Raw genomic sequence first — 72,089 nt, forward strand, 5'->3', positions numbered from 1 at the left:
GTGTTAGCAAAACAATTAAGAAAAGGTCACATTACTAGTACACCAACAAAAACAATACTAAGATGTTAATTCAGTGGGAAATGATCTAATTACACGCACCTTTTTTTTACAGAAAAGCTGAAAAATGTGAAGAATTGACGTTAAAAATTCAATGAAGTGATTGTATGCCTTTTCCATTTGAATGCACATTTTATGCCACAAAAGGTTGTGTTGCCTTTTTTTCTACTGTCTAAATGGTATTTAGAACACTTGTTAGGAGGAGGTTTTGGCTAGAAGACCAAATAGCTAAAATAAAAACTTACAATCTAACTTGGCAATTGTAGCTAAAGGGAGTCTCCAAATGGCATACACGGAAAATCTGTGATTTGAAAACGATCTATTTGCCATAAGAATAAGTTGTAATGAGATATTCATTTTAACTGCGGCAGCAAAAAAAGTATATAAAATGATGCTTTTGTTGAAAAATGACAGTGTGTATTCTGAAACATCTCCGTTTTTGTTAAGAAATGAAAGCTCTCTCCAATAAATGGCCTATTGACTGAAATATTTCATTTTTAACAGTTTGAGTTTCATGTTAATAATTTAACAGACTTGAATAAGGAACCTCTGAGCCCAAGACACTCGGCACACATGCCTTGACTGTAGCCATGAGGATTTTGCAGTTAAGCCACCTAAAAGTTTTGAATTCAAGAAAGAATGTTACTAATTAGCTTGAAGGACTTCATACTCAATATTAGTGGGCCTGGCTATTTCTTGACATAAGCAAAAATCGAGTTGATTTTACAGAAACAAAGGTGAAATGAGATTTAAATGCAATGCATGTGCTCTGAATAAGAAGGACCATTATCATTTGCTGGTTTTATGTCTGGAGCTTACCAAGAGTCAGGACCTACAAGACTCCAGTTACAGTAGACAGTCTCTTCCACCCCCAAGCGCGTTTGAGCCTCTTGTGGGTCCTGACACTCGGTAAGTAACCATAAGGAGATATAGGGAATGCTTGAAAATCGCCATCTGTAACAGGAACAGGCAAGCACACAAAACAAACATAAATAAAAATATAGACATACAGGATTAGTAACAAAAACAAGCATAGCTGATGAAAGAGTTGGGGTTCAGCCACACGTGATGGCCAAGACACCATGATACCTACCTATAACCACGTCCTAACATTTATAAAATAAAACTAACATGAGACTGACACACATAAAATACAGGAACTAGCCTAGGACTGTATGATAACTATTGGAGATTCCGTCACATCTTATGGCCATAGTATGCTTAGCCCACCACTACGCCAAAGTACTCCAATGACGGTGGGTCCTAACGCTAAGCCCTGCTGACAGTGATACGAAACAAACCAAACATGAAACCCAAACACATAGCACTGAGACATACCTTTAGACTGAAGACTGAGACAAACAGAACACACAGGTGGGGCTCACCTTATAAAGGAAACAGAGCTAAAGCAAAGACCAAGACTGGAAGCAAGGAATCGAAGGTACAAGATAGAGCATAGGGAAATCCAGGAACGGATTACTGCAAAGGGAGGAAAACCGTAGCAAGACTAGAGAAAATATAGCAAGGCAAGGTAAACTAAAGACATGCAGCTTCGCACCCCGGATGGGGCCTGACAAAAGTGTCTCTTTTACTAAGAGGCAGGATTGGCCCTACCATAAAGACAAGCCAGGAGGCTGCCAGGGGAGATGACATGGGGGGTGACAATTGTCCGAGGACACAGTAGAATGTTTGAGCTCTTAGTTGACAGTAGCACTGGACATGTGGAAATAACATTACACGTAGAACACATACTTCTCAAAGCTAAAACTATATGTGACACTAACACCATATACTGTATGTTTTCCATAAAGATACGTGAACACAGAGAGAGGACATTTCACTGTTAAAATTAATATTCATAAAAAAGGTCAGATTCTCAAGTGATGACAGGAAATCTGACAGGTCCTTGGACCCGTCTGTCTATTATATGCAGGAAAGACAAGCTTTCAAAGCAGGAGAACGTCTGCAAAAACAACCCCAAGTACGTGAACGAAAGGTCAACATTTCTCTGGTGCTGGAAATGTATATTTTTTTTAGTAAAGCATGTGGTTCAAATAGCTTCACAACACATATTTGTTACAAAGGAAAAGCATTGTCAAGTCTAACTCTTGTGTTTACAAAGTATTGCAGGTATACTCTACTAGGGTTATAAAAACTACTTGAACATTAAATTCTTGTTCAAGGAGACACACTCACACACATATATTAACTGTATATCTATATTAACCATCTCTGTGGGTTGTAGTTAGTTTCATGTTAACTTTTATTCTTTGTTTTATTTTCAAAAGATTTATAATTGATAACGTTATTCATTAAACTACAACCACTGAATGCTGGGTTTTTGATTTTGTAGGTCAGTGTATTTTTTTTTAAATAGATATTCTTATCTTTGTGCCTTCTTTCACCTTTTATAGCTATGCTATATATATATATATATATATATATATATATGTGTGTGTGTGTGTTTGCATTTTTTGCCTTCTAGTCCCGCTTTAGTGACACTTGTCACTGCCTGATGCAGATTGTGAGCTTCGTCATGCGCTGTGGCCGCTCCAGTGACCAGTGGGAATTGGAATGTAGCAAGCCAGAAAATTGAATCAGCTATAAATTGTTTCACAGGGGAAAAAAACCCAGATTTTTTTAAAAATAAATACAAAATAAGTCAAGCAAAAAAGAGAAAACATACTGTATGTGCATTTTACGGAAATCATTAACCACGTGTATGTTAAAGACTCATGTGTGTATTTTAAATGTATTATTCTTAATACTTATATAAAAAAAAGGTATGGCAGACATAGATTATCACATCTATTTCAATTAATGTTTCATAAATCATTATTTTAATATAGTAAGCTGCCTGGTTTGAGTAAAAAGTTATTTTAAGTACTTTGGTTATCTACTAACTCTCAGTTTCTGCATTTTTTAATAATACACTTCTCAGTCAAGCAAAACAACCACTTTTATGTCTCTATTCTGCAACAAGAACTCTCTCTCTCGATCTCAATCAACGCAAAGTTTCCTAGAGTCTCCTGTTGGTGGATGGGGATTTCCACCAGCCTACGTAGAGTCCACCTTAACGGAACTCCTAAGACAAGTCTTAATTATGGCTTATTGAGCTCATGTTGGCACACAAAGAGCCAAAAACCTCTTTTACATACTCCTTTGATCATCTCCAGCATCCATGTGGATCATCATTAGGACTTTCCTTATGTTGCAAGAGAGTCAGGCAACTATTAGGCCAGGTAGCCCACCAGTTGTCGCCATTCTCATCAATAAAAATTCACCTAACCACAAATAACACATTTGCAGAAACCCAAGCCAAAGCCCTCAAAATCTCAGCATTTACCAAAACACCGAAAAGGTAGAACCATTATCAAAGTACTTTTTAAGTTTAAAAAAACTGTACAGATTTCTTTTGATAATACTTCCATTTCTTTTCTTAAAACCAATTTAAATATTCACCATACCCCCAAAATTCTATTCATTTACTTGTAATTACATCATGAATTTTAACATGAAGAGGAATTTTAGCAGATGTGCTTGTGCTTCCCACTTCTATTTTAAGCTACAAGAAGAAATATTCCCAGAGCGGAAATACATTAAATAAATTAAAGACTTGTGTTAAGGTTAACTATAGACAATATGAATAAGGCAAGTTACTATCCTGTGGATTGTGAACTGTCGCTCTAAGCCCCACATTTTAAGGTTCTATACACTGATAAACCCATTTCCTACTCTTTACTTTTTACGCCTATACCGAGGGAGCAGCTATTGTAACTTCCTGTTCATAGGACATCATCACGTTATGATGTAAGAACTTATGATGTCAGTTGGTTAGCTCACATTTTGCTTCGATATATTAACATTTTACCACGCATATTTGCTTTTCTTTATGTTATAAATCTTAATTGCATTTTCTCTTCTGTATATAAAAACCAAGACCCATCAAGATCACACCTTTTGCACAGAAAGAGTTAATGAATGACAGCAAATGGATGGGTGGAGGGGCAAGGGTCGTGGCAGCAGCTTTCAAGGATTTAGTAAAAATACAGAAGGGAAATGTGCGTCAGACAGAAAGATGTGCCAAAATGTGAAGCCATTCTATGGACCTGAAAATTGGCAAGCTCAGAGGAAACAAAAGAAAATTAAGAGGGTGGTGGATAGAAGAAACGATCTATCAGCAGGTATGGTAAAGGTTAATTAGCAGGAAAAGGGTGTAAAAAAATAAAGCTTTCTATAGCTTTTGCGTCAAATGTGGCCTGAGGGCTAAAGAAACACCTTTCATCTAAGCATTGTTCACCATAAATGCTAACTGAATGTAGAGATTGGATCTTGTCTAGAGCCATAATGTCCTCCAGATGGATCCTTGCCATCCATGATTCCTGATTTCCCTTTTTTGAGACCTCCGGTTCTCTAGTACCCACACCCGAGACGGAGAATTAACTTGTGGGGAGGATGATTGTACTCGAGTAACTACAATCCCAGGCCCTGGTGTGGTCTACTCGTGATCTTCTCAATAGATTCTATCAAGATTGACGTATCTTCTGTCTTTACTGTTCTTTGATTCCCAATCCACATGTAATTAACAAAAGTCTTATTCGTTCATAGATAGCAAAGTATTTTAACTTAATAGTAAATAGCGCATACAATAAGGAACTTTTTAAAAAATGCTCTTAAATGGCTCTTAAAATACAAGACATTAAACACGTCTTCCTAATTCCCATGTCGTACTGAAGAAAGCTATTATCAGAATTTTCACATTTGACACAGATTTCTAAGATTCACACCAATCTTGTCTGCCTTTGAAATAAGCGATTGCCCAACATGCAATGTGTTACACTGTTAATTTGATTATTATACGTGCGAAAATGTAAGTCGCCGTACACATTTTTTCATCAGTTCAATATCAAAACTCATGAAGACACTTCCAAACTTTTTAAGAACGCCGACAAACTTAAAGTTCAGTGCGAAACAAAAATACTTTTTTTTCCACCCAACCGGCCAAAGGTTTGTATACCCGATTAATGAATGGCTTCCACGGAGGTGAGGAGTAAAGTGCGATCGAATGTGTCTTGTGAGTGATAAAAAGATTTAGAACATCCATTCTCTTTTGTCCCCCCGCCCCCCGGTTTGATCAAATTTCAAAGTATAAAGATTACAGAAAGAGTCAACTGTCACTTGATGTCTCAGGAATATGTGTTTAATCACCGCGAATCCAAATAGCTTCCTGTGCAGTCTCAGACACAATAAATAATGGGTTTATTTAAAATCAGTGGAGCAAGATAAGAAAACATGAAAACACTGCAATGAATATAACAGCTAGAGAATGCCGCATGGCGCGAACAAAAAAATCTTTGACCACATCTTCACAAACCGCTCATTGCAGATGTTTTATGGGGCTTGTCAGTTAGCGTCACCAACATTACCTTAATCATTTTAACTAAGCGGAGGCTTTTTTTTTAATTATTATTCTTTTTAACAATAGGAATTATAGTATAATTTTATAACTACCAAAAAGAGTCGAACGATTAGAGGAATTTATATAATTTGAAGACATTTTTCAACAAAATTGTTGATGTGTATTTATTTTAATCTAGAATATCCATTTAATGTAAAAATTTATTTAGAATCTTTTGGTTTATTAACGAAATGATTATGACTTTTGTAGACTGAGTAGTTTGAGTACTAAGGGCTTTACAGAAAACTTTAAAGGTACACTCCATACCTTCTATGTACTTTATCCCTTATTTTATTTTTTCATAGAGAGCTTTACAAATACATAGAGAGATTCCAGCATTAGGCTTGATTCCCTTCCCCAAGCTCCTGTCACGTGCAGAAGACATGTTTGGACAGGCTCAAGACTACGCAAGGTATTAATGGTCAGCCAGCTCCAGCCATTAGGTCTGATTAGACCAGTGTCACCCAAACCACTAACCATTACCATATTTACCCCCAAACAACTTACCAGTGCCATCTTTGTCTAAAGCACCATGTTGGTGACATATTTTCCCCGAAGCAGCAACTTCTCGTTACTGATTGGCTGCTTATAACAGCCAAGACTATTGGGAATCTCAGAATAATGTTTTTCATCAAAGCCAATGCTTATCAAAGTATTTACTAGTATTTAAGTATGCTTTCATGTTTAGTGAGTGTGTTTGGGGCAATAGACTGTCCATTTAATTTTTTTTATAGCAGACTACATCAGTGTTAATTTGAGTGTTCATAACATTGGTGTAACTGCAAGTGTTGCTTGTTCCTGTCTCCTGTCATTCAAAATTGTTTAGAAAAGGCCCTTCCGACCTGGACTGCTCTGTCGCGTGACCCCGGGGTGCCCGCACCGCCTGTGAGCAGCCGGATATGAAGCTGAAGCAGAGTGAGAGGTAAGCAGGGACGGTGGGATTTTTTTATTTTGTTGTACAGTGAAGGAAAAAATTATTTGATCCCCTGCCGATTTTGTACGTTTGCCCACTGACAAAGACATGATCAGTCTATAATTTTAATGGTAGGTTTATTTGAACCATGAGAGACAGAATAACAAAATAAGTTATACATTGATTTGCATTAAACTCAGTGAAATAAGTATTTGATCCCCTATTTAATCAGCAAGATGTCTGACTTCCGGGTGTCTTTTATACAGGTAACGAGCTGAGGTTAGGAGCACTCTCTTAATCTGTATAAAAGACACCTGTCCACAGAAGTAATCAATCAATCAGATTCCAAACTCTCCACCATGGCCAAGACCAAAGAGCTTTCCAAGGATGTCAGGTACAAGATTGTAGACCTACACAAGACCATCGCCAAGCAGCTTGGTGAGAAGGTGACAACAGTTGGTGCGTATCTGTAGCTGAATCTCATTTTTAGCTTTATTGACAGCTGGTTCTTGTCATTAAAAAGATCAATGAGTTAAAGCTAAAGTCACCCACAAGACTAGTCGGGATTAAAATAAGGTTGCAATTTGCACCTGTCCATTGTGTTCAAGGTCTTAACCACTTGGCTATGCTGATAAATAGCTTTGGTTTCCTACCCCAGAACTCTCTGTTTTTTCTTGACCTGTGAGAATCGGTTCTTACCAGATTTTATGCTTTGGTTGCACCACACACATACACATACATTATGCTGTTCCACTTCCACTTCTCTAAGAAACAAGCACTTTAGGTACGACACCTTAAGCACTTCTTTAAATCTCTCATTTGAATTCTGGTGGCTCTGGTCTGTTTGTGTTGTTTTCCTTCTAATTTCCCTCTTGAGCCTACTTTGGTAAAATTGCACCTTCTAAAAGAAATGACAGCCACTAACAGGAGTGGGGATTGAACCCATGTGGACATTTGTCCATTGAAACTCAAGTGTAACGCCTTAACCGCTTGGCCATCCAGGTAACAAACATGTGTTTGCCTCAGTTACAACATTATGCTTCAAAGTCCTCTACTTCGGTAACATTGCACCTTCTTAGGGGGATGGCAGCCACCTCCAGGAGCAGGGCTCGAAACCAAGCAGACAGTTGTCCATTAGGATCTTAAGTCCAACGCCTTAACCACTCGGCCATCCTGGTGACACGCAGATGTGTTCTTCAGTCACAACATAATGCTTCAGTCCTCTACTTTGGTAACATTGCACCTTCTAAAAGAAATGACAGCCACTACCAGGATTGGGGTTCTGAATCCACGCGGACATTCATCCATTAAGATCTTAAGTGCAACGCCTTAACCACTCAGCCATCCAGGTAAAACATGCGTGTTTTCCTCAGTTACATTATGCTTGAAAGTCCTGTACTTTGCTAAAACTGCACCTTCTAAAATTAACGACTGCCACTACCAGGAGCGGGGTTCGAACTCACGCGGACATTTGTCCATTGGCTCTTAAGTCCAACGCCTTAACCACTCGGCCATCCTGGTGACATACTGAGATTTTTTATCATTTACCACATTATGCTGTTCCACTTTCACTTCTCTAAAAAGCAAGGACTTCAAGTGCAACAATTTAAGCACCTCTCCTTTGAATTCTGGTTGCTGGGTCTGTCTGTGTTGATTTCCTTCTAATTTCCCTCTTCGGCCAACTTCAAAGTCCTCTACTTTGGTAACATTGCACCTTCGAAAAAAAATGACAGCCACTACCAGGAGTGGGGTTCGAACCCACGCGGACATTTGTCCATTGGATCTTAAGCCCAACGCCTTAACCACTCGGCCATCCTGGTAACATGCTGGGGTTTGTTTCATTTACCACATTATGCTGTTCCACTTTCACTTCTCTAAAAAGTGAGCACTCCAAGTGCAACAATTTAAGCACCTATCCTTTGAATTCTGGTTGCTGGGTCTGTCTGTGTTGATTTCCTTCTAATTTCCCTCTTCAGCAAACTTCAAAGTCCTCTACTTTGGTAACATTGCACCTTCTAAAATAAATGGCAGCCACTAACTGGAGTGGGGATTGAACCCACACGGACATTTGTGCATTGGATCTTCAGTGCAAAACCTTAACCACTCGGCAATCCAGGTAACAAACATGTATTTTCCTCAGTTTCCTACTTTGGCAACATTGCACCTTCTAAAGAGGACGGCAGCCACTACCAGGAGCGGGGTAGGAACCCACACAGACATTAGTCCATTGGTACTTAAGTCCAATGCCTTAACCACTCGCCCATCCTGGTGACATGCAGATGTGTTCTTCAGTTACAACATTATGCTTCAAAGTCCAATACTTTGGTAACATTGCTCCTTCTAAAAGCGGAGGCAGCCAATACCAGGATTGGGGTTCAAACTCACGCGGACATTCATCCATTAGGATCTTACGTGCAACGCCTTAACCTTAACCGCCATCCAGGTAAAACGTGTATTTCCCTCAGTTACATTATGCTTGAAAGTCCTCTACTTTGCTAAAATTGCACCTTCTAGAAGGGATGACAGGCATTACCAGGAGCAGGGTTCAAATCCACGCAGATATTTGTCCATTGGATCTCAAGTCCAACACTTCAACCACTCGGCCATCCTGGTGGCATGCTGAAGTGTTTCTCATTTACCACATTATGCCGTTCCACTTTCACTTCTCTAAAAACCAAACACTTCAAGTGCAACAATTTAAGCACCTCTTCTTTGAATTCTGGTTGCTGGGTCTGTCTGTGTTGATTTCCTTCTAATTTCCCTCTTCAGCCAACTTCAAGGTCCTCTTCTTTGGTAACATTACATCTTTTAACACAGACAGCAGGCACTACCAGGAGTGGGGTTCGAACCCACGTGGACATTTGTCCATTGGATCTTAAGTCCAACGCCTTAACCACTCGGCCATCCTGGTGACACAAAGATGTGTTCTTCAGTTACAACATTATGCTTCAAAGTCCACTACTTTGGTAACATTGCATCTTCTGAAAGCAAAGTCAGCCACTACCAGGATTGGCATTCAAACCCAAGCTGACATGCATCTATTGGATCTTAAGTGCAACACCTTAACCACTCGGCCATCCAGGTAAAACATGCATGTTTTCCTCATTTACAACATTATGCTTAAAAGTCCTCTACTTTGCTAAAATTGCACCTTTTAAAAGTGCCGACAGCCACTACTAGGAGTGGGGATCGAGCCCACGCGGACATTTGTCCATTGGATCTTAGGTCCAATGCCTTAGCCACACGGCCATCCTGGTGATGGCTCTAGTGTTTTTCATTTATCACATTATGCTGTTCCACTTTCACTTCTCTAAAAAATGAGCACTCCAAGTGCAACAATTTAAGCACCTCTTCTTTGAATTCTGGTTGCTGGGTCTGTCTGTGTTGATTTCCTTCTAATTTCCCTCTTCAGCCAACTTTAAAGTCCTCTACTTTGGTAACAGTGCACCTTCTAAAAGTGCCGACTGCCACTACCAGGAGAGGGGTTCGAACCCACGCAGACGTTTATCCATTGGATCTTAAGTGCAAAGCCTTAACCGGTCGGCCATACAGGTAACAAGCCTGTAGAGTCCTCAATTACAACATTATGCTTCAAAGTCTTCTACTTTGCTAAAATTGCACCTTCTAAAAGTGCCGATTGCCACTGCCAGGAGAGGGGTTCGAACCCACGCAGACATTTGTCCATTGGATCTTAAGACCAACGCCTTAACCACTTGGCCATCCTGATGATAACTATGGTTTCCTTCATTTACCACATTATGCTGTTCCACTTTCACTTCTCTAAAAAATGAGCACTCCAAGTGCAACAATTTAAGCACCTCTCCTTTGAATTCTGGTTGCTGGGTCTGTGTTGATTTCCTTCTAATTTCTCTCTTCAGCCAACTTCAAAGTCCTCTACTTTGGTAACATTGCACCTTCTAAAAGAAACGGCAGCCACTAACTGGAGCGGGGATCAAACCCACGTGGACATTTGTCTATAAGGATCTTAAGTGCAAAGCCTTAACCGCTCAGCCATACAGGTAACGAATGCATCGATTCCTCAATTACAACATTATGCTTCAAAGTCCTCTACTTTGCTAAAATTGAAACTTCTAAAAGTGCCGACCATCACTACCAGGAGTGGGGTTCGAACCCACGTGGACATTTGTCCATTGGATCTTAAGTCCAACGCCTTAACCACTCACCCATCCTGGTAACATGCTGGGGATTTTATCATTTACCACATTATGCTGTTCCACTTTCACTTCTCTAAAAAATGAGCACTCCAAGTGCAACAATTTAAGCACCTCTTCTTTGAATTCTGGTTGCTGGGTCTGTCTGTGTTGATTTCCTTCTAATTTCCCTCTTCAGGCAACGTCCTCTACTTTGGTAACATTGCACCTTCTAAAAGAAACGGCAGCCACTGACTGGAGTGGGGATGGAACCCACGCGGACATTTGTGCATTGGATCTTAAGTGCAAAGCCTTAACCACTCGGCCATACAGGTAACAAACATGCGGATTCCTCAATTACAACATTATGCTTCAAAGTCCTCTACTTTGCTAAAACTGCACCTTTTAAGGGTGCCAACTGCCACTACCAGGAGCGGGGTTCGAACCCACGTGGACATTTGTCCATTGGATCTTAAGTCCAACGCCTTAACCACTCGGCCATCCTGGTAACATGCTGGGGTTTTTCTCATTTACCACATTATGCTGTTCTACTTTCACTTCTCTAAAAAGTGAGCACTCCAAGTGCAACAATTTAAGCACCTCTCCTTTGAATTCTGGTTGCTGGGTCTGTCTGTGTTGATTTCCTTCTAATTTCCCTCTTCAGCCAACTTCAAAGTCCTCTACTTTGGTAACATTGCACCTTCTAAAAGCAATGGCAGCCACTACCAGGAGCGGGGTTCGAACCCACGCGGACATTTGTCCATTGGATCTTAAGTCCAACGCCTTAACCACTCAGCCATCCTGGTAACATGCTGGGGTTTTTCTCATTTACCACATTATTCTGTTCCACTTTCACTTCTCTAAAAAGTGAGCACTCCAAGTGCAACAATTTAAGCACCTCTCCTTTGAATTCTGGTTGCTCTGGTCTGTTTGTGTTGTTTTCCTTTTAATTTCCCTCTTGAGCCTACTTTGGTAACATTGCACCTTCTCAAGGAGATGGCAGGCACTAGTAGGAGTGGGGTTGGAACCCACGTAGACATTTGAGTTTCTCCTTCTATACCAGTATGCCTTAAATTACCATACTTGGTACTTTGCATTGATTTAAACTGAAAACGAAAAAAGCCACAACTCCCTGCTTTCTCCATGGTCCAATGATTTGCGCCACTGGAATAATTGGTAGCTATGGCAGGATTCTGCGTATCCTCTCAAGGGATATATGACGACTGGACTGTCCCTTTAACATGTGTTAATGTTTTGTCACTTCTGTATATTGTCAGTGTTAATATAATTCTTAATATTCTCTCGCTCCTTCAGCATTATGGAATCTGCAGGATTTTGCACGAAAAGTTTCAGCTTCGATCTTAGGCTATGTGCATTGATAGTTTGCTATCACTATTGATTTTTTCCATTTTGCATTTGCCCTGAACTGACTCCTTTGAAGAAAACAAACGGGATAGAAACAAATCATGGTAGAACTAATTTTACATGACCTTGCGAAATGTGTTGTGTAACGTGAGTTTCCCCTGGAAGACAGTTTTCTTATAGGTGGGTCTATAACGATAATACAGAAATGAAAGGAATGCCCTAAAATCATGCAAACTGCATATGTCATCACAGGACAAGGATGTTAACATAGAAACATACTTTATCATCACATAACAATCAATGAACTCAGCTAAGCCCACTGGCCAAAAATATATGCAAATTGTTGCCATAATTATCCATGCACAATAGTAACATGCCTATGTCGGACATTCTAGACATTCTTTTCATAATAATTAACTGAAGACGTTCCAGAGGAATGAAAAACATGTCAATGTCAATCAAAAGTTTATTGTGAAATTGATTTGTGAACGATTATATACGGTATATATTATATATATATATATATATATATATATAATATATACCGTATATTATATATTATATATATATATATATATATATATATATATACCGTATATATATATATATATATATATATATATATATATATATATATATATATATATATATATATATATATAAAATGCTTAAAATTGAATATTTTCATGTATTTGTTACCAATTCAAAATCTGGTGAGCAGATTAAAAGTGCGAGAATTTCTATTGATAAAGGTGGTGGCAGAATGGGATTGTGACCAATCAGCCGCTCTTTATGTATCAGATGAATACAGGCTACAATTGTGTATTCCCTGAAAAAATAATTTCTGACATCATGGAAGAATTATTTCAGGCTATTGGCTTTTCAAGCTTTTGGTAAAGTGACATATTAAACAGGTTCACCCATATTATATTGTGGCTGATGCTATGCCACTGATTTTTTCTAAGATATTTGGATAAAAATGTATACAGCCACCCAGGATGTATATATATACACTTAAGGGGTTAGAACACCATTATCTCCTGCACCCTGTAGGAACACTGGCTATCATGTACTTTTATCAGTTTCAATGACCTACCTCAAGGTTCTACAATCAGAGATGGTGAGGAGGTGTCTGTTCAGCCACATTCTAAGAAGTCTCAGCCCAGTAATTGAGATCATCCAAGTAAACATTTCTCATCAATAATAATAATTAAGGGACACACTATCTGTCATCTGGCAGCTTGCTCTGCAGGAATACCAAAGCATTAGAGAACATGCCTAAAAAATGCAGGAGGTGCCTTCAGCCACACAGCACATTTTATACACCCCAACTAACTGCAGATCTATGGGTGAAAGATTCTTTGGGTTCAGCCCAAAAGCCTTGCATTTCCTGTCCCATGACTTATATATATATAATATATATGTGTGGGGATTACAACTCACACTAAGCTCAGCCAGTCAAATACTGAAAGGGGATGTATTGCACAAAAACTGGTGGTGAGTGAGATTCTAACTCCAGTGTATCACAGATAGCCCCATGCTGGCTGTGCATGATGGGAGTTGCAGTCCCAAAATGGCCAACCCCCAAAAAAAGAAGAGCTTTGGTTGAGGATACTCAGAGTGGTACTCCAGCTCCAGTAGCGTGCCAGGTGCCAGTTACACAATGTACCGGGCCGGGGAGTCTTAGGAAACCCAGTGCCCTGTAAACATCACCCAGGACAAGACATGTAAAGCCTATGACGGGCTCGGTGAGAGTCAGCTGTTAGTCAGGACACTTGTGAAATAGCGGGATGCTGCCGGTTACTGGCAAAGAATGAGAAGAAAATCCGCTTTCCTTTTCGCCAAACAAGTAAGACTTTCCTAGTGGGGGTGGCGCTGCTTCCCCTTTAGGAGGCAGCCTCTCTCATTGAAAATGGCATTCCGGTATAAATGCATTGTTCCACCTCCTCATCTGCACATCTCTCCCTCTCGTCTCTGCTTGTTCACATCCACCGGCAAAGGGAGAAAACTACAAACCGTCTTTGGTGCGACTTCAGTCCGGAGCCCGGACTCTCCGAGACAGATCTCTGCTCCTGCGCCTGGACGCAATCCGCTCTGCCCTTCTCTCCCGGATAAGGCGAAGAGAGGATTCCAACCGGATCGCAAAGAGGAGGACGAAGGGGTTAACTCACCCCAACAGCTGTGTGATCCTTGTGTGTAATCCCGTGTTTATTACCGGCTGGAGATTCCGCGTCTGATGTTGGAGAAGAAAAAAAGTCATCTAAAAGCTGCTGTCTGAAAAGAAGGAGGAAAAAAGTTTATACCGGTTCCTGCTTCTCATCCCAGACCAGTTTGATTTCTTGCTGCTGTCCAGTTTGCAGGCAGATAATGCTGCTGTCCGGCTTGGTGCTGGTGGCCGTTGTGTTTCAAGTTGCAGCTTCTCTGCTCAATAACCGGACTGCAGATTCCACGCTTGGAGATCCACCTGCCCATGATAAGCATCACCATGGTGGGGAGCACCAGAGAAGAAGTGGCATAGTGCAGAATATTGACCAGATCTATGCCGGGGGTGGGAAAGTGGGGTATATTCTCTATGCAGATGGAAAGAAGTTCATCCTGGACTTGGAAAGAGATGATATGCTCCTCTCCCCCCACTTCAGCACCAGGTACCTGGGACGTCTGCATCCTCAGCATCGCCTGCATAAGCATTGTTTCTACAGGGGGACAGTGGACTCCAGCCCCCAGTCCCTGGCTGTGTTTCACCTGTGTGGGGGACTGGATGGTTATTTTGCAGTAAAACACGCACATTATACCATTAAACCTCTAATCAAGGGGAAGGCATGGGCAGGGCAGGTGTACAGAGATGGATCTGAAAGGGTTCTTCATGTGTTTATTAAGGACCGCTTCAGTTTTGAGACTTTACCTTCCAGATCCAACTGTGAGACGCATGGCTTTGGCAGAAAAACCCACAAGCATGGAAAAGGATCCAACAAGCATCACAGAAAAGACCAGAAAACCCAAGAGAACTCACAGAAAACCAACCAGACATCCTCACCCACAGAACCCAACCTTCAGGAAACATTTTTGCAGAAAACCACATTGAAGACACGCCAGAGGAGATCCATATCTAAGTCAAGATATGTGGAACTCCTCTTGGTAGCTGATGAGTCCATGGCCAAGAAGTACGGAAAGGAACTCCACTATTATCTGTTGACTTTGGCATCTATCGCTTCCAAGCATTACAGCCATCCAAGTATTGAAAACCACATCCGCTTGGCAGTGGTGAAGGTGGTGATGGTGACTGACAAAGAGAAGGGTCCTGAGGTGAGCAAGAACGCAGCTACTACCTTGAGGAACTTCTGCAAGTGGCAACATCAACACAACCAACTGGATGACGAGCATGATCATCATTATGATGCTGCTATCCTCTTCACCAGGGAGGTAGGTCAATGTTCTACTATTACCTGCCATGCTATCTGCATTCAATTGAGTGCCAGGAGGATTTTAATCCAACTGTGGTGTCCAAAGGGTTAAAGAACCGTGCATTCCCCATTCATTTTGCTCCATGCATTCTGAAACTTTTTTTTTATAACCAATACACTTTGATTGTGTGTTTGTTGAATGTTGCTAAACCTTACTCACCCATGATGGATGGTTCAGCAGGAGATGATACCCTCACCCTCTTCTTCTGTTACCCAAAGGGTTAATCCCCATATCCTTTATCTCAGCCACTGTGCTTCATAAAGCATTTACACTTTTGGGTTATTAGTAACTTTTTTGTTTGTTACATCCCACAGTATCTTTCTCATGTGCTGTCAAAACATATTTATTGTAGCCTCTGACAAGGATTTCATTATACAGCTTCTTCACACTGATGTCTCTCTTCACTGACAGCCAGTCTCTTTATTTTCATCACATACCTATCTAGTCAGCATTCTGCATTGGGATACAATATATCAGAGATAAAACTATGATAAAAAATATATATATATATATATATATATATATATATATATATATAACTGATGTATTTCTTTACACCATTCCTCTTTGGAATTAAGACCTACATTCCTTCCACATCAGGAGCCTTGGGCTACTGGTTACTGTGAGAGTGTCTGATGATCTCTGCCATATCATCTTTATTACCAGTCTTTTCTTCAAAGAAATATGTGTCAGTTCAGTGCAGAGTTATGTAATAGGCCAGGGAATAAAACTGTTAAAAGATGATCCACTGCAGTCCTGGAATTCAGTTATTATTATTATTATTATTATTATTATTATTATTATTATTATTATCATTATTATTTCACACTTATATAGAGAAATGTTCATGTATTGTCATAAGAAAAGAATAAAAAATACATAATGTAAGATATGCCATGTATATCTTATACACACACACACACACACACACACATATATATATAATAAATAAATATAATATATATGTTTTATTATTAGTTATACATATATATTTATTTATTATTATTATAATTTGTATTATTAATATTACTGTATATATATATATATATATATATATATATATAAACATTATACATTATTCCCTGCACCTTCAAATATTTGGAGAAAAAAAGCAAAGCAAAATAATGATGATGTTTCATGCGAAACAAATAGTGCTATATTTATGTTGTATTGTTTAAGATGGTCCGGCTTCTTTGCTTATTTTTGGCAACTCATACATCGCCTGGGGTCACCGTGAGTATTTTATATCTGAGTAGCGCAGGTTGGGTGGAGGAGGGGCTGTAAATGTCAGAGCTGCAGCTGAAAGTTTAAACAAGGCCCAGGAGAATTTCTTCAGCTGGTTGATTTTTTTTTATTTTTTTTTGGATGGCTGTTTTATATTTAAGAGGGCGCCCCGAGCCGTAGGAAAAGGCGTGGGTAATGTTGTGGTTGGTGGGTAGGACTTGAGAATGAGAAACGTATCCAGAGATCTGCATCAAAGTTGTGTTAACCCTTTACAAAGACGATTATTCAGCAAGGCTTACGTTTCTGGGATGATGCCTGGGCATGATGAGAGTTATAGTCCTAGAGCACCCAGGGGCCTGATCAGATCTGTCTTTAAGGATATCCATGATTTAGAACAGGTGTGTTTTTGCTGGCCCAGACATTCTGGCTGTGTCCTGTGGCAATGCACTGCTAATCCTTAAGGCGCTTCAAGAATTAAACCATCTTTGACAGGTTTCACAGCATAATCCGCACACTTATATATGGACAGGTTTAGAGCTACCAACTGGCATATTTCTGAACTGTAGGGTATAGACTGTGTGTCAGCTACTGTTCAGGCTATGGGGAGAAATAACTTAAGCAGCTGCAGAACCCCTTGCTTAGTAAATTAGGGCTTCATCGCCTGAATCGGTTTATTTCATGCAATGTGCGTTTGCTGCTATTCCCATTCACATCCCAAGAAGCCAAGAAGTTCTGTTGCAGCTCTCGGCATCACCCATGGTGGCTCACATTCTAAATCATGCACTAGATTGTAGCTTGTAAGCAGTGTCTTCTTTAGCTAATGTATGGGTTCAACTGGGGTATTTATAGCCGGCGCTGCCCAAGGCAGTGCCACCTGCTACCCATCCACACAGCTGGGCATTGGGGTATTATGTTGTATCCCAGAGCTCAGAGCGGAAGCGGAAGGAAACTGTAGAGGAGTCCATAGTGTTAATGGGTCGGTTGGGGAGATCAGTGATCTCCCTTTTACCCGACCCATTGAGTAGTGGCGTTACAGGGATGATAAGATGATCAGGTTCCATGATCATCTTGGTGCCTTGGTCCAGAATACACCGCTGACCAGTTCGTCTTGCTCTGTCAATGCTATTTGTGTCATACCCTATGACCGTATGTATTGTGCTGCGTAAATCATTGATGCTATATAAATAAAAGATAATAATAATCCGGTGAAGAACGGTGTGATCCCCAACCAGAAGAACAAGACACTATTCTTGCCTAAATCTAGAGGGTCAGAGGTTTGTAGGGAAGTTTTACCCTGAGAGGGTGGTAGATAAATGGAACAGCCTCTCATCAGATGTGGTAAGGGCTACTACAGTGAGGGAATTAGAACATTCATGGAATAGAAATAAAAGGAATACGGAATCTAAGATCGGAAAAATGGTCAGACTAGACCTCCGAATGGCTCTTCTCTGCTGTCAAATTCTGTGTTTCTATGTTTCTATGTACCAGCACTAGACGAAAACTGTCAGTTTTCAACAGCATCCGTTTCCTCTTGTTATTCCTTTTATGTCGGAGGTTTCATGCCAGTTTCTTGGTGTATAAATGCATTTCCACATCAGACACTTGGAAAAAATGTCTCTGGAATGTTTGGTGGAAAGCACTCTTCCAGATGGCATGACTCGCGTAACGGGAAATGCTGATGGCGGTGGGCACTGTTTGGCTTTTCTTGCACATGTGCATAATTCCTGCAGTCATTAGACGCCGATTCCCACAGCAAAGATGACATTTTACAACCCAAGCAAAACCCCAGTGCTATTAATAGCTCACGGTGAGATTTCTCCGCCGCGCTTCCCTTATTTCATCCGATTAAGGCACTATTTCTGTCCGCAGGGACATATTTTTAGAAACATTTCTTACCTATTTCTTGCAGATCTGCTGGTCTGTTTTATCTATCATAAGGCACGTGTTTTATAGATGAAAATCTGCTGCCAATACAAGCTCGCTGTTTATATCACCTTTTCACTATAATATCTGCTTTTGTTATCGCCGCATAGAACACTGGCCTTCGCCTACAATAACGTAAGTAGAAGCATATGTCATAGAGATCGCATCCAAGTTCCTGGACCCCATGAGAGGTCAGTTTCCTATGGAAGGTAGGGTCATAACAATGAGGCAACATGTGTGGAATCTGAAATAATAATGTATGAAAAGTGATATTTATACCCCAAATAGTTTGCCTGGGATAACCTTTCATTTAATATTAACACCAAGTATCCAGATACATGCAGCCAAAATAAAAGAAACCTTAAATGGAAATTCCATTGTTCCAGATGGAATCCCAAACAAAGAATGTATATAATATATATACAGACATATATGTCCCCCTCAGCATACCAAGACATTTTGGACAAGGCTATGCTTCCAACTTGTGGGAACTGTTTGGGGAAGGACATTTTCTGTCCCAGTATGACTGCGCCCCAGTGCACAATGCAAGGTCCTCAAAGACATGGTTGGATGAGTTTGGTGTGGAAGAACTTGACCGGCCGCACAGAGCCCTGATCTCAACTTCATCGAACACCTTTGGGATGAACTGGAATGGAGACTGAGAACCAGGCCTTCTCATCCAACATCAGTGCCTGACATCACAAATGCTCTACCGGATGAATGGGCCAAAATTCCAACAAAAAATCTCCAAAATCTTGAGGAAAGCCTTCCCAGAAGAGTGGAAGCTGTTATAGCTGCAAGGGTGGGGGTGGGGGCACAACTACATATGAATGTCTATGTATTTAGAATACAAGTGTCACTGTTGGTGTAATGCTCAGATGTCCCAATACTTTTGTCCATATTGTGCAGGGGTGTCCAACCTGCGGCCATTCAGCTGCTGCAGGACTACATCTCCCATACTCCTCAGCCAGCCCCTTAGCTGAAAGAGCATTATGGGAGATGTACTCCTACAGCAGCTGGAGGGCCGCAGGTTGGACATCCGCTCGGCTGACTAAGTGGTGAGGGGATTCTTCAGAACACCTTAAACCTTAGCGGCCGACTATGAAAATGTAAAGGGACCTCTGAGCTATCATATGCATTAGCGTGCATCACGGAGGAGCGTCTCTTTAAGGGAAAATAAAATGACATATTCCTCTAAATATCTCTGCAGTTTTTTTTGTGTGAAATATAAAAGGAGAAACCCAATATCGCTGCCCAACTTTTGCAAATGTGTTTGGAATGCATAAACTTTGTTGCTAAGCAACAAGACGCCGCGCTACCACCTTGCTGTGTTATGACGGGCTTTGATCGCTGGAGTCCTGTCTCGTGGAATGGCTTGTTTATGCCGTATGAGGCATACATGCGAGGTACTTTTTCCATTTCTGTTTACTAGCTGAGGCTGCTTTGAACTTCATGTGTATGTGTTAGCGGAATAATATTTACATTTCATCTGTCAGGGTAGTACCTCTCGCAAGCAGTCGGTAATTCTGAAATGCAGTGAAAGTATGCGCTAAGCGAGCACAGGCCAATGTAGATTTGGTGGCCGGCAGGAAAACATTTCATTTTGTCAGAAATACTACCCACAATGCCCTGCGGTGTCATGTTGGCGGCTCGCCAAGCAGCCCAGCCTTATGTACATATATGAGGCCGTTGCTAATGATGTCACATACATTATGTCAAAGTTATGCAGGAATATTCCTTAAGGACCAAAACGCGGAAGATTCCAAGCCAGAGCTAAGAAAGCTGCTCCACCTTATGTGCATTTTGGATTGAAAGCCTGGCTGAGGATAATGAGAGTAATACAACTGCTATAGCCCTGCACGCACCTTCTCACCCTCACCTCATTTCAAGATGGTTGGACTGCAGCTTCCACCATTCACTACTAACATATCTGAGAACTTTCTAAATGAGCTGACCCTGAGACTCTTGGACTATTAACCCTTTATAGCCCATCGTGAAAATGCAACTCCCCAAATGTATAACCAAATGGCTATAATACCAATGGAAACCTTGACTTGTCATTATTTAAGATACACTTAATTGAGTCACCTGCATTCAAGCAGGAATAACAACCATAACATACTGGGAGCAAAAGCACCCATTGGGAGTCTGCCCTCTTACCCTGAGACTGGGGCAAAAAAATCTGAGACTCGGTGTTTAAACCTGAGAGTTCCCAGGTATGACTACTAAATGTAGTCTAGCTGAGGATGATGAGAGTCATAGTATAACTACAACCAAAGTTATGCAGGTTTCATACAAAGCTGTTATAATCTAAAGACCGAATGCCGGTTATGTTAATCGATATAATTGCATGTAGACATAAAAAAAAAAGAATAAAGTAAAATATACAAAGGAGCTTTTATTAACTATTCCAATCAATACAAACAGTTAGAACCCATAAATATGCACAGCATTATACCAATGCACAAGGCATGCTAAAATTACACTGTGTAAGGGAGTCGTTTAGGTCAATATCGATAGTTTATGTGAATGCATTCTGTATAAATCAAATGACTAAGCAAGTTCTCGGGGTATTCTGAGAGCAGTTGGTTTGTTATCACGTCCTATGCTACTTATTAAAATTACCAGCCTAACATATCAAAGAACAGCCAGGCCAGCGACGAAGTAGAGCAAGCCCAACAGGGATGGATTTGTAGGGACACAGACAGACCCCGTTTCTGATGTATGGTCAGTAATGGTAGAGGGAGCTTCTCAAATGTTCTCATGTAACACAAGGGGCCAGTAAGAAGCTTCTTTTGTACTCCGTTTACAGTTAGTAAGGATGGAAGGTGCATGGAATCAGTCCATAAGTGTGCATCGATGTCTGTATGAATGCATGCCCTTGTGCCTTTTACTGTAAGTGGCTGTATACCTGTGTGTGTGCATGAATGAACGTTATATCTATGTATATCATGACGTGCATAGACCTCTTTGTACTCTGATGGATACTTGGCCATGTTTGGACATCCAGCCCCTGTAATAATGTTGCCCCACCTGATCTTGATTCACCCCCTGCTCTAATCTGTCATCAAAGTCTACGCTATGCTTCTGGTAAGAAAGAAGAGATCATAATTGTATCTGGAAACACCTTGTACAGTAATGAAGAATATATTGTTTCAGTAAATGATATCGAGTATTCATTTACAATACAATGTGACAGTGTCATTATATTCATATTCAGCAACATTCGGAAGGACCTTGTTATTAATATGTTGCTATATTTGCTTCTCTTGAATTATTGTACAATTTTAATACGACTGCGTTTTTCTATCATATATTGTGCGTTGATGGACATTGCATTAGCCAGTGTAGTAGCTGCATTGTTGTTATGAGCTCACAGCAGTGATCAAAAATAATGAAGCAATTGTGTTCCTTCTGTATGTGAATTAATCATTCATTTTCAATATTTTGTGTCATGCCTGTAGAATGGTAGCAGCATGTTTTAAACAATACATCTCACTATTGCTGCGAGAGACTCTAATTAATTTTTGCCCTTGTAATAGTTCTGTGAATTTGTTTCTACAAGAACCTTGTTTCCTACAAGGGTTCGGGGCCAGTACGGGGAAGACAAGGCGGCACCTTGAGATTTCCGGCCGCCTGATGATGGCCTTGTGGCCGAGGGCTGGGTAAGAGTGGTTGCAGGTTATGTTTTAAGCTCCCGCAGTGTTTAAGGAGATAGAGCCTTTAATGTTGTGTCACTGGTAGTCTGATTTCCATGGCTTTGTGGGGGGAACAGATAAAGTCTGGATTTGGCTCTTCAATTCTTTGGAGAGTGACTTTAACTGTGTTGGTCCTTCTTGGGTTGTATGCAACCCAACTGCACCATGGTTGAACTTGTGATGTAATTGCCTCTGGACGGACTAACAATCCACTGTTTTTCCACGCTGCTCACTACAATCCAGGTCTGTCGCACACTGAGTCCCCATTGATGTGTCCAGGACTTGGGTCAGGACATGAACTTTGGGACACAAGAAACAGCTGAGTTGAGGACAATTTCCTGTTGATTTCATTTGCTTGACCTCAAATACACTTGTCCCTTGCCTCTGAAACACAAAGTTACGTACCTTCTATTATTTCATAACACTAAACTTAACACATGCATCTGCTTTTAAGAGAATGTGAAAAGACATTAAGAAAGAACGTTCCTTGGAATCTATTTCTCATCGTTACTAGAAAAATGCTTGTGTTTTTTCAGCTCTTCTGATTTGGGGTATAAAAGCTAAAATTCTCTGCCTCGAGGGTAATGTTTTAATTTAACCAAGGATAAAGTGTAAATAAGAAAGGCATAGTAACCAATAAAAGGAATTAAAGGGCATTAGTATAGGCTCCGTCATAGTGAAGTAATACGAGAGGTAGATCGAATTACAACACGGGGTAACGCTCCATTTGGCAGCAGATCAGAAAGAGCTCTGAGTTTTATCAACACATATTATCTTTCCCATCTTAGAATTTTGATATAGTTTTACACCATTTCCATGGTATTATACTTTTTCATGTGTCTCAATCAAAGTCTGGCATCCTTGTGCCTTTTGATTAGCTGTCAATTGGTGATGTAAGTAATACCTTTACAAGTCTTCTGCAATCTGCGAATACATCTAAGTGTCCCTAATCCGCAGTCACCTTGGTGATTTACTTTATTGTGGAAAGAATTAACATGCGCAATATGTGTGAGTTCTCATTTTATCCTGTATAGGAAAAGTAGCATATCAAACACAAGACAATTTTGTGATGAAAAAGCAAGTTATCTTGGAAAAAAAAGTTCAATAGACTGGTTGACCTGTAAATTCACTAGAAGGTTACCAGGACTTTCAGAATTATTTTAAATCAAAAGTGGACAAAGCCTTTCTCTTATTCGGCGTCTTTAACGGCCTATTTTAAGAGATTAAATATAGATTATAGATTTATAGATTTTACAAATAACCCTATATATATATCCTATCGGGCTAAATGCATTGAATTTAAGCCAATGTTTGGAGGGTCTCAGATACCTGCCCATGGCTAGAGATTTACTTTTGGCCAAATATTTTTGAAATGCTCATGAGACGTAGATGTGTCACATACCACATCCCTCTCAGATATGTATTTGCACATTCCATGAACCCAAAATGAGAAGAAAAAAAAACATCCTTTATGTTTGCCAGGTTTTTTTGAATGGAATCTCATCATGTACAAAGTGACTACTAATCTCATTGACATGACTGCACTTATACGCTTATTTGCTGTAGGATTATCATGTGGATGGGAGTTGCGGGGTTAACAGGGTCATGCTCTCTCATTCGGTTATCAGACATGCATGGAGTAGCTCTCCAGCAGTTTCAGCTATATCTCCTAGGTTCCTGGCTGAATATAATGGTAATTCTAGCAAAAGCAGGAGAGCCATTTGATGTTTGTACGTACCATATATATACGGTATATATTGAATAACTTTCTCTTAATAAAGGGAAATCTCATCTGTGTTTTCTACAAATAAACTGTCACATGATGCTTACCCTGAGCAAACCATGAAAAATAGATTCATTAAATTGGAGTAATTTTATGTCCCCTTAAGCACACCTTCTCTCCATCTCCTTTGTTTAAATGCTGGAGCATCAACATCCTTTTGCTACTACTTCATACAATACAACCTTGCTCCCTGTCATGCCTACCACAAGTGATCTTTTTATGGCATTTAACCTCTTGGAAGGTATTGATAAGGAGTTATTGAAAAGCAGCAATATCCTGGAATATTATAGACCATGGGATACAGACAGCTCCCAGACAATCTGCCACCACCCCCAATCATTCAGGAAGGTAAATGTCCAGGTCATTGTAGAACAGGGTCTATGTTTTCATAACATTTAGATCCAAACCAATGACAGGTGGACCAGATAATGTTAATAATGTATCTTATGTAAAATATGGCTTTCTAAGAACAAATTATGCCATACAAAAACCATGATGGGTTGTGAATGACTGTTTTGTAAGGTTCACACTAGCAGGTATTTTATATACTTTCCTGGGAACTATGAACCTAACATATTGTATGGGTTCTTAGTGAAACCAGTGATGGCCTCTGCGGTTGGGATCCACTACTAAAGTAGAACTGTAGTACTAGAGTTTTAAATGTTTATGTGATGGTACAAAAGCTTTATTCAAGACCTTTGGACCATAATACCTATGTCCTTGTTAGACAAATAATTGGTAGAGACTAATACAGTAAGATAATTAAAATATGTATGGGATATTCATATGTCTCCTGAATATAACACAAAATCAAGGACTGATTAAGACCTGAGTCTTACATCAGGAACATGGACAGACTAGCTGGCCCAAATTGATTATATGCACATTTTTTTTCTATTACTGTAGACAAGTGGAAAACATCCCTTCCCAGAAAAAAAAGAAAAAGAATGACATAAACATTCCTAAAAATAAAACAAAAAATAACATCCTTCCCTACCATGTAAAATTATTTCATTGCAACTTTATAGATCCTTTTGGGGAAGTGACATGACTTGGAAAAACAAGAATGTTCTTAGTAATAATGTTTTAAACTTCTTTTCAACTGACATGGTGTACAAAGAATTTTACAGGCACAATTAGTCCCTGACCGAAAAAGCGTAAAATCAGATTTTGCATGCCAGGGGCGCAACGAAGAAACTATTCTGACATTGCAGTGAAGTGGCTGTTAAAATGAGGCTCTTTCTTCTTGCCCAAATCAAAGCTCTCCTTATCACTAAGTTGCAGTATTCTTGAAATTCTCAAGGTGATACGTTTGAAAGCGCATGAACATGCGATGTGTTGAGTAAGTGGATTATCACAAATACGAGTTACTGTTATAAAGTCATGTATATTAATGCACCACCAATTAGGTTGCTGCAGATAGAGTTCTAATCACTTAAATCCAGCTAACCATCCAAGTAAGATATAGCTGATGGACTCGCTCCAATGTTATGTTTGTTAAACAGGAGTACTGTTGTCAAACTTCATTCTTCTATCATTGTAGGAGAACTACCAGCAATGTCCAAACATGCAGTTCTAGCTATAATTATTGAACTTGTGTATTTTAGTTATTTATACCCTTATTGTTTTTCATTTATTCCCCCCCCCGAGTTGTTTATGGATATGTTTAATAATTTAAACAGAAAACTCATTGTGACTCTTATCTAATCCATCGGACCAAGTTGTAGGCGACACTATGGTTCCATTGGTGTCCATATACTTAAGACTCCTGCCTTCAAATGTTCCAAAGTAGGTAAATGCCTGGAACCTGTTATCCTTGGAGGACCATAACACAGGTGTTGAACGCATCCTGCGTGTATGTAAAAGGTGTCAACAGTCTTGAATTTTCAGAGACAGTCTCAGCTACTGAGTTTATGTCCAAGCTGTTGGCTTGCCTAGCATATGCCCTTGTTTTGGGGATTGCTAGCAGAACTGGGTGTAAACACAGAATCTTGGTGAGAGGAAGAAGGAGAAAAAATATGAGGGCTATAATATGGGGATATAATCTTTAATTATGGGGAAACAGCTTATTGATCCAAGAAGGAATCTGACTGCCGTTTTGGGGTCAAGAAGGAATTTTTTTCCCTGGTTAGTGCAAAATTGGAAAGAGCGAAACCGGGGTTTTTTGCCTTCTTTTGGATCAACAGCAACAAATTAACAGATATAGGAAAGGCTGAACTTGATGGACGCATGTCTTTTTTCAGCCTATGTAACTATGTAACTATGAGGGCTGTAGAAGGAACCAATTGCTCTGCTTCCTCGCTAAATGACCAGGAACTAACATGACATTTAGGACCTAGGCTTGATGACACCCAAGCCAGTTAAAGTAGCAAAATGACATAAGGAATGAATTGTAGAGCATTTTGTTGTTGCTGATAGTATTAATTCCATGTGGGCATATCATACCACTGTGTACGGCCACAAGGATTCATGAACACCTGCACCTGTTATTATCATGCTATTGCTGAATCGTTGATTTAAAATTGCTAGAGAGACCCATTTTTATCCTCTCCATGCATATTCCGTGCCCATTTCCAGACTGGGGTACTTAATAAATTAGTACTGAATACCAAATACTTAATGAAAATAGGGTATCCACCAAAATAATGCAGCATCCAGCACTGTCCAGACCCGTGCTACGCATGTACGATGGATTTTGCCATATGGCCACCTTCGTATTACCATACCTGGGAATGTAGTGAATTAAATTTTTTCCTTGTTATACCTATGAAAAATGGCATCTTAAAAACTGTCGCTTAAGCTTGTTTTTTTTTGATAAGTAATTATATGTACCTTCTTCTAAGGGCACAAATATACACGTAAGGATGAAAAAGGTCAGATTTTGTTGAGATGTTCATTAAAACACATATCGTACATTTTTTATCCAGTGGAATCTGCTACCAATTTTGTTGTATTCCCAGAGGTCTGTTCTTACAGAAAAAGCATACTTTTTATAGGCTTATAAACTAGACAGATTTACCTTTTTAATACATCTTGTTCAAAGACCTTATAAAGCCCAACATCTTTTTACTCATCTATAACCTTACTCCGTTTTACTAGCTACATGACCTGGTTGAGCGTCTGAGCCTGCTGTGAGTCCTAGGATTTCACATCAAATCGTGAGCCCTCTGTAAGCTGTGTTGGGGGTCCCTGCTAATCATGTCTGCTTGCAGTTCCATGTTTGGCCACCAGAGTGTCAAGTGTAACAAGAGCTTTAGACTGCATTTTACACCCTGACGGTATCAGTTCTGTGCTCTTCTTATGCAGTTCATTTTAACAAATATGCATTGGACATCACAGGATTTTCCATACAGAGAAGAGCCTTGTTAGTCTTGCCATCATCATCTTCAGTTTTTGAGACACTATATTATTGGGCCTCCAGCTTCGTCTTGCCCCGGGGCAGAATGGCACAAGCCCTCCTCTGTGTAAGAGGAACCATAGATTTAGGATAGCTTTATGTCTATCCCATGCATGTTTAAATTCCCTCACTCTATTAGCCTCTACCACTTGTACTTATGTAGGACAGGGATCATCTGCAACTGGACAGGACTCCTAAAAATCAAGTCAAATTTATACAGTTCTGTACATGTACAATAAAAAAAATGGTTGCATTTAGGTTTTTTTTGTATTTTAGTTTTTCCTTTTGTGGTTTCTTGGTGTAGCCTTGGCTCTGTAAAACGCCAGATGTACTGTTATGAAATCTCTCTATGGTTCATGTAAAAATCAACAGGTGTATATTGGATGTGTATATCGGGTATGTCACAATTTGGTTGTATTTATCACTATGGGATTGCATGTTAACCTGTGGTGTTATCCAGAATTGAATTGTATGTTTTATTATTATTTTATGGAGAAGCAGCAAGGGCAAATCCCCAGAAATCATTTTTTCAATAATATATTTTCCATTTGCATAGTTTTGAAGAGGAATGTGTTGGCCGCGTTTACCCTCTCAAGGCAATCTGCTTACAGAAAATGTGTCCTTTTAATGTTATCTCATTGCAGATGGAAATTCTGGCCATGTGAACTGTTTGTTGTGCTCTAAGCTTGGTTTGGCAGAGGAAAGAAGCAGGTTCTCCAAGTGACCTTAGTTGTCCTTGTTACTTGCTAATAACAATTGATATATATATTCATCAATTCGTATAAATGAACACAAAATGAGAATGGACCCCTAACAAAAACGTACCACACTTCATTGTTTTTTCACTCACTCTCACTCACTCTTACTCACATTCTCATTCACACTCTCTCACGCTCTGTCTTTCTACCTTCTCTGCCGGGAGGCCTGGTTCACAGAAAAGCAGACGAAGAACAAGAAGAGGCAAGAGAAGAAGCGGAGCTGTGGGAAAGGACGCGGTCGGCGGCGAAGGTAGTGAGACAATGCGAGAGCAGGAGAGAGAGTGAATGAGAGCATGAGAGAGAACTTGTGTGTGAGAGAGCACGAGAGAATGTTAGAGATCATGAGTGAGGTGAGTGACAACAAATTTTGTTTACAAATGGAAAAAGCTCTCCGAATTTCACTCAAAATGAAGCGGGAAAGCAAAACGAATGGACCAAAAACAAAAGGAAAAATTTGTCCAAATCATTTTTGTTACATTTGCACATAGTCCAACATGAGTGCATGGGTAAGTTTTCCATGTGTTTGTCATACTATGTACACGCTAAAATGTACTGTAAGACAGTCCAGCTATCATATGCACTTGATAGCTGTGTGGTCCCTTTTAAGTTTTCATGGTGTCTCTTGCAAGTGTATCAGGCGATTATGCAGAATCCCATCATATGCATTTACCCCTTCCCCCACCCCACAGCTAAATGCCATGCAGGTCATGTGTTTGTCCAAACTAATCTCCATGCCTGTGATACACTTACAGCCACTATTGGTGGGGATCCATTTTTGTATGCACAGAAAGCTCTCCTATTGATTAAAATGGGAGCACTTACCTGCCACTGATTGGTTACTTCAAACAACCAATCAGTGGCAAGAAACAAAAGGTCAAGGAGGAGGAGAGCAGCTGCACAACTGTCCCTTTAAGCCTTCAATGTCTCAGGAACCAACATGATAAATACTTCTTTACTTAAAAAAGGTTTGTTTTGTAGACAGCTTTGAATAGCGACTAATCTTCATTGTCATGATACAACTTCAAGATCCAAACACCCACTATGTATTACAAATACACTGTATGTGATGTGTTAATCAGTCCCTAGTTCTGTCTGTTCAGCTGTAACCTTTTGAACTGTAATGTTATCCATATCGGGACAGCACTTCCTATAGATAGTACATGTAGGCATATTCATGGGTCTTCAGTCTGTGAATTTCCACAACTTCCTTCCTTTCTTTCATATTGTTTTTTTGTATTCCCTTTCTCTCTCTCTCTCTCTCTCTCTATATATATTTAAATATATTTATGGTTATAGTATACAACCTAAAATTATTATCATTCTTTAGTATCATGTAGGGTGCAATTTATTTGAAAACTACTGCTTTTGCAACTTTTTAAGTTTAAAAAAATAAGTAAAATATGCAATTTATTGTATAATATTATCATTCTTTTCCATAATGGGGCTGGCATTAACAGAGCATTGTTTTCTGTGTGTCGTTCCTGTCTCCAATGGTCATCTATCAAAGTGTATAATGTGCACAAGAACTGTGGATTAAGCAAAAATGCTGGCATGTTAGATGTTAATGCCTCTTTAAGCGAAAGCCCCCAACAGGCATCCATAGGAAATCTTCTGACATCATTGAAGTTCGCAGAAATCAGAAAATCATAGGATGTAGTCTTAGTAGAATTAGGAATTGTTAGAGGATAACACAATGGTGAGTAAAGAATTAAGATGGAAGAGGGGGTTGTTTATTATTGCATGGAATCAGTTGGATACTCAGGTTGGAAAATTGATTAAATAAGCTTTGGGTGGTTCCGTCACACTATATGACCATATTTATATTGCTTGGCCCGCCACTATGTCAAAGTACCCCAAGTTTGTTGAGTCTTATGTAAGATTTCATAGCTATATTGCTTACCAAGGGGCTTAATCAGTGGGACTGCACTGTATGTTAACACAAATGAGACTCTCAAGCAACTTACAGTCTTCTCTGGACATCATTAATGAGCCACCCATGTGGCAGAAGGGGCTAAAGTTTGGTCAGTACCTGGAAACCAAAAAAATAATGAATAATGTGCATACCCAGTAAACGCCATTCAAAAAACAACTAAGGCATACATATTGGGGAATCCCATCTCATTGAGTTTTGTGAATACCCATGTATTCACTGGGTATGCACAAAATACTGTCTTTGTTTTATTATTATTATCTTTTATTTATATAGCGCCAACAGTTTACGCAGCGCTTAATACAATACATAAATTCAAGGGATATGACAAGGCAAGAATTGACAGACTAAGACAAACCGATACATTTGGTGGAGAGAGCCCGGCTCGCAAGCTTACAATCTAGAGGAGTTTTATGAAGTCTTTAGTACTTTTTAGATAAATGCTGCTTGTGTTTTGGGGTTGTTGTGCAATGTAAAGTTAACCGCTCTCATCAGACATTGAAAGGTTAATGAATACCCATCTGTTTATGATAATAATTGCATAATGCTTATCTCTCATGAGTTCCTAGAAGCCATGAACCTTCTTGTGTTTTCTACAATGTCAGATTGATACACTTTGTGGGTCTCATGCATGTTCGATAACCTTCTGATCGCACATTTATCAGGACATTTTTATTTTTTATGTTCTGTTAGAAGATCACAAGATTGAAAGAAAAGAGAATTCTTTTTTTTTATTCCACCGGATACTTCCAAGAGTGCGTGATCTCCCTGTGATGGATAGTGAACACCTGACAATTGTGTGTGTGTGTAACAGTCTTGAAGACATTAGTTTATTCCCCGATGAACAATGGAGATTGCTCTCCTGCAGATAACTCTTTGTACTAAGTTGTGTTTTGTCAAAAACAAAATTGACTGATTGCCTTGGGCCATGCACATAGATTATTTCAAAGGGCTCCGACATACATGTATAATATTACAACAATAAACATTGGCCTACAATCATTAAAGCGGTTTTCAAGGGACGCTTTACTATCCTAAACTGCTTCACCAAACAAGAATGCACTTTAAAGTACTTAATATGTACTTTAATATGCATTCATGACTTTGTAAAAAATAAATCAACAAAATGGCACTTACTTTCTGAAAGTGCCCAAGTTTGCAACTTTCGCTGGTTTTGGCTGATGAAATCAATAGGAGCCCAATTCCGCTAACAAGGGGGTTTCATTCGACCCCCTGGAACTCTCATGAGAGCCATTTAGAGGTTACATCCAGCTGTATTCATGCGCATATGGAGGCAAGAGTATGCTTTTAAGTTGTATGAGATATTGTTGGCGATTAACTAGCGCTCTCCTTGGATAATAGTTATTTTTGGTATGTGGTGATTATATTTGGTTAAAAGGTGTGATCGTGATTATTAGATAAAATGTAGGATCCTTCAACGAGTATGAAACCTCTGTATGATATATATGTGGTTGGATTCCAGGCTCTCAATGGGCCAATGCTCAGCGGACCGCTGGTCAACAGTCCCCCTCTGCAGCGGCAGATCAGGTGCAGCAATGTGTGGCCAACGGCTGGCTATGCCCAGACGCACGTCATATGAGCATACAATGCGATGTGTGGCCTGCCAAATCCAGCCGTCGGCAGCATTCACGTCATGAGGCTGCTGCCGAACCTTCAAATGCCAGGGGCGCTTATTATGCCCAATCCAGCCCTGCTGAAGTCTATTACCAGAGAAATCTGGTAGTTATCCTTGTAATAGAACACCAGTTGTACCATAGACTGCAATACAAAAATGAATAAAAATTCTAAATGAAGGATTTATAATTTATTATAATTTAGAATTATGATTTATTACAATTTATAAAGATTTATAATGTATTATAATGTATAATGCTAAGAAATCAGATGGCCCTCTATAAAATGTAATGATATATATAATAATCTAGCCTGTGATCTTCTTTTGATGAGCAGAGATACTTAGTGTTGTTCTGCAGAGAACATAGCTGTCCAGATCATATCAGTGAAGACTGCACACCTAATCCAGTAAGACTAAACTTATCCAAGCATTCTGTCTACTGCAGTGTACGGCGTCCATTCTAAAGAAATCTGATGATTCGGATATCATGTGCAGCCTGTGCTGTGAACTTAAGTTATGTTATTGGAGTTTATTCACTAAAGTAGGGGATTGCGGGGGGGGGGATTGCGGGGGGGGGTTGCAGACTTCAGTTTAAGGTCATACCTTTTATTGAGCCAACACAGAAATAGATGAAAAGTCACATAGGCTCCTCAGGGACCTCAGAGATCTCTTCCTCGGATCTGAAGAAGAGTCATGGAAAACGTATCCCGCTAGGAGGGCTGATCTGACCCTCCATAATGCACAGGTATATCAAGGAGGTGACTTTCAAATTGTTTTCATTAATTATGCATTCACTGAGCACGTAGAAGAAGTCAAATCGTAATGCATAGCGAAGTCGGTCATTTGAAACCACAAACTCTCTTGTGGACGACTGCTTTAAATAATAAACAAGTATTTTAAGCATTTTGTATACATTGCGTCTTTCAATATTAATACGAAAAGGTTATGGTTTGTTGTTTGGCCGTCGTACAGGTGGAAATATTGGTCTCTGCAGCTACTGTCAGAAAATCAATTAATTGTATTTAAGTGATTTTAAAACCGGAATATCAATAGTATAGATGAGACTAAAAGACCAGTATTGATTAAACCTTAAATGTCCCGAGCGCTCTTTCATTGCGGTACATGGCTTATGAGATGGCCAAATGGCTCTTAGCTTCTGTCCGATTCTATGTGAACACTGAAAAAAGTTGAAAATAAAGTTAAGCTGTTCCTTCTTAAGACTTCAAAACGTTGCAAACAAATATCTAAACTTTTCCATCCCCAGACATTGGTCTATTTGCTATTATATGCTGCTGCGAGTATTTTTTATATATATTTGCACTTGGAGCTTAAAGCAGATCATGAAAAAGTTAGAAGAAAGTGAAGTTGTGTACATGGGACTTTCTCTGCTCTGGACTGAAACAATTTGTGCGAAATTAAATATCTTAAATTGTCTTTATAGTCATTCTTTGTTATATCTGAGGTGTATAAAAGGGTTTATTATACCAATCCATTGTCATTATTTCAATTACTAGCAGAACATTTCAGCACTATATTATTGACTAGTACCGATGGAGGGCTCATCTCAGGTGGGGCCGTTCTGCAGAACGAAGTAGTCTTCATTGTTTGCTTAGAACTCGAGTAGAACAAGGAACCAGATCCATACCATCACAGGGAAGGAAGTTAGTTTGGTCAGGTGATGTTTGTAAGTCTTTCTAGTCTTGCCAAACTACCAGCTCGAGTATGAGCCAAAGGTTTTCTCTGTGTAAGTGGCTGACAACATGTTATTACCCACTGTTAGAGTAAAAAAATAATAATATTGGAATTACTTATTTTTTTCCTTCTTGGACAGGATTTATGCGGGAATCATTCATGTGATACCCTGGGAATGGCAGACGTTGGAACCATATGCTCTCCCGAACGCAGCTGTGCAGTAATTGAGGATGACGGCCTCCATGCAGCTTTCACTGTCGCTCACGAAATTGGTATGTTGCGCTTTTTTTCTGTTCTCTAGCCAAATCAAACACTTTAAACAGCTGCATTAGTAACCAAAATACTCTTCAATGACTTCCAGGTTGAGGCAGTTTCGTATATTAACAAGGGGATTAAAGTGTATACATATGGGGTTTTCTAACATTACATGGGGAGAGCCACTGAATAGTGCACGGGACTCTATGAGGGGCATGGAAATTGGAGGGTAAGCCTTCTATATTATTATCATTAAGTAAAGGGAAATACTATACCTGTACCATTAGGTATAAACCTCATCTTGTCATTAAATAAAATCGTTTATACCAACATATGTGAAATAAGATGAGCGGCTAGCCTAACTTTTCAAATGTCTCATATGATCTTCGGAAATTATGTGACATTTCACTGGAAGTGCAACCATTTGTACTCGGGTCTGAGTTCACAAACCTCATGTCTTAACTTATAAAGTAGGCTTGCCGAAAGTCCATAAAGCAAGTTCATGTGTTGAGTCTTACTGAGGTTTACATTGCAAAATAATCCAGGATAGAACTCTGTCCATTCTGATGAGTTCACACCAGGAAAGTTAGAAAGATATTTGGTAAAAATTACTTATGCTTTGAAAAAACCCTAGGCATGCTGACCTCTGGACAATGGGCGGTCCCTAAACCCATTGAAAACAATGTATTTTGTGCCCGTACACGTACGGGCTTTGTCATTAAGGGGTTAATACGGAAGAAGTAAAATATTCACAGTAGAAGATGCTACAAGTCGCAATTTGACAACCTCTGCACAGACCTGCGTACATCAGTGATTCAGGATGTGTATGATTTCTTTTCAAATGACGAAAAGATACATAATGGGGCTTATTCACTAAACCATGAGTAATAAGTTCATCTTGCCACAATAACAATGCGTAAAAAGCATGCATTTTCATTCTGTAAGAAGGGCAGAGTTGGCCTTGCTTGATGCATAACTGTATACATGCATAGGGAGGCTTTTATGAAGACGCGAGTAAGAATCATGCAGAACCAGCCCAAACATTATGGTAGGCTGGATCTTTATAATATATAATTAAATCAATGAGATAAAGTGTTTCATCTCAGCCCATTTGGGTACATAATGAAAAATCCCAACCCAGCTGCTATGCACCTCGGTCCAAATCCTCTCATCTAACCCATGAAGCCCATGCTGCATGACTCACTTGAAGTACATTTATTACATAGTAATATAAATTTTGCATAATATTATGTATACATTCATTTAGATAACATGTATGTTTTGACTAATATGTTATCTGATACATTAGAACATTATTACGGTCGCCAACATTGATTGAACGTGAAAACATTAGCTTTCAAAGTGAGCATCATATTACTACAAAAAAAATTAAAGGAGAAAAAAAAAAAAAAGAAAATATTATTCCGTGTTCTTGGCAGGAAAAAACAACACGAGGAAACTGATTTTGAAACTGCCAACTTGAAAACTACTTATGAGCACTTGCCAAATCAAAAGAGAGTTTGCTTTTGGAATCTCGGTTCAGCAGTTCAAACCTCTTTAAATAGCAGCAGAATCATGCGTTGTAGAGTTTGGATTTTTAAACTGATTAATCACATTTCTTCTGATGTATTCTGCAACTAATTAAAGTGAATGACTTGTCTTTACATTGGAGCCTTGATGGCAACGCTCATTCATTTTGTGCAAAGTTCAAGTCTACAGTATAAATGTCACAGCACTATTTTAGTAGAAGAATCACTGGCACAATCTGGGACAGTATCTGTTTTAGACGTAAATACACGGACAGAGTTGCTTATCCAAATCGAGATTTATGGTGGTTTGGTGGCAGGGTCAAGCCTGGTCATAGGGTAGGGAAGCTGGCAGGGAGGGCAGGAGAACAATTGTTGGGTGACTACTTAAAAACTTTATCATGTGTTTTACTAGATGTCTAGACTAACCAGGGCTTTTTTTGAGTTCAATTTCAGTGTTTTCAGCAAGACTAGGTAAGTTGTCTTCCAAAATGTGTCTTTGAGCTGCTTTATTAATGGATCATCTGGCTGTAGTTGCCCCACATCCTGGATTTTGCCGTTCTACTCCTGCCGTAGAGTTGCCAACATAGAATACTACAATACTATGCTCTGTTGATCAATATAAAGTGTTCTTGCCAGTTGACAGGTCCACTTTAAAATAGATTTGATTATACATACATTTAATATAGTCTTGTAAATTCCATAGAAGACCATTTAAAATGCTAGCAAGCACACATATATGAAGATCAAAGGGTGTAAGCATGGGGATGCATAGATATTTACATATTGGACGTAAGGTAATTTGAGTTAACATGGATATTCTTATCGGCTTCCACAGACTGAAATGCTCCTCAGTATTTCTATCTTATTTCTTTTGTTTGTTTTTTTTTGTCTAGAATGTCCTTCCTAAGCTCTTGGGGTTCAGTATCTAATCCTCGCCAATGAGTGACGTGACTAATCAGTGGCTGACTGGCATGTGTCCAAGTGTTGTAGGTCCTAAACTGAAGACAATAAAGTATTACAACTGTGATGTCCCTGAGTTGGCTCAGGGATGATAATAATTTCCTGAAGTTCACAGGCAGGAAATTAAAGGCGTACTTTTTCTTGTGGTGCGTTCCCAGGTCAACAATATCAATAGACGCTGCCTGGGATTGTTTTTTTTCCGTGAAGACTATAGTGGAACTTGGCATACGGCAGAGTTATCACTCAGGTACTATGGCGGTACAATTTTAGTACAGACATTTAACTTGTCGATACCACTCTACTGCACCTGGTGGATCACTGGAGGCTTCACTGTACTCATAGGAAAAGACTGCAAAATAAGATGAATAATTGAAGACCGTTGTAATGTAATCTGCAATGTAGGTCTTGGCAATGTCACTGCGCTCCACCGAGTAGACCGTTGGAGGATTCAGTATTGTTAAGGAAAAATCTTTCGGGAGAAAATAAGTGGGGGTTTGTATAAAGAGATATTCCTGGGGCAAAGCGATGAGCGTCGTAGAGTCAGTAACCTTCTCATCTGACATTGTGAGAACCGAATGTGTCAGTGATAAAGGCCATAGACAGTGATAGAGCATGGCATCACACTCTGACCTCGTTATGTAGAGCCAATTATCTCCGACCTGCAGTGCCCTTTAACGGACTTTTACATATATATATATATATATATATATATGTGCTGGACCTCTGACTTCAGGACATTGATCACAGCAGACAGCCAGGGTTACACGTACCCCACTGTTGACACTGTCCAAATCAATTAGGCCATTGGAATACTAAACCAATGCAATGCTTTAGTCATCACTTTGTACCAGAGCTTTATTCATAAAAAAAAACACACAAATATGTATTATAAAAGGAAATATTTATTTACAAAGCAGACTTTCAGAAGATCCCAGGCCTGGCTTGGTAGCACTGTCAACTAATAAAGGGATTCATTCTGCACTCGTCTAGATTAATGTCCTTCTATGCGGGTTATAATTAAGAAGGAAGGCATACAAATGGGAGCGAGAATCTTGGATAAATCATGTAGACAGAATGGATTTAAATACAAAATTGGACAAAGTTTTTAATTTGTTTACAGCTTTTTATTACCTACTATCTTATTATCCTTGTCTTTCAAACTATACTTTTTCATTTTCCACTAGATTATATATTAAAACTTAAATTGTTGCAATTTATAACATATATGTTTAGACATCTTATTCATATTTTTTATGTTTTTCTTGGAACATTTACAATTTTGTAGAGGAATGGATTATATTTCAGTATTTTTTTCATGATGATGATGATGATGACAATGATGATGACAAGGATGATGATGATGATGATTATTATTATTTTTATTATTATTATTCTATATAACTATACTGGGTAACATTCTGCCAAGTTGCAAATTTATTTATTGAACAAAGCAAAGTAAGGCCACACACAGATATATTTGAATTTTAAAAAAAAATAATAAGATTTAAAGAAAAATAAAATATAATAATAATAGAAATTAGCCTTTAACAGTTTGATCGTATAAATTTAGCCTAAATGTTGGTTCTAATGGGAAAGTTGCCATGAAGTTTGACCTTATATATATTGATTTTCTACCATTTTCATCCACCACGAGAAGCAGGAAGCCTTTGCAGAAGTGGTTCTGTTATACACATCTCATATATATAGCTTGACTTCCATTTCCCTGCATACATTAGGATTGTATATCTTCTAACAGCCGGTATTAAGAGATGTTTATTCCCTGGAAATCCTAGCTAATCCTTACATCTTTAATATAGTGCATTTAAATAATACACATTTAAAAATGTGTGTGCCTAATGTATTATTTATTTTGTTATTTATATTTTTTGGTGGTTTGTCTGACTTTCATATGCTTTGAGCTCCCAGCTTCCTAGTAATACCTACTCGGCTGGAAAGGTTACGATTAATATTCTAGCCAGGGGCATGAGAATGCACTACCACCCCCTAGAATGGGCTTTTAATTGAGGGGTTCAATGTCATCTATAATTATTTATTATAAAGCAGCGCATACAATGGCGTATTAACCCCTAATGGTTGACCTCCCATCCAATGCTGACACCCCACTGATTTTAGCCCACAGGGATTAAGTTTTTTTATTATTATTATTATTTTATTATTTTTTTTTGAACTGCCAATTGAATAAAATTGCTTCGATTCTAGCGGCAGCCGGGAGGCTATGGTTTCGCAGAGCAGTAATAAGCCCCATTTAGTGATATAGATAATGAACATCGTGTACATAATAACTGCGTCTACACTGGGTGACTTTTAACGACCGTGAATTTGGCAGCAGACGGATCCCTGTGCAGATGGTGTATTATCACTTTGATGATATCCAATGTAAAAATATTATAGTTGCAGTAAATGTGTACAGGATGTTCAAGGCTAACGTAGGAAAATAAAACTTAAACAAAATTGTTACAACTTCCCCCTTGCGGTTGATTCTGAACAATATGCGTGCCAGAGGAGTGAGCGTGGCCCGTTATTCTCTATTGCCTGGAGTGGTAAAACATATTAAAGTGCGCTAATATTGATTTCAATAATAGACTGACATTGCCGAAGAGGGGTTAACCAAAAACCGATCACTTGTTTGAATTGGGTTAAAAGGGACATCCGGAAATAAGTGGAAAATGAAAGGGTTAAGTGAATTATTTAATTCACGAGCATTCTGTAAAGTGTTAGTTTCCTCTTCCAACCCTCTCAGCAGTGCTTACATTCCTCTTAATTATTAAACCCATTTAGAATGTCGCTGCTGTTTAACCCCCTAAAAAAATGTCATTGTCGTGCCAAGATTGTATAGGCTTTTTTTATTTATTTTTTTGATAAGCCTTTTATCTGATACTTAATTTTCGTTTCCATGCCTTTAACCCTTTAACTGCCAGAAAGGCAGGGATATCCATTCTATGTCTATATAGGAGTATGTGTTTGTATACTCAGCGTTGCAGTTCGTTTGCATATGTGATATTTCGGTGTTTGTTAACGAAGCACGTCATTCTCATTATACAGGTTTATAATAGTCACTTTGTTAAATGCCGCCATGTTTCTTTATTCTTGCGTGCTTTTATCAAACACTAATTCCTATACCAGGTTCTACTTGAGTGTATTATCGAATGCATTGAGTGCAGGAGGATGATACAGAACTATATCTACTAAAATAAATGTTTATGAAGAGCTATTTTGGTGTAATTTGCCAAAGGTAACATATTAAGTAGCACCATTCTATTTGGGGCTATTGTGATTATTTTACAATTAGAACTAGGCTGCAGAATTGCTCTTTATTAATCTGTCATACGGATCCTAGGCAGCTTGGCTGTGCGTGACAGCTAGAGAATCTAACAAGAAATATGAGCGATCGTCAAAAGGATAATGTAGCTGTCAAGTTAAAATGTGATATTCACTAACAATGTAACGTGTACGGTCATATAAACCTGCTTGTATATCTGCCCAAGGTATTCTCATGTATGATGCGGCCATAAGGGATGATCATCTTATTTAGATAGCTTCGTCATGGATGTACAATCCACACATCAGACACTCTCACCCCACACCAATAAATTACTCATATCCAGGCCGGGACTGGCTATTGGGCAAACCTGGCAACTGCAAGGTGGGATGGTGCCCAATGGCACCTTTCACTTCATTGGCGCTAGTGTGTCAATAAGCACATCTTATAGTGTCTGGCCACCAGCTTAACCCCTTAATGACAAAGCCCGTACATATATGGGCACAAAATACATTGTGTTCAATGGGTTTTGGGACCACCCATTGTCCTTAAGGGGTTAATATATATGGCCGAATGCTGCAAAAAAGATTTTTGGCCCCTGGCCTTAAAGAAACAGGGCTGATTTTAATTCCCAGTCTTGCCCTGCATGCTAGAATTATCACAGCCCACTAAGTACAGATTTGTATGATGCTTATATGCTACAGCATAGGAATGACAACTGGTACATGACACCAACATGTAGTGATACATATTGTCATGCCCTGATCCTTCAGATCACCAGAAATATTAGAGAAGGGGGTGGGTTAAGAAAAAGACACAACCAGACAGAGATGTTTGTTTTTCAGTCAATGGTACATTTGAACATAATATGTTGATTTTTTTAATGGTGTTTATTATAGACACAGTATGTTTTGTTTATTATACGTTTTTTGGCACCGTAAGCAGCTTGCGGCTCATGCGCAGAGCGAGCGTGTGGATATGGTGCATTATGTAAGTTATGCATATTTGCTCACCAAGTTGCTTTCTGAAAGTGTCATGGACATGCAATCAAAAACATTTGCACTGTGATATTTTTAAGCATTTGGTAGGGCCAACAAAATAAAAATTTTTGTTAATACAAGCACGGCTAAAAACAATTCTGTTCTGAATTGAAAAAGGTGATAACTTGACAATGCTTTATGAATCGCACGGAGGTGAAATTGTCACCTTCATACTATTGTTTCTATCTTGTTAAAGCTTATCCATCACAGACTTAGAACTCATCAAGTGCATTGGAAACCTCATGGATTCAGAGCAGGATTGTTTTAAGAACTGACCCTATTGTTGTAAGCGTATTTCATCTTTGCCGGCTGTGCTGTGTACGGCGGAGGCTTTTGTCACTTCTTGCTCGCTGTACGTTTGCCAGAAATTCTTGTGTGGCCTAATCTTCAAATTATAATTGGCTGACCTGACTTCCCCTTTAGCTCGAGGCATTTGTGGCTGCGAAGAAGCCATTGTGGGCCCTGCACATTGTATTTCCATACCCATCTGAATGAAACGAGGAAGTCTGCGGAGGGCCTTATGACCTTTCTGCTCTCATGCGGATAGTAAAATTAGTGAAAAAAAAATAAGTTAGATGATCTGAAATCCAAGCAAGATGTTCAGCCAAAACGTTAGGAAGTGCCGCAGACACAACATTATCTCTGCTTCAGTTCTGCTGTGGTTTTTCTTTCTTTTTTTTTTTATTGCTTCTGCTGATCTATGTAAAAGTTTAACCCCAGTGAACGATAGATTAAACATGACTTTGTTTTGAAAGCTGTAACATATCCTGATACATTTTACCCTTCAAGTTTTTCTTCAGTCAAAGGTTGTTGGCAGATTCGACTTGGCGGGAAAGGGAAGGATATTTTCTTTGATATTTCTATAATTATTATTATTATTGCAAATTACATGCAAGCCCGTCAATGTCATTGCAACATTTTGTGGTCACATATTTGAGGGATTCTTAAATAAACTCAAAATTTGTTTATCAGCTTCTGGCTTAACCTGTAATAAATGGAAGAAGAGAATTTGATGGGAGTCGAGTGAACTTTTTTCATGGTTAGAAAACTTTATCTGGAAATAAAAGTGAGAAAGACAAGAAAGCAACATTACTTATTTTTGAATTTTTCAACCTTTGACAGGTACATCACTTGGAAGACCAATATGTGTAGAAGGTTAATTATTTTTTCAGGTAATAGTTCTTCATGCTTGGCTGAGAAAATCAGTGTATAATTTATAATTTTTTTCTGATTAAAATAATACCAGATCACAATTAACTCTAGATTAATATGAGCTAAGCTTCGGCTGGTATTCAGGAGAAGACCGGGGCAAGAAGGTCAAGGAGGAGCCAAGATGCAGGCAATAGCAAGGCCTATGTCTGTATCCCCACGACGCAGAAGGCACAGACAGAACCAGGCTGTCAGCAATGGATTCCTCTTGACGGGACTGCGACTAGGCTGTGGCTGGATGGCTCTCGGACAGGGGGCTGAGGCTGGATAGCCCTCGGACAGGGCACTAAGGCCGGATAGCCCTCAGACAAGGCATTGAGGCTGGATAGCCCTCGGACAGGGCGCTGAAACTAGATATACTTGACAGGGCTATGGGGCTGGATAGCCCTGGGAGAGGGTGCTGTGGCCGGATAGTCCTCGGACAGGGCGCTGAGGCCGGATAGCCCTCGGACAGGGCTCTGAGGCTGGATAGCCCTCGGAGAGGGTGCTGTGGCCGGATAGCCCTCGGACAGGGCGCTGAGGCTAGATATCCCTCGACAGGGCGCTGAGGCCGGATAGCCCTCGGACAGGTCATTGAGGCTGGATACCCCTCGGACAAGGAGCTGAGGCTGGATAGCCCTCAGACAGGGCAAACAGCAGGCTACCAACAAGATGCTGCTAACGATAACAGTATAGGGCCAAAGACAGAGTTACAACTGAAATCTGCAACTACAAAGGCCCTGAAAGATGTAAAAAGCAGGTAAAGCAGCAGATGCTGAGGTATTCGAGGCCCAGGTAACACCACCAAGTTGACCCAAAACCTGTTAGAGTTACCTCCAGAGGCTGCAAGCCAATACATATATTGGGGACAATTTCCAGCACCATTACAGCCATCCATCACTTCTCCTACAGCAAGAGATGCGCGTTCAGACTTCTTATCAGTTTGTATTATGAGAACACAGAAAGTTTTTGCTTCTACAACTTCTGGTACTTTAATAGTGGACTCTTCATATTTGTTTTGAGAAAATATAAAGTTTTGTGTATAACCTGCATTCATGTGCAATATTTCTTTAAAGGCATCCTACCAGCAAATACGTGCATTCAATGGGGTGTCCATAATGAAGCAGAATACTTCTTTAATGTTAAACCTTAACACACACAAACATGGGTATACATAAAAAAAGAAACAATATTTTTAGTATAGCTAGGTTATCCATATATTGTACAATCTGTGTAGAAGAGATAAGCCTAGAATGTTTATTTCATGAGTTAAAATCAAGCCTTCTGTCTCATAGTCGTCAAAACACACTTTCTAGTAAATGCATGTTCATTTTGGCATTTTGCACTCATGGAAAAAAAAAAGCTAAGGTGACAAAGAACAATTACGTAACTACCGGGGGAATTCACTTCTACCAATTAGTGCTGTGAGCCAGTTGTTTAATTAAATCCTAAGTAGCGCACCTGCAACGTGTCTGCACTTAAGACATGTTTACTTTCCCTGGCTGCTTGGAAAAAAAAAAAAGCAGAAAATGTATAGTGTCTCTTACCCAAAATATCGAGTCCGGGGGAGAGATTTGACCCTTTACCTGCTTAGCTTGACTATCCACAAAGCAGCCTATGCTACTACCGAGTTTAACCCTTTAATACAAAAATTCATCATGTAGGGCAATGCAGTAAACATGTTCCGTAATCATCCGAGGTTAAAAAAAAAAAAGCCACGTGGTCTCCATAATCCAGGGCCCCAGGAGACCCAACATGTATTACTGGGTTATACATGCTAATCTTGTCATATGTATGTTGAATTTAGTGGTGTAAGAATTGATTACAATGTATAATTATGATGCTATTTGGCTTGAAGTCAAATTACTTGCCATACCACCAGGCAAACTGACCTTTCACCTCGGTGAGATAGATAAATGCTTTTTTTTAATTTACATTAACAGAGCATAACATAGCCCATATGTTGACAATTTGTAAATGGTTAAATGTTTAAAAATATTTTTTTATTGAAACCAAGCGGCTCTGCAGAGCGCTTCTAGGTAGAGATATTGAGCAAGGCATGGGGGTACTGGAAGGACAAAGTTATATAAAAATAAGTATGATGTGGCATCTCAGTGTGGTAGGATAAATGTTGATGTATTTGCTGTAGATGATGTTTTTACTGTACTGAGCAACATAGAGAAAAGAGGGCTTTTCTGAAGGTCAGTCTTGAGATGAGGTCTTGAGAGTCAGTCTTAAGGGTTTATGAACCAACCAAAGATACATTTATCACACCTTAGAAGATAGGGGTGGAGTGTCAACAACTCCAATTCAATTTTTCTTTGAATTTAAGGATGAGGCTCCTTACTTCTATCTGACAGCCTACTAGACTAATAGACATGGTTCATTCTGCCACAAAGCACTTTCAGAATTTTCTTGTTATTTTAATGTCTTACAGACTCACACAATGTACAGTATGTTTTTTACGTTGTGATTAATTCTATTCATACATATATACTCTTCCTTATAGGACACCTACTTGGACTTTCTCATGATGATTCTAACTTCTGCAAAGAAAATTTCGGTTCTCCCGAAGACAAACGTCTCATGTCGTCTGTCCTGACTAGCATCGATGCTTCTAAACCATGGTCAAAATGCACATCTGCCACAATCACAGACTTCTTGGATGATGGTCATGGTAAGATTCCATTTCATTCCTCAATGATGTAATTACATAGTAGAATATTAGCTGATGCGTTTTATAAACTGTAGAAGGGTGGAGTAGAACTTGGACAAAGTGGTGATGTGTTGATGTATCTGTGGAGGCTTCCATGATACATCATCTGAAATGTTGACCTCACTACAGCACATTTTTTTAGATCCTTTGGGTGAATTTTGATTCTACCTCAACATTCTAGATATGTTTCCAGCCTGTTCTGTATAGAGACCTCTAACTCCCACTGTAGGTTTCAGATTTGATTAGCTCTAGATAGAAAGAGAGAGAGAGACAGAGGGAAAGAGAGAGATGTGGAACATGTGTACTTTTATTTTGACATTCTTGTCATCCTTAATACACACGGTAGGCATTTAGCCTTTAGAAAGAGAAATGGGACACGCGTGATTTTAATTTCTGTCCTCATTTCTATTCAGCCAAGGATCTGTTTGAATCATAGATAGACAAACAGATACATAAAAGGACAAACAGATACTCAATCCAAGATCGCCTGTGTATACAAACGTGATTAAATAAACTCATAATAACAGGTGCTTAACAGACACTTTTGTAGCAATACATTTTTTTGGACTACATGTATGTAGTTACTAGCGAAGTAGATACTCATCAAACAAACAAGTCATGTAAACAAAGGAAGTTGGACACATACTTGAATGAAAGAAAATAGGCTACAAAAAGAATGAGTGGGATGGTTCTTGGCTAGCAAACCAAAATATAGTTTGGATGAGCACATGACCTCAGTGTTTTTTGCCCCAAATCACTTAAACTAAAGTATTTCCTTTCCCACAAAGCATGTGATGTACAAGAACACCTGTCCTTGCGGTTTTCTTCTTGGAAGAACAAGCTTTCATTTGAAAAAACATGTAACAGATCCTGGTTCTAAGGAGAATATTAGAGAAAAGCAGACATCGTTTAGGGGTATATTTTTCTTCAAAGGTTGTGGATGCTTTTCTTATGTCAGTAACAGGGAAACAACATTTCACAGCTTTATAAGAGCCATTTAGCCCATATGGTCTAGACATTTACATTTTAGATCATTTATAATCCCTTTATTTCTCTTATATACAATCTGTTTTGTTTATTCCGCAATGTGTCCTGTGAATCTATCAAATACGGGGCAAAATCCAGTGTTTTTATGGCAGGTTACATCATCAGGCCCTTTCAAGTAGAAAGAAGCAAACAGTTAATTAAAGTCTCCCAGAAATAACCATATAGTATACATTTTAAAAAACTGACTCTTTCATTGTTTGATTTCACATTTGATTTTTTTTTATTTTGGCCCACCCTAGAGATCTGACCATAATTGAAAGCTTTGGGATTGCAAGTATTTTTAGAGGAGTCCAATTTCACGAATGCACTGAAAGGATTTAGAGAAATAGAGATATGGAGCGAATAGGAAGGTTGTAATTTAAATCAGAATCAGGGATTGAAGTTCAAGAAGAACTAACAGTTTTAGTGGCATCGCTTGGCAATTTCACCACTGTGTAAGAGTTATGTTTAGGCAATGACTTCAGATGAATTAGTCCAGATCAAACAAACTTCCAGATTTATTTATTTAAAAAAGAACAGTGAATTCTACTAATGTAAACAGAAGAAGAGGATATTTGTCAATTTAAAAGAACCAATATCACAACAGAGCCCCACCTTGTATACATTTCATGGGTCAGGAGGAGATTTCATCCCGGTGGCCCTGTGTCAGAGACCGGGTCCATACAGACGACTGTAATGACCCAGAGCGCCCCAAAGATTGTGTCCAGGAGTATTTGCGCAGTAGCGGAGTAGGACAGGGCCTGGTGCAGGGTGACTGCACTCATCCGGGTGGGCATCTAGGGTTATGCAGCCACATACCAGCACCCTGACATGGCAGCTGATACAGTCCGGAACAAAGCAGAACTTGGAGATATCCTGCAAGCACCCTGGAGCAGGCATGAGACATAGCACTAGACTCATGTGCAGGATGCTGCAGGCTGGGAGAATGGAAGCTAAGCAGAGTATCCACAGAAACGTAGCAAGCAAGGAGGACAGAACAAGGAACAGGGAGAACGAGCAAGGAACATAAGAAGACAGGACATACCTGATACAGGGCACAACAAAGGACAGAGAACAAGGCAAGGAACACAGGGGAGAGGAGAGAGGAACCAAAATCCTCAGATGTTTCAGGGTAGGAGGGCAAAGGTACATAAGAGACAGACAAACATGAATACAGGAACTAGCCTAGGACTAAACTTATAGGATCATGATGTGTTGATTCTAGTGATTCATGCGTCTTACAACTTCATATTGATTTTCTCATAATATCGTTGTCCAAGTGCCCTTTTCAGTGCAGCTCAGGATGTGAACAAATTCACCTTCTTTCTATGTGACATGATAACATGATGATGTAACGCATATAATTATGACATTTAAATGGATGTATCCTTAGTTTTTGTTGTGTCAGTAGAAGTTCGTGTTGTCTGTTTTGGGTTAGAGTCAACCCTTAATTATCTCATCTCAATCTCCGGTCCAAAGGGATTATTACCCATGTTAAAAAGTGTACTACAGTTACCAGTACAGCAACAGGCAGTGCTGAGATTAACCCTTATGCCTGAAACCAGAATGTGGAACTTTGCAGAAGAGGTTAACGGCACATTAAGTTTAACGGTCACATTTTTTTTAAGTTTAATGTGAAAAAAACAATACATTCCCTTTATGTTCTGCTTATGTGCAAATGCTGTGTTTAGTGCATATGCCTCTAATTATAACACAAGACACTTTATGTTATTGGGGTGCATATATGTAATGTATAAACATGTGATGGACATATATTACTGTGTTAAATCCAGTTCCACCATGCCTTGGATCGAATAAGATAGCCACGGCTCTTAAACACAAGCAGATCTGAATCACTACTACACTGGTGAATTGAGGAATTTCCGTTTTAGGATTATAAAATAAAACTCATTCATCCTAAATAAAAAAAAAAAGTATAATATCAGGAACATTCTTTGTAGTTTAGCTAACATAATTCGATTCAGATAAAACAAAGTGTTTTTTTTTTTTATTCATAGAGAACAAAGTTAATGTATTTCATTATTATTCTACAAGACACGCCATTCTTTTTTTTTCAGATTGTATTGGTCTTCTGGCACAGTTAATTATTCTGATAAAGAAAGAAAAAAGCATATTTCTTTATCGGACTTAATAACATTAACCAAAAACCATGACAGAAAACTACTTGAAGTTCACTGCCAGACATTTCTTTCGGTTAGGCTAATGCTGTAAGTTTGTCCGAGGACACAACTAAAATGTATAAAAACTCTGAAACATTCCGTTAAGGAACAATCCAACTAATTTATTTTTCCACTCACTAAAGAGAAATAGATTACTATGAGCATTGCTATATATACTGCTAATGATTATCGCATAACTGACCTGAGAGAAGTCCCTGGGAGCTGCTGACCGTTGGTTGACTTGTAAAAACTACAACACATATGCATTAACCATTTAAATGACATGGGGGGCATAGAATTTTTTTTTTTTATCTTAAGGTCCACGTCTCATTAGAGCGCCATGAAAGTGTGACCATATGTTGTCGGTATATATTTGCACGGAGAAAGGAATGTCGAAAGAATGGGCCGAATGGTTCATATCTGCCGTCACTTTCTATGTTTCTATGAATTAAAGCCAATAAGGAATCTAATCTGCTGCCAATAATTTCTTTTTTTTTGTTAATCAAAGGATTTATTTGATTGCCAACACCTGATGTAATGTTTTACGGTAGGGTTGTACTACATCTTTCCAAAATCTTCCTCAGACTCCTCCTTCAGTTCCCTAAGCAAGTTTTTAGGTTCCGTTAGATTTATTTCTATAGCGCCAGCAGATTCCGTTTTACAATCAGAGTCGGTAGGATACATTTAAAATCACAAAACGTAGCAAACTGGTACAAAAGGAGAAGAGGGCCCTGCTCTTGTGTGCTTACAATCTAGTTGACAGGGCTGCAGACAGGGCCAGCAGTGCTACCTATAGGCAAGGTAGGCGCCGACTACAGTGCAGATATACGTGGGGCACCTTCTTTGGGGTGGACTGGACCACCCAACACTGGAGGAGCAGGGCCAGCAGAGGGCAGTCCACCGCAGACGATGCGCTCGTGGACCTCTGTCTCACTGCTCCCTCACAGTGCCAGCGATTGCTCCTGAGTTTGCGTGTGATTATCACTGTAGTGAATCAATTTAACATTTACTGACTTGTCTCATAAACTAATACTAAAATAACATGTCTTTCAAAATTCAACAGTAGATATAAAACTATGGACTGCACGGAAATGTGTCCTAAGAAGTACTTTATGTACAGCGATGGAGACATAGAGTTGGATAAAATTATTTATTAAGGAACACATGGAATGTTACAATGTAATCCTCACCATTGTCAAGCTTACCCAAGCACTTTCCCTGAACCTTTGCATAAGAGACTACTTAGGACATTACCTAGGACCCCACCAGCAGACCACGTCACCAGATACTTCCCAATATGCAAAAATAGCCAATCTTAGTTTAAGTGGAAGTAACTTTTCATAAATGAAATAAAATATACTGTATGTTACTAATTAAATATTTATATTTCATTATTCTAAACACCTTTGAGTAGTTTCACTGGGTATTCATGAAAATAATGTAGAGGTGTAACGTTATTGGGGAACCTTGACAGCTGAAAATATTCTTGGGTCGATGCAAAAGGCACCAAACTCCAGGACTCCCTAGGTTGAGATCCAGCTATAAGTCATTGCAGTTTAGGTAGGGTTTACTCAGAAACAGCTTAGTGAACGGTCTACCCATTGTACAGCTCTATGGACTATGACAGTGCTATATAAAACAATATATATTAATAATAATATTAATAACAGTGAATTCACCAAGTCATTTTACCAATTAGCAGGCAAACTCAGTTAATGATGTTACCAGTTTTTGTTATTGAGGTGAAATAACACAGGGTGTCATTCAAAACCAATGTAACACCCCAAGCACATAAAGGATTAATATCCCGTGTGCCTGATAAATTGAATCCCAATGTATTCAGTTTTAGTACTTCTAAAGAGAGAATCCCAATCCTGGAAATCTTCATTGTTATTTTATTTTGCAGTGAATTAGTGCTGCGGTTTCTAAAATGCCTTCCTACTTATTCATTTAAAACATGTCCCCTATTCACAGGACCGGCAAAGCCGAGAGAATGACTTCCTGATGAATAGATGTTTTCCCCCTGTGTATCGAGTATACGATCCTTAAATGGATTAGTAAACGGTATAACGCTTTGCCTTAACTGGAGAACGTAGCGTATCTTAGCCTAGCAGAGAAAACAAATAACCACTGACCCAAAAAAAAAAGAAAGAAAGAAAGAAACGGAGAACGCCGAATTCCTCAACAGAGTCAGAGGCTAGATGAGGTCACGCTGGTTCTGTTTTGGAAATTACAGACTGTTTTCACGTTGGCCTTTGTGCTTTTTACCAACAGTCTGTTTTAATGTTCCAGTTTACAAGCTTGTTTTTTTTTCCCTCATAATGCCAGCTACTCATTTCGAGAGCAGGGACTGGCGTTCAAAGCTATCGACGGGGACAAGGGATGTAAGTGTTAGCTGCTTGAATTCCGGTGGAATCGTGCCAGACACTGCATTCTTTGAGAGCCACCTCCACTATGTAGCCGCGGAATTAATACGGTTTTATTTCTTGTAAGAAACTGCTGACAGTTATGAAATCCTATTTAGAAGGATATGGAAAACATTAGCACGGACTGAGTTCACCGTGACTTTTAATCGTATATATATCCATAAAAGTACATGTTAACATTATTCACTAAATATCTTAATACTAAACAACATGGTCCATGACTTAACCCTTTTAGCTTTTCCAAGTTACTAACCTCATGGCATTGAAACAGCCAGAGTTTTGGAATCTGTTCAACATTCTTAAAAATTCCGTAAATGCCTCCTTATATTCTTCTGTGATCTTTCTATTGATACCCAAATGTTTTACAGAAATATACATCGAGGCAAAAAGAATCCAGTTTAGGGGATTTATGGGTTAAAATGCAAGTTTCCACTATTGGAAAACACTTTGTGGTGCCCACCAATTTATATTTATATTTCATAGCTGCAAAGAGGAGGACAATGATGTCCATGAGGGCCAGAGTGGGCCTTGACTGGGGTGCCATGTAGGGTTAGGCCTGATGTCATTTCTTGGGAGGTGGAGCCACGGGAGGTTATTTAAGGACAGGTGTCATTTTTTTTTATTTTTTTTTATAATTATTACTATTATTATTATTATTATTGTAATAAAGAGAGTCATCCGATTGTAGATGGCTAAAATGTTGCTCTATTTTAAAGATCTCCTATGTAGATCTTAGGGTCACCATTAATAATTGCGACATATATTAAACAGGACACATGACAGATATTTTTTTTTATTTGGAGCTTGCGGATATAACAAAAACATTTACAAATTATATACATGTGACTTTATACATACGAGTAATAAACAAAAATAATTAGCTAACATAAAATGTGCCTGTTTCAAGGTCAAAATATCTATTGCATACAAGATTTCTAAAGGTTCAAAACATTACTAGTTATTTCTTAAATCTTGTATAGTACATGTATTGTTTTATATAGCGCCATCATATTCTGCAGCGCTGTACAATGGGTAGACCGGACATGACAATAGTGTACAACATAACAATTTGACATATTTAAAATTTTAAAATCCAATAATGTGTTTTTCAGGAAACTGCTTGTTAGATCAGCCACGAAATCAGATTTTGGGGCCCGAGGAACTTCCTGGCCAGAGGTACGACGCTATCCGCCAGTGCAAGCTTGCATTCGGTCCTGCCTACACCGTGTGCCCCGGGATGGATGTTTGTTCTTGGCTATGGTGTGCCGTTATTCGCCAAGGTCAGATGGTATGTTTAACGAAGAAACTGCCTGCCGTGGAGGGAACACCATGTGGAAAAGGAAGAATATGTCTTCATGGCAAGTGTGTCGATAAAGCCAAGAAGAAATATTACTCGGTATGTATGAGCACAAATTTAAGCTTAACTAACCATGCATTCTGTCTCCTAGAAATACAGAACTGTCAACTGCTATAATACTATAACTAATAATAAGAATAAAAGTGGATCACAATGGGATCATGAAAAAATAAACCAGTGGATTATTTAGTACATTTATTTATTTTTTTACCTATTTACTTACTTATTTTTTTATTATTGCAACCATATTTTTCCTTATTCTCAGAATGTATCGGCCCTTTTAAATAATGTCAAACAAGTGCTGCCATTGATCTCCTGTGTTGAATGGAGGGGCGTTTTATTTCTTCGAAATCCTTATTCTTAGAAGTATTCCTTATATTTGGCAGGTTTCAAGTCATGGAAACTGGGGCTCTTGGGGTCCCTGGGGACAATGTTCCCGAACGTGCGGCGGAGGTGTCCAGTTTGCTTATCGTCACTGTAACAACCCTGCTCCAAGAAACAGCGGAAGATACTGCACAGGAAAGCGAGCTATCCATCGCTCGTGTAACGTTAACCCATGTCCAGCTAACGGTAAGGACATTATTCCTCACATCGGATTGACAGTGTTACCGCAAAGCAGAGAACAGTATTTAAATGTGTGAATTGAGACAAAAATCGAGGGGTCAGAATTTGTCAACTCCTGATCGAGAATATTGAATTAGAAGAAAAAGCTTCATAAAATTGTTGGCAAACTCCGGTCCATTCCACATATCTAAATATGTGTGAGATTTGGAGAGAACACCTGACACACTCATTCTCCATTTGAGCAGATTTTCTTAAAAAAATCTTAAAACCCAAGTGCAAAGCTTACTGATGTTGATCTCGACATATGATGGGTCAAATATGACAAGCCAACCCTTCAACCATGTCCCTCAAAGCTAAGTTGGGTTTGTTAAGCAAGTGTAACATTTGCTGGTAATTTCACCATACAGAAATAAGTCACCCTTAGAATGGGAATGTCTGAATCAGGGAGGGAATTATCATACTCCCTGAGGGTCTCCCGCACATGAACTTCCCACAATGATCCCTGATCTATTGATTAGTAAAACAAAGTGCTAACTGTTTCAATCCATGTTTTCTAGATAAACGTTAAACTTCTGTTCTGGGCAATCTCAAATCTACCTGGTTTCATTTTTTAATAGTACAACATTTTAAACAATAGCTTGAGTGAGATAAAAAATATTAAATTAATCTGTTCTTAAATGTCCAGCATGACTAGGTCTTACCTACATTGCTGATATAAAGACACGTAGACAATATAGACAACGTTCTGGAGTACTCTGCATAAATTGCATCTTATTATCTCCATACATATGTCCATCTTCCTTAAAATACACCTCATCGTTGCATTAAGAATTCTTGTAGAGATACCATTTAAAGGTGCTGTTCCACCAACTCTGCCTAAATAAATTCAACATTAGAAAAGGTCTTTCTTGCTACTTTTGAATTGTCAGCAGGTAGAATCAGATCACACATCTAAATTTAGCTATTATCTGACTGAACAGAAAGCTCCTGTGACTTAACATCTAATTCTATGTTTGGCCCAATAAAAGATATCAAATTGAACTAAAGGTTAATTTTTTTATAATGCAGCCATATACATTTTGCTTCAACAGAATTCTTCAAAACAGCTAGCGTATCTGAATATAGCAATACCAAATAATTGAAGTCGACACTTAACACGTCTTTTTTTTAATTTACATTCTGTAGCTAAATCCTTCCGACAGCAGCAGTGTGAAGCAAGAAATGGCTATCAGTCTGATGCAAAAGGCATGAAGACATTTGTTGAGTGGGTTCCTAAATATGCCGGTGTTCAGCCTGGAGATGTATGCAAGCTTATATGCCAAGCCAAAGGAACGGGATATTACATCGTGTTTTCACAAAAGGTGATTTTAGAAATATTCTATACCTGGTAACTTTTTTAACCCTTCCCAGGTCCAATAGCTGAAAGAATAATATAATATGCATTTGTGAATATTAAAATCTATAAAATATTCACTGATTACTTAATCCTAAAGTATCGTGTAATGCATAATACCTATGCTGTTTCACAAGAGCTCTGAAGCTGTGATTGGAAATAGAAAATGAGCTTATTTCAGGACAAGAAATATGTATTTTGGGCAGCATCGTGATCATTTCGATCAGTAAATTGTGTGAATTGCATGCTACCATTGTTATGTTTAATGCTACAATCAGACTAGAAAAATTGCATTTTGTGTGCGAAAAGAAATCTATTAAAGGGCTGGAACAGCTTATTTCAATAACCATGTTCCACGCGCACATGAATTACTGCTTTCAAAAGTAAGGAGCTTTTTTTTCTGTCTCTTGAACCCCCAGGTTACCGACGGCACTGAATGTAGACCTTACAGTAACTCGGTCTGTGTAAGGGGGAAGTGTGTCCGCACTGGTTGTGACGGTATCATCGGCTCCAAGCTCCAGTTTGATAAATGCGGGGTTTGTGGAGGTGATAATTCCAGCTGCACAAAGGTTATGGGCACTTTCACAACTAAAAGGTATTACAAAAACCATGTATTTATATAGTATAAGATACTTAACAACATCCCAACCCTCGGAGTGATGTGCACAGCCCTTTGCTCACTATAGGCCCATGAAAAGCCCAGTCTCCTCCTTTTTTGGGTCTATTCACTAAGAAGTTGAATGGTCAGTCGAGTAAAAGGATAACTGACTGACCATACTCAGGTTCGGACTCAGCTTCACTCACGTGCCCTCACATTCTAGTCTCACAAATTCACTAACATTTGAGTTGCTTCCTTTAACCAAATTTTGGAATGTGGTTTTATAGCATTGATCTGTTTTTCTGCTCCCTAATACCTGTGCATCTTTATAGAACATAAATCTAAAGCAAAAAAGTCATATTAGACCCCAACTTGAACAACTATACTTTATATGAAGTTTTCCTCTGCGGAACCTCGCTCCAGCAGCCCTTCCCAAACACCAAGCTGCCTGACTTTTAAACTTTTTCTGATGGAAGACTGAGTACTTCTAATGGAAAAATGCTATTTTAAAGCAAAAAGTAAGCCTAAGTTATTTTTTCCCGCAAAGAGGTTTGCTCGTTCAGTTTAGACGCATGCGCTGGTGGCACCTCAGGTATGTTTAAATAGCTAGATTCTTGAAACCAATTTGAATGCACTCATGTGTTGCAAAGGTTTACTCTGGTTTAAATGATGCAGTATAAAAGTCCACTTAACGCTTGTTTAAAACAAATGAGTTAAAAGGGAAAATTCACAGCTAAAATAATAGGTATGATCTAGATCTGCCGCCAGATAAACTGAGAGCCAGAGCTTCTTAACATGAGTAGAGCTTTATGACACCCAACAGCTTTCAGATGCCCCCAATCCTTGCAATTCCACCCATAGTGGTCCAAGACACAGTTCGCTGTGCAATTCAATCATATGGAAGAAGTTCACCATGATTAGCTATGAAGGTTAGAAGAAGTTGAGAAGCTCAAAGGTGAAAAACTTGTGAGTTCCTTCTTTGTGCAGCACAATACTGAAACCACTAAAATTAAACAGGTCAACACATAAATTCTCGTGCCGTAGGAATTAAGGCTGTGATTCGCTTTGAGTGAATCATGTCAAAAAAGTTAGGAAGGATTCAAAGATGGACCATACCATTCCTCCATGCAGGAAGTGGAGTTGGAGTTCCTAATAGACTTCCTGTGTAGCGGAGGGAAATCAGTGATTGTTGTGTTTTCTTTTCCCGAGCTAATAAAACATATACAATTCCCATTAAAATATAAACGTCACGCTAAGGAATTAGTTATATATATGTATATCATGTCATTTTTTTAGGAATAATGTTTTGTTGGAGATATATGCTGTAGAGGTAACTGCCTTTCAAGACATTTGTGTCTGGCGAAAGAGTGGTTAATTAAAACCATAGTTTTGTGATTTTCTCAATGTTTTCTTTCGACATTTTTCTTTCTTGTACCCTAAAAGCAAATAGTTTCATACTGTCCTGCTTAGCAGATGTAAGAGCTGAAAGAACAATTATTTATTTTCTTTAATCTTAAAGTGTCCTCGATAAACGTTACTAAAAAAAAGATTTTACGCGGCTTCGCAGTGCATTCACTAAAAGGGCTATTTCTGTACCAAAATAATTGAACTATTTAACCTCAAGAAGAATAGAGAATGTTTTGATTGTCATAGAAAATGTATGGGTTTTTTTTCCACTTGCTTTTTTTGTGAGTACATTTAGGAAAACAGTGAAAATAAATGACATAGTTTAACATCAACCAAATGTTTCATTTTCTCAGAATTTTAAATGTTTTGGTTGAACACACTAAATAAATCTATGTAATATGGTTAAGAATTAATAAAAAAAAGTAATGTATATGTAGTACAAACATAGAAATTACCACTTTAAAAAATATATAGGATAGGTGTACCCATTTTAGCTTTAATATCATGATTTCTATGATATTCCTTCCCATTTAGCCTTTCTCGACCATGTAAATCTGTATAGAATAAAAAAAATAGAAAGAAAATCCTAGTTTTCTATTTTTAAAGGTGCTGTTCCACTGAATCTTCTAAATCTAAATGCAACATTATTATCGTTATAATCATTATAATCATCCTTCCTTGTACTATCGACTGTTCAAACCTTTTTTTTCCCGAGAAATAATGATGTTTCGTTAAAGTTTTTACACCATTTAAACTTTCGGAGGAAAGAATAATATAATAGATCTGCTTTGGGTTAATTGCCTAACATGCTAGAGAGCTTAATTGCTTATCAATGGGGAAAACAAGTGTTTTGGGTTTTTTTATACATGTTTTCAGCCTGATGCTGAAGCCCTTTGTGATTTATTAAGTTAATACACAGCATCACTTCACCCATTCCTCTTCTCGATACATAGCCTTTTACGTCTTGGCGGTTTTGATTTTAACATAAATAAATAAATGAATCCTCATATGACTACTTAAAAGAAAAAGAAAAAAGTCTGTCTGCATCTCGAACAAGATGGAAGCAAGTCTATAATTTAAAGCCTGTCTCTTCTAATAAAACTCAAAGATTGCCACTAAAAGCATTCTTTTTGTACTCGCTGCATTCGTGAGTTAAAGCAGTCACTCATTCCGAGAGATCCGCGATTGTTGCGGTTGTATGTCTTCATCGCTAAAAGCATCTAAATGAATTAGGCTGTGAACCTTTTGAGATGCTCCCGTAAATGTGTACAGACTGCACTGAATACAAAATGTGTATTTCAGCAGGTTTATTGATTTGTGTGGGCCATTATATATATATATATATATATATATATATAAAATCTAAGAAACCGGAACAAGACAAGTTTTTGATCAAAACAGAGGTTTATTTTATTATTTTACGTATTTTAATATATTAGCCCCATAGCTGGGAAATTACAAATGAGTGGACATCGATATTAACACAAAAAAGAAACTCAATATTCATCAATAAAGCCAAATATGGCCAAAATGTTGTGCTCATATTTTAAAAGCACGTGTAAAAAAAATAAAATAGCTATACTCTGTTTGTTATACTGCAGAGATTATGTATCCAAGCAGACGACGGTCCTTCCCCGACCTGATTGGCTGCTTATTTCACTTTTTATCATATTTTGTAATTTTTATAACCGGCAGAGTCCATAGGAGCTCAAAAAAGTGTTTAGGTGAGTGTTACTGTGAAAATGATCTTGACAGCAGGTAATTGAAATCATTTAAATATCTTAGAAGCTGCCAGATGATGTCGTCCTTTCAACAGCAAGAAGGTTTTATTTTTTTTTCTTAAAAAAAATAGTACTTAGAGGATTTTTTTTACCCCTTTGTTTTCAATGGGTTAAATATATGGATTCAAAGTTTATTTTTGGTGACAGAGCTAACTTTTTTTAATCAGCAATTATATCTAACTTATTAATTAAAAAACGTCACGGCTAAGACGCAATACTCAGTTTGTAACATTTTGTCATTTTTTTTTTTTTTTAGTAAAGGCTACACTGATATTGTCAAGATTCCAGAGGGTGCCACTCATATCAAAGTGCGACAGTACAAGGCTAAAGATCAGACCAGGTTTACAGCATACTTGGCTCTGAAAAAGAAAACAGGAGACTATATCATTAATGGTAAATACATGATATCTACATCCGAAACCATCATTGAAATGGATGGTTTTGTCGTAAACTACACTGGATGGAGCCACGCTGATGACATGTTTCATTCGATGGGACATTCTGCCACCAAGGAGGTTCTTATAGCACAGATTCTTGCAATGGATTCAAGTAAACCCATTGATGTGCGCTACAGCTTCTATGTACCCGCAAAAGAAGTTCTCGCCACAAACAGCATAAACAATATTAACAATGTGGTACCAAAGATAACGCAACCCCAGTGGGTGACGGGACCTTGGCTCTCCTGTTCTAGAACATGTGACACTGGCTGGCATACCAGGACTGTCCAGTGCCAAGATGGACATGGTAAGCTAGCTAAGGGCTGTCTGCTGTCTCAGAGACCATCGGCATTCAAGCAATGCCTGCTGAAAAAGTGTTAACCAAAGGGTCCGCAATGTCTTAAATCACGCAGTACGATAGTACTGATCTACTGTTGATCTGATGTTGGTTAAGATGTTGGAGTTCCACCGAAACAACTCAAGGGCTGTACAGTATTTTGGGTTCCGAAGAAGACATTCATTGAGGTGAATTGCGTGTCGCCCGCAAAAACTGTGCAACAAAGCCTAGAAACCAAGAGGAATATCACAACAATCATTGTATTTGGAGGTTTCTGGGATATTTCAAGATGTCCCTTTTGTGTCACCTACCTCTAGCAACGGACGCCTTGAGGAGCATCTGTTAATGTGTTCTTATGGATGGCATGCAGTAGGTTATACTTGTGGTGTTTTGTAAATATGTGTAATTGGATGTGTACATTCTTTATTTATGCACAGTCATTGACCAAAGTGTTTCTGCGGCTGCTCCAACCATTTCCATTTTGATAAGCGGCTGTAGATATCTACTGGAAATCAAGAGTTTGCACCTGTTTATCGGTTAGTTTTACAGACGAAAATAGCATATGGCAGCAGATTTTTATTATAGAAAGTGTGCTGCCTTAAGACATATCCTCTTAACTTGCAACAACTTTGAATAGGGGTGCATATATATAATTCTAAGGGAATCTAAATTTTAATTAGGTACTGTAAGCTCCCTGTTATCATTTTAGGTTTTTTTCTGTGTATCTGTATATTCTTTTTGCGATAAAGAAAGAGCAAACTGTCTGTAAAAGTGCTTGGGGTGCGCTGGTTACCAGTGTATGTCAAGACCCCACGTGGAACAGATCTAATTTTTGTATAAATTATCCATTACTAGTATTGGCGTTCATAGTTCTGCATTCTCATAGGTTACTTATGAGATGCAGCACTTGCAGTGGCTGAAGAGTCTGCACGTCAAACGTTTCGGGTTCAGGAATACAAAATGTTTCCACATAGAGAGCAAATGTTATGGTGTTATTATCTCGTTATACACGTTAGCGTTTATATTCTCTCTCTTGTTCCATAATATTCACAAAATGAAATTAAAAATATAGACACTCAGAGCCAGAATACCAGTGAGGCACCTTAAATGACTGCCTATGGGTTCACAGGTGTACCAGGCCCCTAACGCAGGACAACTGGGGAGAAGAGAGGATCTCCTCCAACTAGATCACTGTGCCTGTGCTGGCACCGTAAGACAATGCGTGACAATGGAAGGATAAGAGAGAATTTCTGAGCCGATGAAGGAAATGACCTCATACACCCTTCAGTGCATTGTTAATAATGAGGTCACTTAAAAAAGTAGCCATGTCGAGGAGAAATGGATGGCCTAGATGGCCCTTTATTGGATAAAGAAATCATGGTTTGGGCTAAACATATACTACATACTTACAAGTACTTTATATGTCTGTATAGGTTATCTCAGTTTTGCTAATATACAAAAAAGGATATTAAAATTATAGAAGAAGTGGACATTATTTTTGCGATTAAAAAATATAGAATATATGCATTTTCAAATCTTTATCAGCGGGGAAATCTCAGCGATACAATAATTTCAATAACCTGTTAAATCCTTAAGTAACTTGTGTAGATGTGATCCTCTCTCAATTTTTAACGATAAGTTTGTTCAGCTAGACTTATTGTTCCCAGGGAAAATATTTGAAAGTAGCAGAGTCCTCCGTCGACATCCAATGAGTCATTTCACAATGTGTTTGAAATGCACCAGTACTGTTCTCATTAGATTGCTGGCAAGGACCTGTCGCCAACACATCCCGTCTCATCACAGGACACGCACGGAAAGAGAAGGCTTTGGAGATTTTACGTTAACTCCTTAAAAGCTAGAAGGTACAAATTATAACTCAGGGAAGGTGGATAATACTCAGAGGCGTTGAGGGTAGCATGGAAACCTCATGACCTCATAACATTAGTAAAACTATTCACTGTCTCCATTTCTACCGGCCCTGGACAGGTTAAGGGCCAAACTGGGGAAAAGCCAAGCTGAAGCCAAGCCAGAGTAGAGTCTGTTGGTGGATCATGCCAAGTCTGTCTTGGCAGGTAGAGGTCCCCAAACACAATTAAATATATGCTGTGGAGACCCCCTGGTTCTGATCACATTGCTCCATTAGTGTTCCTCTCAGAATAGTCTAGACAAACCCGGGACCTTGCTCGAGTCTGGCAGGAGTCCTGCTCTCTAATCTGCATGGGCTAATGGCTCGAATACCAAACTTGGACTGGGTCTTAACATATAACCACAAGAGCTAGAGTCTGATCTCCTTGCTCACCCATGTTCTGTTAGGTCAATGGACAGTGTTCCCTCTAAGGTGAACAGCCCTGATGATGACAAAAAATAATGCATTGCGCAGGGCTACCGAGAACAATTTTGGTTGTGATCAAATGTCGGTGGTTTGATCCTAGAAGGAATATATTCCCACATATCAATCTCTCTATATGGAAACATTGTTTATTAGCAAGCAAATTAGCAAAAACTAACGATGCAAAGGGAAAAAAAAAAACTTTTGAGATTTAAAACGCAGCACTGAAGAAAGTAATTTATTGTTTGTAAAACTGGTATTTGAAATTCTGTAATTTATTTTTTCTTTTTTTTTTTAACGTGTAATTCTTGTCTTTTTTTTTATTATTTATGCTTTATGTGTTAATAGTACACTGTGTGTGTTTACAAAATGTGCAGCACTGGTTGCTTTTAGTATGTTTAAAGAAAGCTTTCAATATAAAAATATGTACATATACTGTAAATAATATATTATCTCATAATATAGCTATATTCTAACACCAGCTTATTTTCCTTTCCAAAAAAAAAAAAAAAAAACCTGATTTTTTTCTTTTTTTTATTTCTAATGACGGGCAATTGTCTACTTAAACTGCTGAATATATTGTACTTTCAGGTCAATTCGGGTTCATTTGGCATAAACCATCCTTAGACAAACTTTAGGACAAAGATCCCATTTTCAATCTCCATTCCCGCGGTGTCATGTTTCCCGATGTTAATTACTATTTAAAGATATTAAAAATATCTCCTGGTTGTATTATTAAGCTAGGTACTTAAAAGCTTAGCCCATACAAATAAACCGGCTCTAAAGGTGGAAAGCTTTGATGGCCGTCAGCATGTACAAAATTAGCAAGATTGCCTTTAAGCCCTTTTGTCCATCTCATTTTTTTTTTTAACGCTCGTATTTAAGTATCAGGTTGCTTTCGCAATTTAGCTCTTGAAAAGAAAACCGTGGGGAAGAAAATGTATCAACATGTTTTCTGTGATCCTTTTTCAATTGAATTATGTATATGTGACTCGAAAAGTGCTCTTCAACAAAGCCCCCCCCCCTGCCATATAACCTAATTATTGAAGAAGGTGAACTCCTAAAAGCCGGTCCATTAAATGTATTATGTGCAATATAATATAGCCTTTTAAATACATGGCACTGATAAGTTCTTTAGCTATATATCTATATATATATATATATATATATATAATAATTTCTAGCTTAATTGTATGGCCCTCCCTGTAGAGCTTCAGCGTAAATATATATATATATATATATATATATATATAAATACGGTAATAATTAAATTGTGTTGAGATGTTGCTGTATGCAGATAAGGCTCAATAAAGACGTTATTCACTAAGTCAGTTTGCAGGTTAAGGTTTCAACTCGCTGTCACTATGCATTTTCATGGGCCAACCCCAGTGAGCATCTCCTACAGTAAATATTGAGCTGGCCCTGTATATTGCATTATATAACAAAGCTCTTCTTGCAGGAGAAACTTTCCAGGGTTGGCCCTCTACCATGCATAACGAAGTCTGTGAGATGAAACTGCAACTTTCCTGCAAACGCTTGCTATATTGAACTAATCCCTGTCCCACAGAGCTTGCCATCTGTTTTGTCCAAGGAGACGAACGAGCCTACCTTTCTCGTTTTCTGATTACGCTGATACCTTAATCACAGACAATCCCAACTCCAAATGAGAGGCTTAATCCTATGTATACTATATATATGATAAAAATACAGTTTTGTAACTGTCAATGTTATTCATGGAAGGTAAATATTCCTAAGAAATACAGAACTTAAACTGAAATTCTAGTTTTGTTGAAAGTGTTCACAAGCCACTGCCCTTGTTTGTAAAATAATATATCATTAACAGTATATTTTAACAGTAAATCAGTGGTGCCAGCTTAAACGCTGTATATTTTCTTATACATATTAATGACGTTTCTTCCCAAAAGAAAATTCTATTTTTAACTGAAGGCAACGGGTTATCCGAGATATACTTTTTATAAGAAGGTCTTATAAGAATAATAGATACAAGATACACATTGTAGCATATAATACATATCCCTGTTTTCAGTTGTGCTATATTTTATTACATCAGCATTTTTATCCGACAATCAATGCACTTATTTGCTTGTATACTTTGCTATCAATAAGTACATTTCATATATTATCGGTGTATATGTATGTTTACTTGGAGGTGATACTGGCTGGATTTGCATATGCATATACATCAACTTCATGTGTAGGTTCTAGTTGTCACATGTACAGTTACATGATGTCTACTAAATGTGAACACGCAAATTTGAGCCATAGATTATAAAGAAATTATAAAGATATCTACTCTTAGGACTTTTTGACTTGGGCATTTTTGGATGTTTGATTGACATTTCATAAACTTTGGTAAATGTTGGTAAATGTACCATTTGAGGTTCTTTAGAGACTCCAAAGGGGTGTTTAGGGGCTACCTAGTTGAAGAAACCATCCAGCACTTGGTTTAAACAAATGAGAAACATTGTGAAAGAATAATATCACATGCTTCTGATATATGATACAAGGTATCAGAAGATTTAAGACAATCCTAGATAAGGACAGCGACGGCATTTATTATTACGCCCATGGTTATGTCACAATATAATTAGGTTACGATTGCCGGCTAAACTTTGTAAGGAAAATTACAAGATTTAATACAGTTTTAGAAAAATGCATGTAAGAATGTTGAAGTATTAAAGACTAGGGGCGAAGTGCAGCGTTATAACGATATAAATTATTATAGGCAGACATATACCTTCATTAGTCTCCCTTAAAACAATACTGTTTAGTATTTTAAAGAAGTTTAAGTCAATTCCATTAAGAAAATAAATATGATATTCTTTACAAATAGAAAAATCAGCAGATGATAAGGACTATCTAGAGATCATCATAATGTATGATGCAAACATTAGAGGGAGTTAGCTTATTATACAATCATTTTAGACATTTAAATATTTGATTTTGGGGTGATTCTGACTTGCTGGAGGCAATTTGTTTAAATAAAAAAGGTATTACAGAAAAAGGCAACATTTTATGGAAATAGGTATATATGGCCCAAGATATCTACTGGATACACAATAGTAGCACCAGCTTAAATTGGATGAGTATTGCAATTTATTGGAATCCACTGGTGTTGCTAAGCTGATCTGACGCTTTAGCCCACAAATTACCAACACATAACCAGGACTGGCCCTACACCACCCGCAAACGTCCTGGGGCCCTGCGCTGATAAAGAACACTGCCAAGGGCACTGAACAATTAGGGGATTGTAATGAAAGTTAAGGAATGCTGAGACAGTAATAAAATCTATTAAGATGTTTAAATGATCAGACTTGAAATATTATTGTATGATCATATTATCCTTCCTGCTGATACCAATGTCATTTAGTCTACTCTCTTGTGGACAACTGGTAGAACTCAACTCCCTTATCGATGTGTCTTCTGAAGCACAAATGACAGTAGATTAGTTCATCAGTCCATCTTTCAAGCTTTAAAAATGGAACATTTTCCAAGACACTTTGCCATACTTTGGTATCAGCGGCAGCGTGTCTAGCAGAACAGATGCATGGCTGTACCTGAATAGAAAAGAAAATGTACGAATAGATTAATTAATGTGAGAAATGGGGAATGAAGTTATGGAACCTCGTTTACAGAGAACAATAGGTCTTTTCAGTAATGGTCCAGTTGACCTGAGAATAGCTCCAAAATGAACTAAAGGCTTAGTGGAGGTTTTAAAGAGGCAAATCAGACCTATGGGGAAACCTTTTGGTGTCTACTAAAAGCCCTGGACATTCGAAGGTTCTACAACTTGTTCCATAACTCATGAGGAAAGCTTATCGCAACTCATGGGGTGCAAGTTGAGCTTCTCTGGGACAACTCATAGAAGCTGGGAGCTGACTACCAACAATTCACCGCCAGAAGCTTCCACTCTTTTCACATTTTAGTTAACCTAGTCCAATATTACAAGTAATTACTACTTAAAAATTATATAAGGAATATAATAAATAATTTATAATACAGATGCAGGTTTAAATGCGAGACAAATGCTGGAAGAGCAGGATACAGGGACATTGAGCCAAACTAGTAACCGTAGGGTGGTTGGCGGATACAACAAACCATTTTATATTTTTGGACGATTTTTACTAAGTGGTGCTAAGTCATGGTATTTATTTGCATGTGAAAAGTAAAATAGTTTTTTTTTACCTTTGCACCACCTAGTAAATATATCTCTTTCATATACACGGTAGTTTGCACCAACAATAATAAAGGCATATAGGAGAAATGTACTGTATGAGCAATGTAACAAATTTAAAGTTAATGGAGTATTTTTTCTATAATTCATTACCTTTTATTTACAATGTGTAACCTTGACATTTGGATTTTAGTTGTTGTTTCAGTGAAAAAAAAAAACAAATAAAGATGTTTTAATTTTAGTTTTCCTTATGCTTGTGTATTTTTTTTTATACCTTCATGATTTAAATAACCATCAAAATGTAAGTGAATACAGAGGTCATTTGTGAATACTCATGTGTTGTAATAATTTATGCAACCTAGAACCTCATAATGCACATATCACAATACTAGCAGAATTATTCCAAATACTGTCCTTATGGTTCACCTATAGCCAGTGCTGCACTGGGTATTATTGGGTGACTCTGGCACTTTAAGGCCAGCAGCCGCCTGATGATCTACATTTTTATGCTCACATAGCATGCATGTCCAGCCACCTGAGTGGAAGATCGGGTGAGTGTGTAGTGCTGTCAGCCAGCGGCCCACTGGGCATATGCCCAGTGATCTAGATGGCCAGTGCAAACCTGCCTACAGTAGTTTCTTAATTTTCACGTGGGGGGAGTGACATTATTTAGCCACGTTCTGCCTAGTTCCACCAACTCCACCCCCAGCCCTTAAACTTCCCATTTCAAGTGTCCTCACCCATTGAACTATGCATCATACAAGGCCAGTGTTGGTCCTTCTTAATAAATAGCGAGACGATGCAGTTGAAACCACAACTCTCCTGCCCATTATCACTTTAGTGAATAGACCCTTTGGTGAACTTACACAATGGCTCTGCCTAGAAGAAAAGGTATTCCTTTAGTCTTCAATATCTGAAGAGTTCCCTAACACATCAGTACACAAGTACCTCTACCTTGTAAGCTCAACAGGACCCCCCTCGTTGTATTTGCAAGTCAAATTGTTATGTTACATATTACTTCTGTGTAATGCTATGTCAGCGATGTGGAATATGACGGTGCTATGTAAAACAATAAATAATAATAAGAAGAAGAACCTTGGTTTATTTTGATCTCCAGTGCCATAATTAGAAGGAGCTTCAGATTGCCTGTGACCCTAACAAACTTACACAACGTAGACCTATGATTGATCTACTTCAACGGTATTGTATAGTATTTCTTTTATCAATTATATGACTCATTGACACGGAGACACCAGCGGGAGCTGGGACTTCCAGCAGGTGTTATGCTATTAATGGATTCCACTGGTCTAAAAACTCATTCCCATTATTAATCTACATGCCTACTACACCGAAGTAGAGCTGGCATTACATTACTCTCGCAAGGAGAATCAGTCTCTAAATATAACCATTATTAATGGCACTTAAGACAATTATATAAACATTGCATACACAAATCCACACATAAAGCAGCGGACATTAATCAGGAAAGATTATCAGCTATACCCCCCCCCCCAACAATAATTCCTTAATTGTCGATAGACCATTATCTCTGGTTAATGTCTCAAAATGGTAAGTGGCCAGAGTCTCCTGCCCGTATGCTGCATATAGGTAGGGGCAAATTGAGAGACTTGTTCCCTTTAGGGTTACCCCCTGTTTTGGTTTCACTTGGACAGTCGAGGAGTAAAGCGGTAAATCCTGGATTAACCTCTTTGATGGGAAAAGAAAAAGTGTCGGTGCGCTAAGCTAGTCACAGGCTCAAATAATACAAATGTGTAATACGAGGCCTACCAAACAGGTGTAAGCATGCTGCAAAAACAGTGTATTGGCTGTACAATGTATACAAAAAACAAAAACTGTCTGCGCTTCTTACCCTAATTAAGTTGGCAACAAATATATAAACATAATATAAATGAGAGGTTTTGGTTATATGAATTGGCCAAAGCATAATTAAGCTCACCCGCCACGTCAAGGCACACTCTCAATAGGGTGAGATCCTACTCTCACCTCCTACATAGTGGGCACACAAAGCAGTTTATACTGCTACCAAAACCTTATTAATGTGTTGGGAGAGGTGCAATTAACCAAAACCTCTCATTTATATTATGTTTATATATTTGTTAACCTCTTTGATGTCCAGGGTTCATCAGCTTCATCAGCTTCCTTCTTCTTCGTCTACCCTCAGCCTTATTCCCTCAGGCTCTCTGTTTGTAGGAAATTATGTTATATTTAAATGTACAAAATTACACGTTGACTTCCATCAATGTGAATGAAAACATAGTTGCCGCAGCCGCATGTTTCAAAGTGCTTTATTTAAAAAAACAACAACCTACTTAATGGCAAATTCTCTTTAAATGCAAACAGTAGCTGGCATGTTTAATTCAGACGTGTACCTTTATTATTTAAACCATCACCCACAACTCCTGGAAAAACGCATCAAAAAATAAATGAGATTGGATCAAGTAAAAGTTATTTATAGAATGTTATTTAAGTTCTGGAAAGGGGTGCAAGAAATAACTATGAAGGTATGAACGCCTCAAGGACTAAATTTATTAACTGCCCTTTGACCAGTGTTTGTATTCTGTGAAAAAAAGAAAAATATCAATAATAAATTACCTGTTACAGTCGTGCTCATTCCTTAAATTAGGTAAAGTAAAAGTTGCCTTTTTTTTTTGCTTCTCATGAAAGAACTGTCGGTTTTTCACCTTTAACCATAATTCATTTATCGAAACTGCCTAGAGCTTGGCCATCAGTCTGATTGTTTTTGCAATATTTATTTAAAAAACATTAACCTTGGCTAAGGGCCAGCATTATCTCATCAATTTACTGTCCTGAACTTCTCTTCCATTTCCTCGTCATACCCTTTCTGGAAGCTAAAATCTACAAAAATCAGACTGACTTCCGGTGATGTATGGATTTATACATTTTATATAATAATAATAATAATAATAATAATAATAATAATGTAATATAATCTATACATTTCAGTAAATGTAACTCTTTTAATAATACTCGGCTAGTAAAACTATATAGTAATTGTTGTGTCACTTCATTTTGATTTGTTTCATAGAACAATTGGTCTGAGGTCGGCCATTTATAATAAAAATATTTATATGTATTTATATATTATTAATATATTTGAAAAAAGATTACATGGACATGAGCAAAATTATTTCCAGGGAGGGCAAATGATAATAATAATAATTAGTTACTTACTCATAGACACAAATAGAGAAGCCATACCATTGTATTAATGTATTGATGGTCCTCCTTCATTCAAGGAAAATAAGATCCTTCAAGGGAGAGATTTTTCCAAAGTTGCTTTGCTCCATCACAAAATTCAACTGACAGCTGGCTGCCAACATAAGGATAACATAAGGATAAGGCTCCTAAATCTTCTCACTCTCAGATCATTTACTCCAAGGTTATTCTTCCTCCTTGTTTCTGGGTCTTTTGACAACAGCCTTCTGCGTCCCATGCCTGTATTCTTCTTCCATGTCATTTACTTATTGTTTCTCAGTCTGTTCAAGATGATATTTGTTTTTTTTCTCATTGAGTTGGTTTGGAGATATTTATGCAGTACGCCTACTCCTTTTCTTCTCCCTCTGCCTCTAATACCCTCTTATTTCCTTTTGGGGCCTGCTGATGTTCATTGCTTTAATGTCCTTGACTCCATCTTTTTTATGATTTAATGTTTTATATAGTGCCATCCTATTGTTTAGCGCTGCCCAATGGTTTTGGTCTCCATTTTATCAGTGCCATGTTACGAGCTTCCGGGGCAGCATTTCTTTGCTCATAACTTAAATCCACAGAAGAAGCAACATTCCTGTCTACCTGTTGGTGAGTTTCTTCTCTTTTTCTCGTTGTTCTCCATAACGGGTGACAACACCTCAGCCTTGCGATCAAAAAGCACCGTGCAAGTGTTGTGTCTGCCCTGCTGCTGTGGGGAGTAGTGTGCAGCTATAGTGAGTGTGTCACCAACACTAATTACCGGGTAAACCCAGCATCATCCTTGACCTCCATCTTCACCAATGGTGTTTCTGTAGACCGGAATTCTCTAGCATGATTGGAGCACTGTGTTTAGTTGTCTGGTTTCTGAGCTCGACTGATTCTTGGTTTAGATTTGGCTTCCTGTATTTACTGATCTGTTATTATTTTAACTTATGTTCTGTTCTAGAGGACCTAGGAAGTCCCAAATAAAGGTGGAACACCGTATCCTAGACAGCACTCATGTGAAAGAATGTCTAAAATACCGTCTTGAGTTATGTTCTCCACACCTTCCAGAGATCAAGGGACCTATTTTTCGAAGCTGCTACATTGTGACCTTAAAGTAACATCGAAGATGAAAATACGGTTCCCAGACAGCAAAAGCAGCAAAACTCTTCAAAGAGTCTTTTGGTTGGCAGCTATCAGGTCACTTGGCAATCAGGTCACTTGGCAATTGGCAAAAAAAAAATCAGATGACAGCATTGATTTCCTGTATAGCTCCAAAATAAAATAAAAAGTTAGCTCTTACATTCTATCCCGTTCCAGAACATAAAATACTATATTTATAACATTGAGGTAAACAGCTTTAGGACTTCTATAATTCCTTTGGAGAAATTCAGCCTGGCTTGAGTTCAAACAAGTGGAGTATTTTCCACCTAATTACTTCCACAGATACCAGCAACAGCACTAACAAGTCCAGACCACTATATAACACATGATATGCCAGCTGACGTAGCCAAGTATTTATACGGTAAACTCTAAAACTTTAGTCAGGTAATTTGGCGACTTATGGTACACCAGCTGTGTGGGTTATTGCTCCATCACACGAAAGCTTACATTTGCCGGAATTGTAATAATGTTTATTCACCCCAGTCGCAACCTGACATCATCGGCTGCCAGAGACAAAATAAAATGTTTATTCACTTTGGATTTGTTGTTTTCCAAAGTTTTGGTGCATCTATAATAACTCAATAGAGTTTACTTTACTTCATATATGCTGGATTTTCAAACAACATACGAGGTATGTTGAGAAGATATGTTGACGTTACTCTTCAGCAGAGTTTACCTGATGGAATGTTGCTTTACGAAATCTAAAGGCTTTAGGAACATTTCCGGAACATTTCTAACTCTTGCCTTTCACACACATAGTCCTACGTGACATGAGGGCCACCATCAATGGGGTACAGCTGTATGTGACCCAGCTTCTTCAGGGGCTCTGATGCCCCCACAGCCACACAATGCTACAAACTCCCTACATATCCGTACCTTAAATGCTAATGTATTGTTTTGGAGGTAGGGGTTATAACGTGAGGGCTAGACTTCTTTAATAAGCCATACACAGAGGGAAGAGAGTGGGCTTTTTTTTTAAAGAATGATGGACCCTGAGGAAATGGGTGTTTATGAGGGCATATGGGGAAAACTCAGTCTGCCTTTTTTTTTTTACCTGGAGAAGTCTAGAAGATGACCTGTGTCTTATTTCCACATGAAGTTCACCTTGGGGGGATTATCATGACAGGCAATGATGGAGTGGAGTCCTGTGCCCTGAGTTGATACTAGGTTTAAAATTGAGGCGAAATTGTATATTTTTAAATAAATAATCTTTTACTTAACATTGTGTATTCCTTACTAAGACAGGTCAACCATCTCTGGAGGGATTTGTCTATGCTCTAGAGTGAAATGTATAAGTCTCACTTGATGAGACTCCAGTCACACGGTGAAGATGCACATGAAATCTATACAGATAAATAAAGGAAAAAAGTTTAAACACAAATACTGACTTAAAAAATTGCAGGTATTGTCAGTTACCAGTCAACTTTATGTTCTATTAGCCAACCTGGCAAGGTTAGCTACTATTATTTTTTTTTTCAGAAATCGAGTCTGAGGTGCGGAATACAAATTCCATAAGAATTATGGATGAGCTGAGCTGAAGACCTTGGCAAGTCCTTCAGTAAATACATAAGTCTGTACATACTAGCTGAGTTATTAACCAATAGCTACTATTTGTGAGTGATAATACATACATATTACACTAATGCAAAGGACCTTTAGATACAGAATACAATAAAATAAACCTCTTCAACATAGTTTTGTTTTATGACTTTTTGTAAACTTATTTGGTAGCAGAAAAACACTTCATAATTCTATTGAAATATAAAATTCAGGCCTCTATGCCACCGGCTACCTTTCTAATATATGGTGTCCAAATGCACCTTCAATAAACCTAAACACGGGTTACGCAATCGATTTTCAGTTATGCTTAACGACACCATGGAGGGCACCGAGGGGCAAATGCTACTCTTCCAATCATGAAGGTCAACCTTTGCTGCCAGAGAGATTTACAACAGTTCACTAGTGTGTTTCCAAGCCATCCAAAAACAAAAAGGCTGCAGGCAAATGGGAGAAAACATTGGCAAATTGGGAATACAATTTTTTTGCATTTTAGTCCCCCTAAGATCATGCTGTTCCGGGATGGTATTTTTCATTTGTTCCCTCATACAATACCTATGTCAGATCTATTTTCACAGCTGATCTTCATTTGCGGTTAAAATGATCTTTTTCACCACTGGCTGGCTGGGTCCAAATACTGGTGCTCACACCTCTTGTGCAACCTCTTGTGCAATGGCTACATTATTGAGGCTAACACCCTATGAGTGGATTCATAAAATGAATATATTATGCAAACATTGTGATATTCAGACATAAATGATCTTACACTAAAGCCAGTTCCACTCGTCAGCCCCAAGCACAATAAAGCATGCGCACTGCCCATTCACAATACATACGCCAACTTAATGGGTGTTTCCAATATGGGTTGGGGTACATGGTTGAGGTTAAGGTAACCCCACCTAAGGTTTGCCAAGTAAAGAGAACAGAATACTAAACCCAGAATCATAATACTCTAATCTGGGTTCATGCCACTTTAAAATGTCTCAGAGTCCTCAAAGGGTCGCAAGGTGACTTTCAAGTCCTCCCGATGCTTTATTACATTATCAGAAAATTCAGTAAATAAATACATTTTTAAACATTTTTCCCATCTTCGGGTAGGGGATAAACTAACCTTTATACCTCTCCTTGATGTTTGTTTTTTATTAATAATCAATCTAAGAAAGTTCTTAATCCAACTCACTGGATCTGACATTCATAGCAACTAAAGAATATCTATGAGTTGCTATAAAAGAATAATTGAAAACGCACACCATCAGCTAAACAAACACAAATTAGCTAATTAGCTCGTTGCGGGCTGGAAACAATAAATATTCAAAATTATGCTTAGAACCAATAAGCATAATTGCAATCGATTATACGGACCTCTCATAGAACAGTAAATTATTCCTTAATGAAAGAAGAGTTTGTTCTAGTCCAGCAGAACTTAGAATATTTTAATATAACTTTGAATATAATCTCTTTAGCAACTCAATGTTATCTTGCGATGTTGAATACTCATAATAACAATCACTTTGGGGAATAATGTGTGTTGTCAGGTGTATCCTCTCTCATAATTGAAATTTTCTGTGAAACAGTCAGATCTAGTTGTACATGTGCAAAACAAAATCATATTAAAAACAGTATAATTAGGTCACCTTTGCTTTTTGTAATTAATCACATTTTTAATGAGATGGATGTTTATTAACGAGCTGAAACATTTTTGTATGCAGATAT

At 38.4% G+C, this 72,089-nt stretch overlaps 1 protein-coding gene, 1 long non-coding RNA gene and 7 other non-coding genes across 9 annotated transcripts; 2 read left to right on the plus strand and 7 right to left on the minus strand.

The window, feature by feature from the left end:
* Positions 1-7,866: 7,866 nt before the first annotated feature.
* TRNAL-UAA (transfer RNA leucine (anticodon UAA)) lies at positions 7,867-7,949 on the minus strand. Its single transcript has one exon. It is a non-coding gene; the product is annotated as a tRNA-Leu (tRNA).
* Positions 7,950-8,165: 216 nt separating this feature from the next.
* TRNAL-UAA (transfer RNA leucine (anticodon UAA)) lies at positions 8,166-8,248 on the minus strand. The gene has a single exon. It is a non-coding gene; the product is annotated as a tRNA-Leu (tRNA).
* Positions 8,249-9,256: 1,008 nt separating this feature from the next.
* Positions 9,257-9,339, minus strand: TRNAL-UAA (transfer RNA leucine (anticodon UAA)). Its single transcript has one exon. It is a non-coding gene; the product is annotated as a tRNA-Leu (tRNA).
* A 733-nt stretch (positions 9,340-10,072) lies between these two features.
* TRNAL-UAA (transfer RNA leucine (anticodon UAA)) lies at positions 10,073-10,155 on the minus strand. The gene has a single exon. It is a non-coding gene; the product is annotated as a tRNA-Leu (tRNA).
* A 384-nt stretch (positions 10,156-10,539) lies between these two features.
* Positions 10,540-10,622, minus strand: TRNAL-UAA (transfer RNA leucine (anticodon UAA)). The gene has a single exon. It is a non-coding gene; the product is annotated as a tRNA-Leu (tRNA).
* A 382-nt stretch (positions 10,623-11,004) lies between these two features.
* Positions 11,005-11,087, minus strand: TRNAL-UAA (transfer RNA leucine (anticodon UAA)). Its single transcript has one exon. It is a non-coding gene; the product is annotated as a tRNA-Leu (tRNA).
* A 215-nt stretch (positions 11,088-11,302) lies between these two features.
* TRNAL-UAA (transfer RNA leucine (anticodon UAA)) lies at positions 11,303-11,385 on the minus strand. The gene has a single exon. It is a non-coding gene; the product is annotated as a tRNA-Leu (tRNA).
* Positions 11,386-14,311: 2,926 nt separating this feature from the next.
* Positions 14,312-58,988, plus strand: ADAMTS5 (ADAM metallopeptidase with thrombospondin type 1 motif 5). Its single transcript, XM_053454567.1, has 8 exons — positions 14,312-15,364; positions 33,587-33,719; positions 44,209-44,376; positions 51,160-51,443; positions 51,791-51,974; positions 53,154-53,329; positions 53,781-53,956; positions 57,404-58,988. Exons 1-8 carry the CDS (start codon positions 14,312-14,314, stop codon positions 57,963-57,965), a joined length of 2,736 nt encoding a protein of 911 aa, XP_053310542.1. The 3' UTR covers positions 57,966-58,988.
* Positions 24,539-25,018, plus strand: LOC128474720 (uncharacterized). Its single transcript, XR_008346394.1, has 2 exons — positions 24,539-24,634; positions 24,670-25,018. It is a non-coding gene; the product is annotated as an uncharacterized LOC128474720 (long non-coding RNA).
* Positions 58,989-72,089: the final 13,101 nt, after the last annotated feature.

This window comes from Spea bombifrons, chromosome 2, assembly GCF_027358695.1.
Source record: "Spea bombifrons isolate aSpeBom1 chromosome 2, aSpeBom1.2.pri, whole genome shotgun sequence".
NCBI lineage: Eukaryota > Metazoa > Chordata > Amphibia > Anura > Pelobatidae > Spea > Spea bombifrons.

Excerpts from the sequence above, each read along its gene's own strand:
- ADAMTS5 (XM_053454567.1), top strand. The coding sequence starts at position 14,312 with ATGCTGCTGTCCGGCTTGGTGCTGGTGGCCGTTGTGTTTCAAGTTGCA. Across the intron at positions 51,975-53,153 it reads TAACCCATGTCCAGCTAACG|CTAAATCCTTCCGACAGCAG; the intron begins GTAAGGACATTA and ends TACATTCTGTAG. Across the intron at positions 53,330-53,780 it reads ACATCGTGTTTTCACAAAAG|GTTACCGACGGCACTGAATG; the intron begins GTGATTTTAGAA and ends TTGAACCCCCAG.